A 72,089-nucleotide genomic window follows, 5' to 3' on the forward strand; every position below is an offset into this window, starting at 1 on the left:
ATATGGGTACAGGGGGCCGCCATAGGCGGAGTTGTTGGATCTAGTCTAGTTCTAATCCGCGAGTTGCGGTTTCTAGGCATGTCGCCTCTACAATTATGTTTCTGATTGTGTGTCCGTCTAAGGGGTGCCCCTGCCTGGCTTTATATATCAGCCAAGCTAGGGTTTACAAGAGTCCTAGTAGGGTTCATTTTGGAGTCTTCTTTCCTTGTAATCCAAGTTGAGGCGCGTGCAGGTCCAGCTTGTCGAGTCCTTGTGCTGGTCCATCTTCACAGTTTGCACCGGGTATGGCAATGTCGAGTACCCGAAGGGTTATGCCCTCGTCAACACCCTTTTTAGTTAATTCATTCAAAGGTGCAGCAATAGTACTAAAATTGGACACAAATCTTCTGTAGAACCCAGCAAGACCATGAAAACTTCTTACTTGACTCACATTCATGGGAGTAGGCCAATTTTGAATAGCTTCAATTTCAGACACATCTACTTCTAATCCATGCTTAGAGACAACATAACCCAGAAATATGACCTTATCTTTGCAAAATGTGCACTTCTCAAGATTACCATAGAGTTTATTATCACGCAAAACTTGCAAAACATGTCGAATATGTATAGTATGATCAGATTCATTGCGGCTGTAGATTAATATGTCATCAAAGTACACAACCACAAACTTGCCAATAAAATCACGCAAAATATGGTTCATCGGTCTCATGAAGGTGCTAGGTGCATTAGTTAAACCAAAAGGCATTACTAACCACTCATATAAACCAAATTTTTTTTTAAAGGTTGTTTTCCATTCATCCCCCTCTTTCATCCTAATTTGATGATACCCACTACACAAATCAATTTTAGAGAAAATAGCAGCCCCACTCAATTCATCTAGCATATCCTCTAAACGGGGAATAGGATGACGATATCGAATAGTAATGTTGTTTATCGCTCTACAATCTACACACATGCACCATGTACCATCTTTCTTAGGAACTAGAATAACATGAACAACACAAGGACTAAGGCTAATGTGGATATAACCTTTGTCGAGTAGCGCTTGTACTTGTTTATGTATCTCCTTCGTCTCTTCGGGGTTCGTCCTATATGGCGCCCTATTGGGCAGCGAGGCACCGGGGATCAAGTCAATTTGATGCTCAATACCACCAAATGGTGGTAGTCCTGCGGGTACCTCCTCCGGAAACACATTGCTGAATTCCTGCAAAACACTAGAAACACCAAGAGAAATAGGGGTCATGTTGTTAGAAACCAAAACCTCACCCTTGTACATGAGCACAAGAGGCATGGCTGTAGGATCCTTACTAAATTCTCTCATGTCCTCTTTGGTGGCTAATAAACTAAGGAATTCACTCTCTCACTTTTCGTTATATCACTCACGGTATTACAATTCCCTCGCCTATCTATAGGTGCATCCTACAAGTTTACTTCAACTTTCTAACGAGATTCATTGACAATTTGTTGTGGTGACAAAGGCTGCAAGTTGATTTTCTTGCCCTTGAACTCCAAGTGATATGTATTGGCACGGCCATTATGTTGCACATAACGGTCATAGAGCCAAGGCCGACCCAATAATAGGTGACACACCGTCATAGGAACCACATCAAAATCAATGGAATCCTTATACGGTCCAATCTCAAACTCAACATGCACCATGTGGTTTACCTTCATCTCACCATTGTCGCTCAACCACTGAATATAGTATGGAGATATTTCAGTTTCAGCTTGGTGCACAACTCCTTGCTTGCTAAATTGCGGCAACTCCCGCCATCAATAATGACCTTGCAAGCCTTGTCAGGACCAACTAAAGCCTTTGTTTGAAACAAATTGCAGCGCTGAGTAGATGCACTGGCAACACATTAAGAGCACGCCGAGACACAACAATAGTGCGAGCTTCAGACGGGTAAGCATCTACACCATCACTGTCATAGTCATCATCTTCTGGAGCATATGGATCAACATCATCTCCAGTCTCATACTCATTGTCCTCATTGATAATCATAACTTTGCGGTTAGAACAATCTCTCTTGAAGTGACCCTTACCACCACATGTATGACAATTCATATCACGGTTGCGCGCAGTAGACATGCTAGAACCACTCGTACTCGTAGCAGGTTCGGACTTCTTTGTGTTGGACACATTAGAGACCGGCTTTCTAGACTGAGTAGAATAAGGTGCGGAGCGCGAAGATGGCGTCGGCGCCGTAGATGGAGGCGCCCTAGGCGTGTAGCGCCCAGCTCCCGTAGCACGACCTTTGATTTGTGCTTCTTCAGCTAACTGTGCTTCAGCTTCTCTTGCATGATGTAGCAACTCATTCATAGTGGTGTAACTGTGGTGACGAAAATGCCTTTGATATCTGATGACCCACAAGTATAGGGGATCGCAGCAGTCTTCGCGGGTAGTAAAACCCAATTTATTGATTCGACACAAGGGGAGACAAAGAATACTTGAAAACCTTAACAGCGGAGTTGTCAATTCAGCTGCACCTGGAAACAGACTTGCTCGCAAGAGTTTATCAGTAGTAACAGTTTTATAGCAGTAGCAGTAGTGAAATAACAGCAGCAGAGTAACAAAGACAGCAGCAGTGATTATAGTAAACAGCAGGATTAAAATACTGTAGGCACGGGGACGGATGAACGGGCGTTGCATGGATGAGAGAAACTCATGTAACAATCAAGCAGGGCATTTGCAGATAATAATAAAACGATGTCTAAGTACAAAACAATCAATAGGCATGTGTTCCAATTATAGTCGTACGTGCTCGCAATGAGAAACTTGCACAACATCTTTTGTCCTACCAGCCGGTGGCAGCCGGGCCTCAAGGGAATCTATCGGATATTAAGGTACTCCTTTTAATAGAGTACCGGAGCAAAGCATTAACACTCCGTGAACACATGTGATCCTCACATCACTACCATCCCCTCCGGTTGTCCCGATTTCTGTCACTTCGGAGCCATTGGTTCCGGACAGCGACATTTGTATACAACTTGCAGGTAAGACCATAAACAATGAATATCATGATGAAATAATAACATGTTCAGATCTGAGATCATGGCACTCGGGCCCTAGTGACAAGCATTAAGCGTAACAAGTTGCAACAATATCATCAAAGTACCAATTACGGACACTAGGCACTATGCCCTAACAATCTTATACTATTACATGACCAATCTCATCCAATCCCTACCATCCCCTTCAGCCTACAGCGGGGGAATTACTCACACATGGATGGGGGAAACATGGCTGGTCGATGGAGAGGCGTCGGTGGTGATGATGGCGATGATCTCCTCCAATTCCCCGTCCCGGCGGAGTGCCAGAACGGAGACTTCTGGCTCCTGAGACGGAGTTTCGCGATGTGGCGGCGTTCTGGAGGGTTTCTGGCGACTTCGACTTCCTCCCGTGCGTTTTAGGTCGAAGGCAATAAGTAGTCCGAAGGAGGGCGTCGGGGGCCAGCCGAGGCCACCACACACTAGGGCCACGCGGGCCCCTCCTAGGCCGCGCCGGCCTAGTGTGTGGGGCCCTCGTGCCCCCACCTGGCTTGCCCTTCTGGCTCCGCCAATATTCTGGGAAAATAGGACCTTCTGCATAAATTCCGAGGATTTTCCTGAAAGTTTGATTTCTGCACAAAAACGAGACACCAGAACAGTTCTACTGAAAACAGCGTTAGTCCGTGTTAGTTGCATCCAAAATACACAAATTAGAGGCAAAACAATAGCAAAAGTGTTCGGGAAAGTAGATACGTTTTGGACGTATCAATATCATACTTCAAACCATGTAGAAAACGCTGCATTGTCATCTGTAGTGATTCAGGGACACGGCCACGTTGCATAAGGATCTCCATCTCCATGAAATAAGTATCAACAGTCTTCACACCTTGTCTCAATAGGGTCAACTTATCATATATAGATCGCAAATAATTAGTGGGCACGAAACGAGCTTGCATAATGGCCTTCATCTCTTGCCATGTACGAACTGGCAGCTCGTGATCTTCTTGACGAGTACGTGTACTCCATCCCACCAACGCAATGCATAGCCATCAAATTATGAGGAAGCAAGCTTGACCTTCCTATCTTCAGTATAAGTATGTAAGCGCCATAACTTCTCAATCTTCAGCTCCCAAGTGAGGTATTCTTCAACATCAGCACCTCCTTCAAATTTGGGTATCGAGAACTTTGGCTTACCCAATCCGTCTTCTTCCTCAAACCCACGACCATGGCGTCCGAGTTCAACAAAGCCACGACCACAGTTACCACACCCAGCACCACGACCAACACTAGGTGCTTCATCTTGAAGCTCAGCATCTTCATCCTCATGGTGTTGTTGTTGTTAGGTCAAATTCTCAACAGCGAGTGTCAAAGCTTGAATATTGCGCTGAATATCCGTCATTTGATCTTGCTTAGCATTGACGATCTCATTAGTAGTATCCAGCTTTTTGGAAACCCCGTCAATGGTCTCCTTTAGTTCTTCGTCCTGAACGCGGAATTCACGTCGCATCTCATTACGAAGAGCTTCATACTCCCTCCATGTCATCACATCAGCGGCATCCTTGTTTTTCTGGTTAACAATTTTCTCATCACTAGAAGACATGGTTAGTAGATTAGTGCACTAAAACAAATATATATGGTGGTACTCTCACAACTCACTCAAAACTGATAAGAAAAGGAAATCTTACCGCTCCAAAGTGAATTAGTATTGCTTACCACTTGTAGTGACGATTAGTGCACGGATGTAGCGAAGCGAATATCAAGGGTATAAGAACAATCACACGACAAAGCCGGATATATGTGGGATGTAGGTGGGCTACCTATTTGCACCAATAACAAGCTTTAACGCTGACTGTAGACAACCAATGATACTCACACAAGGCGATAAATGTGGCAATGCAACTATATGGATGAAAGGTTGCAATGCACTTGAGAGACGCTAGCAAAACTCAACGGAACATGCACAAGATTGCTCAACTACAGGTGCAGTAAAGAAAACTTAGGCCTTCACTTGATTCTACTAGCACTTCACTTTTCTTTTTGGATTTTCTTTTTGTATAACACGCAGCTATGTAGCTCTTTTTGCTTCTTTTCTCTTTTCACTTTTTTTTGATTTTTTTATGACTCAACTCCTTGATAACACGGCCAACAGAAATTGCAAAGCACCAAAACCCTAATGAGCAGCCTGTCGAGCGGTAAAACTAGTCTCTTCTGGGGAAGTTCCTAGTCACTTATATCGAAAGGTTGTGTCTATGGTTGGGAACAAGCACACTGTATGCTATGTGGACTCGGAGAAACAAAACTGAAAACTAGATGATAGCGGAAACACAAACCCTAAAAATACAAGATGGAAGAAAAAGATACGCAAAAATAACTACGAAAAGCAACTAAAACTCGAAATTAGTGCAATCTAAGGCTATGACAAACCCTAACCCTAACTTTTTATGGCCTTTTCTGGATAGGAAACACTCACAACTCAACTATGGGGTGGATTGTGGATGGCTTACTGAGGAAACACTAAAATCTGATACCATGATAAGGGATGTGGCCCGATCTTCTCAGTAAGCAACGATGGGGATGATGATGACGGGATGAACACAGCGGAGATACACGATGATGAAGTGGATGATAACTTTTATGGTGCAAGGAGATCTCTCGATTGGTCCCTGTCGCCAATGCAACAGCTCTCAACCCTGCAAGATATTCGCAACTCCACACACTTGCGCACGTAGCCGCCGACCACGAAGCGGTAAGTTGCAACCGTCTAATTCCCAATGGAACAGCAGATCACACAAGACTTTCAGGGGTTTACACCAAATCAATGAAATATGGTGTAGAGATTCAATAGAGTTGCAAAGCAATCAACTATGAACTAGGGTTTATCTTAAACGTGGTCTAAACCTAATCTGGGGGCATCCTGGACACTTATATAGGGGTTCAGGACGACCTCATGTCGAAAAGATACATAGAAAACCGACCCAGATCGGATCTAGTCGAGACAGACTCGGAGTCCGCCGGTCATACGGCTGGTCGACCGGGCCTGGGACCGGGCCATCCGGTTTCAACCGGGTCTGGCGCCGGGTGGGAACCGGGCTAAGGGTCCAGGCTTATTGGATATTGCTCGGCTGGCACAAGTGTGGCGTCCGATCTGCGTCGGGCTGATCCGGTGTGGCGCCCGGTCGGACCGGGCCTGTGACCGGGCGCGCCGGCGTGGTGGCCGGTCTGACCGGACCTGACACCGGCCTATACTTCTTCCTCCTTCGCGCATGCCTCCCTCTCCTCCCTCGCGCGTCCATGGGATATCTTCATGTCCAGCTCTATGTCTAGCTCCATGTCCAGCTTTTTGTCCAGCTGCTCCTCTCCTCCTCGTGCGATACTTGCTCCCTCCTCATACCTGATCATACATAAGTAATAGGGCTTAGGCAGTATAAAGTTCTCATCGATCAAAGTATCACTTAGGAACAAGTTCACCTGTTGTTTGAGTAGCTTCACACGAGCTCGTGTTATTGGTCCAATCCTGACTTCATTGGACTTGAACTTCACAGCAGCATCATCTTCATCTTGCTATGATGGAGGTAGTAGTGTAGTAGGAATATCCTCATTATTAATTATACTACATAAAATTCATAGTGAATAAAAAAATTGGTGAACAAAAAGTAGAATGCTAGGGATATGTGAGTTTTGTTTGGAGTAATCATGCATGCATGGGTTGCAAGAACAATCCCGAGGATTGGACAAGCAGCCAGGAGCCAGCTAGGGCCACTAGCTACTGATGCATGCTAGCTACTCGGAGCAAGGCAACAACCGGCGTGGTTAACCTGCAGCTATCAACTCAACTGAGGGTCCATCCATGCGTGTTATCCTAAATCATTGCACCTTTCAGGTTTGGCAAAAGCGATCGATCGCCCGCGCAAATTAATTACTAAAGCTAGCTCTATGTACCATTGGAGAGCTTAATTCATTACTAGCTTTAGGAGTACCTGCCTTCATTTGTTTAGCATTTCCATCAACCTAAAGCTGCTCATAGTGGAGAGTAACTTAGACTAGTAACATATGTCATGTTACTAATCTAAGTTACTACCTTCATAGTGGGTAGTAACTTAGATATGGTATCATGCAATGTGTCATTAATTATGTTGTAGACTCATATTGCCTTGAGATGTGTGATGTTATGGTAACATAGCTAGTTACCATCTCACTCTTTTTCTTCATTTATTAGTATGTCATGTCACCAAAATGCTTTGAGATGTGTGATGTTACTACCTATGTTACTCCCACTATAAGAGCAAGTACAATAAGTCCTAGTCAGCTGACTATAAGGATTAAAATAGTATATTATTGCTTAGTTGGAGGAGAGAGAGGAGGAGAGAGAAGGAGAGTGGGCTCTTATGCAAGAAGCCAGACTACAGCGCGTCTTCCTAGACACTTTGTGAGAGTGAAAGGTGGGCCATACATTGATAAAATACTAAATTTTTATAGCTCACTATTGTATATGTTAACTCTAAGTTGACTATAGATGCCATGGCACTTGGTTTATAGCCAGCAGCTGGTTACACTATTGGAATTGCTCTAAGTAGTCTAAGCAAGATGCTCCCTCTCAAAGGGCAGAGCTACCAATTGCAATTTGCAACTGAAATAAGTGGTCCTAGATAAACCACCAGGTATTGAAGAGACTTGTGACTTGTCGAGCTCACTGAGTCTCCCACTCACTCATTCCCACTCTCAAGTCTCACCGCTCTAGCTACGCTCATGATCTCATCTTCTACCCATCGACCAAAGCTACGCAGTTAGAGGCGACCGGTGATGCCGACGGTGCGGCGGCGGAACCCGGACGTGCACGTGAAGGCGCTGGAGGGGATCGTCTCCGCCAACACCTTCCTCACGGTGGCCGTCTTCATCGGCATCACCGGCACCATCACGGCCTCCTCCACCGTGCCAGCCAACTGCGTCGCCGGCGACGACATCGCCCGCAACTTCTTCCTCTTCGAGATCCTCTCCTTCGGCTTCTACCTCCTGTCCAGCTTGGTGGCGCAGGGGATGAAGCTCTTAGTCACGCTGCTGGCCGCCGGCGACGACTTCTACGGCGACGGCGAGCAGAAGCCGGTCATGACCGACGACTGCGAGGAGATGCCGGCGTGGCGCGCCGCTGGGCCCCGGGAGCGGCGCCGCGCCGTGCTGCGGTACGCGCGCCCCATGATGCTGCTCGCCGCCGTCTGCTCCATCATGGGCACCTTCTTCCTGCTGCTCTCCATGATCGACGCCATCCAGCTCAAGTTCGGGATCCTCTCGTGCAACATCCCGATCACCGTCGGCGCCACGTTCGCGCTCTGCGTGCTCGCCGTCACCGGCCTGGTCTTCTACGGGAGCACCGTCGCCTACGCTCTCACCAACTACATGCCGTGACCGTGACAGCTCACCTGCCTACACATGTTCGTAGTAGCTGGTTGTTGCATCTACTAGTTCATTCTTTCTTAATTATCCTGGGATTAATCAATTTTACAGCACGTAATGTGCATATCCTGATCAATTAATTTTATTACGGACGGTAGAAGAAGTGTAAGTACTACGGAGTAGTACATTGTTTTCTTTAACCTATGGGAGTATCATTTTTTTCTGTTTCTCTTGTAGAAGGAGTGCATTAGAAGAAATTAGTTGCCTGGAGATCCCCACAAAGCTAAACATGTTGCATGGGCTGACTAATAAACGTCACCGTGCATGCCATGCATGGTGCATCTGACTTTCACAATGATCATCGCATCCACATTTTGGAGTAGGAAGCGGTGATCGACATTTTGGAGTAGGCTTGCAGCACCAGTTTTCTTGTCAACGCCGCAGCCACTACTAGAAAAGGGACCTTCCGTTCAGACATTTTGTCCCGGCCCACTCCGGAGTCGGGATAAATGGGCAGGCCACCGAAATCACCAAGAAGGTACGGGGTCTTTTATCGTAGTTCTTTAAGGCCTTTTGTCCCAGTTGGAGCCTCTAACCGGGACAAAAGGGCCTGAGGCCTTTTGCGGCCTGCTGACAGCCCTTTTGTCCCGGCTGGAGACACGAGCTAGAACATAAAATCCAACGGTTCGTTCCTGCGCGGAACCCGATCATCGTCGTGATCACTGGCGCACAGAATTCGGGTCGCCGACGCGCACAGAATTCGGGTCGCCGACGCGCACAGAATTCGGGTCGCCGGCGCCGGCGTCCAGCCTCTTCATCTTCACCTTCCTCACCTTCATATATGCTTCACATCTCCTCACCATTGCCACACATCTCTTCTCACATCTCTCATATCTCTCCCACAAAAGCTCTCTCTCCCGTTGTTGACTGCCAAAACCCACCGGCGGGCAGCGGCCTTGTCAACACCGTAGAGCCGGGAAGAGTCTAGAGCTGCGGCTGGCTGAGACCCCTCCGAGCGACGGCCCGCAATGCTCTTCTGGTCACACGCGGCGTTGCGAAGTGCAAGGGCGTGCCACCTGACCTATACCTGGTCAGGAAGGTGATGAGGATGCCTCGCTTAGTTTCCTGCAGGGCATGCATGTAAACGTTAAATACGAGCCTCGATCGGCTCTCAGGTTATCCTGTGAATCGGCTCGAAGAGCCGATCCACCCATGATCCGTACGGGGTGCACGAATACTTGGTGGTCCTGCTTGATCAAGATGAAGCTAATGAGATCTACGACGATTTAGGGTTTTCACCGCATAATCGGATCATCCTACTCCAGGTTGGGCCTTGCGGCCACGCACGGTGCTCGTAAGCCGATCCTAAACAAGGCCAAAAAACCAACATGAAGTTGATCCTAGGAACATCCCGTTTAGGACTTGCGAACGCCACCCTACGTGCCACTGGATCCTCCCCCCCTTTGTAAGGCCTAACTATTGCAGATATTAAACTAATCCTTGTAGAACAAGGAGCAATCGTAACGGATCGGATCTACTAAATAATGATCAAGCGGGGTGCCACCCCCACACCTGAGATAGGCGTGAGGGCGGCTAGATATGCAAGGGTTGCACTACGTAAGCATGCTTAAACGAAGAACAATGCTAACCCTAACACATCTAATGATAACTACGTTGCTCGCCATCAAAAGCGCTTCAGGTACGAGCAACGCATGGAACAACGTGGGGCTTGTGCTGCCTAGATCGCAAGATGCGATCTAGGCAGCATGTCGCTTACCCGATAGAAACCCTCGAGACGAAGGAGTTGGCGATGCGCCGAGATTGGTTTGTTTTGGGGTTGAACGTGAGTTGTTGTTTATTCCATAAACCCTAGGTACATATTTATAGTCCAGGGGACTTTCTAATGAGGGCGTGCACTAAACCGTGCACGAGATAAACTCTAACTTCTAAATCGATACACAATCTATTATGCTAAGATACACGGGCTAACTAGCCCAAATTCTCCGTGCAAGGCCGCTTCATAGATCTTCCATATGTAAACTTCCAAGCCCATCTTGATCGCGGCCCACCTCCTGATCGGTCAAATCTTGGTGATAACACATGCCCCCCTGGTTTTGGAATTGGTAATTCCAAAATCACTCTGCTTTCCTTCGTCGGGTCATGTCGTGGCAGAACTGTCGCAGTATCCCTTATGATGATGCCTTGCCTTCTCAACTTCTCCGCGTGACCTGGCAGTTTTTTTTTCTTTTTAGGAACCACTTCCTCGGAAACCGCTGTGGCATTGAATTTCCACTATATCCTCCTTCGATTTAACCGCTCTGAACAGTTCTTCTTTGTATCTCCTCCGCATTAGCACTCCAAAAACCCTCCCAGCCACCATGTCTTCCTCCTCCTCTGCCCCATCGGATCTTGCCAGCCAATCCTCCACGTCCCGTGAGCCGACGCCGGAGTACAACGCGGCGGCGGTCCACGCGGCCAACACCCGCCGCGCCATTGCGGCCGGGGAGGAGTCAGACCACGACTTCTCCATCTGGTCCGAGGACGACCAGTCCTTGACGGACGGGGAGAGCGACCTCCGCTTCCTCGCCGTTGGGGAATCGGAGGAGGAGAGTAACGACGACAGCTTCTCCTGCGACTTCACCTCTCCCGGGGAGGAGGAGGAGCAGGAAGAGGAGGAGGAGGACGATGACGAGAGCCCCTCCGACAAGCCGCCGGCCAAGCGGTTCTGCCCTTGGCCGGGCAATCTTAGCGACTTCGACAGCGACGAGGACGACGCTGACGAAGAAGATGAAGACAACGAGGGCCCGGTCGGCGGCCATTGGAGCGACGACGAGCCCGCCGGGAGCAGCGCTGATAGTGCCGACGACGGCGGCGACGAGGGCAGCGATGGCCCATAGATAGGACCTCTAGAATAGGGCCAGCAGTAGTAGATGGGGCCATGGATCCCCTAGTATTTCCCTTTTGAGAGCAATTAGCTCTTTATGTAAGAAATCTCATCTTAATCAATGAAGAACTTTTCCCCAATCTTGATTTTGCCGATTCCCTTTAATTGAGCCGATTCTCTCTTCTACTGACCCTGCCGATTCGTCCCCTTTGCCAATGCGTAATGAGCCGATCGCACCGCATCGGTCCTTTGAAATTCACCCTTCTCTTCTTCAGCTGATAATTTTCTAAATTTGGTTTCAGGAAAACCTTCGAACTTTTCCAACCAAACCCAATAATCCTTTTCAGTACCCATCATTGTGAAGAAGGTTGCAATGAAGGATCAGCCGATGGTATCCTCATCGGTTCTTTAAACAGAGTATCCACTAGGCCTGCTGCCCCCCGAGCCTTACTCGAGGCGAGAATGTCAGAGAATGCGCCACAGCCCGATCCTCTTTCTTCCTCCGACAGCTCGATAATCTTCCGTTTCAGCTGAACTAGCCCCAAAGATTGGAAATCCTTGACAACAAAAAGGTTCAGGAACCCGGATCGGCTCGAAGCAGCTGGAGAAGTTTCCATTGTTTTACTCCCTCGAGGCAACAGAAGGCACCGCCGCTGGCCTGGACTTGGTGGAGACTCGATAAAAATCGCACAATTCAACTAGAGTCGATGGCTATGCATCGGCTGTCTCTCGATTCTGAAGTCGATGCCCTTGCATCGGCTGTTCCAAAATTGTTTTTTTTTTATTTGGCCGATTTCCCTTAATCGGCCCCCCAATGTCTCCTTGCACGTACGTTCTCACCTGTCTATCTGCACATGTTCATCTGATTATATGCCCCCCGAGCCGATTCTGTCAAGAAAATTGATGGTATCGGCTCTGTTGGATAACATGTTGAACCCAGGCAGAATGGTGGGTGAGGATAATTTTGGCCGATTGCCGGAATCGGCCTCCACGTTGCGTGCTCGTTGAAGGTTTTGTAAGTTCCCTTCATAAATTTTTGGGGCCGATCACAAGGATCAGCCTCATTGCTGTCGTCCACCTTGAGTGCTCCGTAGAGTCGTGGAGCGCTAAGCTCTGTCGGCAAGACGAGTACCATGTTTGTGCCAGCCGATGTCTCATCATCGGCTTTCCTCTGTTTGGGGCGCCACTCCATTTTCCGTGGACGACCCTCTTCATCCAGGGTTCGCTGAACTTTTGCAGCCGGATCAGGTCGTGCCTTCCTTAGCGTATGCGGTATAACCTTTCGGCTTCCTCCAGGCCGCGCAATCGCTGAACCCCGCGCTTTTGGGAACGGCTGAGTCCGTCGTGGGCACCACCTCGGCCGGTGGTACCTATCTTCTTCCACTTCTCCCTCGTCTTCTGAATCCTCAAGATCTGCCCAACGAGGTGACTCAGCGCGTTTGCTTTGTGGCGGGAGAGGCCCTAGGCGCTCGAACACAGACACGTTGGCTGCCTCCTTCTTTTTCTGATTGCATTCTGGGCAATTGCCGATTGTGGGCAATCGGCTCATTCCCGAATCCCAGCAGTGTCTGAAGAAGGGGCAGTCCCAATGTCTGGCGTTGTCATCTTGCTCCCTTGATGTTTCCGTGGCACGGCGCTCGTGCTCCTCCTCATCGCGATCCTGCCGACGATATCTTCTGGCTTCTCTAGCCAGACAATCTCCTCTATCATCGTAATTGAACCGTCGGCGTTGGTCGTACTGACTCACATATTTGTTGAGGAGGTGATCAGAGAGGGGTCGCTGATATCTTATATTCTTCACCTCTCCCTCTGTGACATAGCGCTTGCCATCATGACGGAGCCGATCGCGTGGAGCGGCCTCCTCTCGTATCCTTGCTATGAGAGCAGCTGCCCTCATCTCCATCTTTGCCAGAGTGGTTCCCAGGTCCTACCATGTTGATGCTGAACGAGGGACCCGGCTGGCAACCTTCAGGGTAGGTGATTTCCACCATGTTAACGGCGGGGAAGGGTTGGGTGTCGACCTTCATGGCGTAGTGGTTGAAAATTAGCCGCCCCTTCTCTATCGCCGCTTGGATGTGCTGACGCCACACCCGGCAGTCGTTGGTGGCATGGGAAAGCGAGTTGTGGAATTTGCAGTACGGCTTTCCGTTTAGCTCTTTCGCCGTGGGGAACTTGAGACCTTCCGGAACCGTCAACTGTTTCTCCTTGAGCAGGAGGTCGAAGATTTGTTCAGTCTTGGTCACGTCAAAATCAAATCCCCGGGCGGCCCCGGTGGCTTTACCCATTTGCAGGCCACGGGGGTTCCTCCCCGAGTCCACTCAGCCATCGCTATTTCTTGGTCTCCCGCAGCACTTCATCTTCCTCTCGTATCGACCATAACTATCGCACGCTTGAACTTGTCTTGGTACAGGTCGGGGTGGCGCTGTTCATATGCTGATAGTTTCTGAACCATGTGCGCCAGCGAGGGATAATCTGCTTGGGAGGCCATGTCCTTGAGCTGTGTTGCAAGGCCTCGCTACGCCAACTCGATCGCTTCCTTTTCAGCTTATACGAACCGAATAACATCGGTTCCTAAGATTCCTCGAAGCGCCGGATGTATTCTCGTCACCGTTTCCCGCGCTTCGACGTAGTTGTGCTAGATCGGCAATGCCGTACTCGGAAGCTTCGAATGGTATTGCATATGGAACTGTTCTTCCAATTGCTTCCAAGACCGGATGGAGTTTGCTGGCAAAGAGGTGTACCATCCAAAAGCCGATCCCGTGAGGGACCGTGAAAAGAGCCTCACGCGTAGCTGATCCGACACTGAAGCCGGTCCTAGTTGAGCCAAATATCGGCCGACGTGCTCGATGGAGCTGGAGCCATCTGATCCACTGAATTTGGAGAAGTCAGGGAGCCGATATTTAGGTGGCAGCGGGATCATCTCGTAATCGTCGGGGTACGGCTTGGAATAGCCGACGGCCCTTCTTTTCGGCATCATGCCGAACTGGTCTCTCAGTATGGTACTGATCTGATCCGCTGTGCTGGCCGTAGGAGTTGTACTCTGAAGATTCGCCGGGGTGGCGTACTTGGCCTGCCATGTTTGCTTTTCCAGCTCTGAGCCATCTGCAGGAGCTGGGCTCGGGAGTTTCGTCGGTGTGGCGTATTTAGTTAGCCACGTCTTCTCTGTCGCCGACGTTCCTCCTGTCTTCGCCGGAGTCCCCGATGTTGTGGCCTGGTTTGTGAGTGCCCAGTCACCACAATCCGGCACATACATGCACGCGTATCCATGAGGGATCTCCTTAGGCGCCTCCATTAAGAACTGGTAGTCACTAGGGTCGCCACCAATCCTGTAGACGAGGAATGCCGGTGTAGTCGGCACTTCAGCAGGTGCTGCCAACGCATATGGCAGCGGTGGACGGGACTGGAATGGCAACTCTCCTTGATGAGTCCCGAGAGCTGGTCCCGACGGCGAGTACCGGTGGCTCATGATCTCCTGGATCACGCGCGAGCGACACGCTCCAACACGTTGACCAAGTTCTCGCAGTGGCGGTGTAGCGAGTGAGCCACCAGGTAGTTGATCTCCTGCCGCAGACCCTGGTGCGTTCCTCCGACGGGGTAGAGAGGTCTATCCCATCGAGCGCACCTTGCGGTGAGAACCCCTTCCATCTGATGCCACCGGAACGGGTTCTCTGAAAAGAGCCGATGAGGTCGGCTTCGAGGGTAGCCTTGATCTCGTTGTATTGCTTCTTGAGGTCGTCAGGCAGATCCTCGTAGGTGACTGGCGTGCCGTCCGCCATCTCAGATGTAGATGGCGATGTGGTTGATGTAGACGATGGTCCCACCGGGCGTGCCATAATGTGTTGATCGCCAAAACCCACCGGCGGGCAGCGGCCTTGTCAACACCGTAGAGCCGGGAAGAGCCTAGAGCTGCGGCTGACCGAGACCCCTCCGAGCGACGGCCCGCAATGCTCTTCTCGGTCACACGCGGCGTTGCGAAGTGCAGGGCGTGCCACCCGACCTATACCTGGTCGGGAAGGTGATGAGGATGCCTCGCTTAGTTTCTCGCAGGGCATGCATGTAAACGTTAAATACGAGCCTCGATCGGCTCTCGAGTTATCCCGTGAATCGGCTCGAAGAGCCGATCCACCCATGATCCGTACGGGGTGCACGAATACTTGGTGGTCCTGCTTGATCAAGATGAAGCTAATGAGATCTACGACGATTTAGGGTTTTCACCGCATAATCGGATCATCCTACTCCAGGTTGGGCCTTGCGGCCACGCACGGTGCTCGTAAGCCGATCCTAAACAAGGCCAAAAAACCAACATGAAGTTGATCCTAGGAACATCCCGTTTAGGACTTGCGAACGCCACCCTACGTGCCACCGGATCCTCCCCCTTTGTAAGGCCTAACTATTGCAGATATTAAACTAATCCTTGTAGAACAAGGAGCAATCGTAACGGATCGGATCTACTAAATAATGATCAAGCGGGTGCCGCCCCCACACCTGAGATAGGCGTGAGGGCGGCTAGATATGCAAGGGTTGCACTACGTAAGCATGCTTAAACGAAGAACAATGCTAACCCTAACACATCTAATGATAACTACGTTGCTCGCCATCAAAAGCGCTTCGAGTACGAGCAACGCATGGAACAACGTGGGGCTTGTGCTGCCTAGATCGCAAGATGCGATCTAGGCAGCATGTCGCTACCCGATAGAAACCCTCGAGACGAAGGAGTTGGCGATGCGCCGAGATTGGTTTGTTTTGGGGTTGAACGTGAGTTGTTGTTTATTCCATAAACCCTAGGTACATATTTATAGTCCAGGGGACTTTCTAATGAGGGCGTGCACTAAACCGTGCACGAGATAAACTCTAACTTCTAAATCGATACACAATCTATTATGCTAAGATACACGGGCTAACTAGCCCAAATTCTCCGTGCAAGGCCGCTTCATAGATCTTCCATATGTAAACTTCCAAGCCCATCTTGATCGCGGCCCACCTCCTGATCGGTCAAATCTTGGTGATAACACCCGTTGACATTCCGGCCTCAATGGAGCACCTCGCGCGCGCCAAGGCTTCTCGATCTCGGATATACCATCTCATGGCCGAAGGGATGGCTTTCAAGGTCACGGCCGCTCTCCGTGCATCAAGAGTGGAGAAGTGGATCCGCGGCGTCAAGAGGGACTTTCTCGACGCCGCACCGACCAAGTGTGTCCGCTTGGACTACGATTTCACCGACCCTCGCGAGGGTGATCAGCGCGCCGCCATCCTTCAACTCTCGGTGGCGTCCAAGACTTTGGTATTCTAGATTTGTTACGCCGATGAAGTGCCACAAGTGCTCAAGGAGTTCTTGCAGGACGGGAACATCATATTTTGCGCCGCGGCTATCGGCAATGATGTGCAATTGTTGAGTCCCTACGACATTCATGTTACTTCTGCGTACGACCTCCAGAAGATACTCCCGAACCCCACCAACAAGCCACTCCGAGTCTATATGATCTGGCAAACTCTACTATTTGGAAAAATCTTGAGAAGAAGAAGCGGAAGAAGTACAAGAAGATGGACATCGTCGTGCAAGAAAAAGAAGATGAGCTGATTTTTGGACGGGTCAATTTTCCATTGAGCTACGAGCAAGTGCACTATGCCGCTCTAGACGCTCGCCTGGGCTTCAAGATTGCTAGGAGGCATTGGATGCTGGTTGGCTACAATAGCCATGTTGATCGTCTCAATATTTAGAAATGATGAGTAGATGGTGGTCTTCTATATTTCTATGTGATACGTCTCCAACGTACCTATAATTTCTGATGTTCCATGCTTGTTTTATGACAATACTTACATGTTTTGCTTGCACTTTATAATGTTTTTATGCATTTTCCGGAACTAACCTATTAACAAGATGCCGAAGTGCCAGTTCCCTGTTTTCTGTTGTTTTTGGTTCCAGAAAGGCTGTTCGGGCAATATTCTCGGAATTCGACGAAACGAAGACCCAACATCTTATTTTTCCAGGAACCTTCCAGAAAGTCAGAGTGGGACCAGAGGGGAGCCCTGGGGGCCCCACACGTGGTGGCGGCGCGGCCCAAGGGGGCGCGCCCCCCTAGTGTGAGGAGGCCCCGTGGCCCCTCCGACTCCGACTCTTCGCCTATTTAAGCCCTGGTGACCCAAATCTTCGATACCAATTGACGAAACTCCAGAAAGACTCCAGGGGCGCCGCCGCCATCGCGAAACTCCAATTCGGGGGACAGAAGTCTCTGTTCCGGCACCCTGTCGGGACGGGAAAGTGCCCCCGGAAGCCATCTCCATCGACGCCACCGCCTCCATCATGCTCCGTGAGTAGTTCCCCCATGGACTACGGGTTCTAGCTGTAGCTAGTTGATACTCTCTCTCCCATGTACTTCAATACAATGATCTCATGAGCTGCCTTACATGATTGAGATTCATCCGATGTAATCGGTGTTGTGTTTGTTGGGATCCGATGGATTGTTACATTATGATTAGTCTATCTATAAAGTTTGTGAAGTTATTGTTGCTGCAATCTTGTTGTGTTTAATGCTTGTCACTAGGGCCCGAGTGGCATGATCTTAGATTTAAGCTCTATACTTATTGCTTAGATTGTATCTACAAGTTGTATGCACATGTCTATGTCCGGAACCAAAGGCCCCAAAGTGACAGAAATTGGGACAACTGGAGGGGAAGGCTTAGATATGAGGATTACATGTTTTCACGGAGTGTTAATGCTTTGCTCCGGTGCTCTATTAAAAGGAGTACCTTAATTTCCAGTAGATTCCCTAGAGGCTCGGCTGCCACCGGCTGGTAGGATAAAAGATGTTGTACAAGTTTCTCATTGCGAGCACGTATGACTATATATGGAAAACATGCCTACATGATTAATAATCTTGATGTTCTGTCTTAATGCTATTTTAATCCTATCAATTGCCCAACTGTAATTTGTTCACCCAACACTTGTTATTGGAGGGTTACCACTAGTGTAGATAGCTGGGAACCCCGGTCCATCTCTCATCATCATATACTTGTTCCAACATGACATTGGAAGTAGTATCAACTATTTTCTGGTGCCATTGCTCTCATATTACTGCTACCGCTCGCCGTGTTATCAGTTACTACTCGCTCTCATATTACCGCTGCTTTCACATCACCCCCGTTACTAGTGCTTTTCCAGGTGCAGCTGAATTGACAACTCAGTTGTCAAGGCTTATAATTATTCTTTACCTCCCCTTGTGTCAAATCAATAAATTTGGGTTTTACTTCCCTCGAAGACTGTTGCGATCCCCTATACTTGTGGGTTATCAAGACTATTTTCTGGCGCCGTTGCCGGGGAGGCATAGCTCTACTCATAAGTGAATGGATCGTAGCGAACAAGAGGGGGGGTGAATGGTTGCTACGTCAAGTTTTAGTCTTTTTCAATTTTAGTGCAACGGAAGATAAAGGTGATTGCTTTAGTGGTGTTGGTGATCCTACAATGATCCTAGAACAAGTGCAACAAGCAAAGGAACAATCACAAGTTAGTAAGAGTAAGGAGCGGGACAACCGGAGGGCGCGGAGACGAGGCGAGGTTTGTTTCCCGCAGTTCCTCCCACAAAAGGGAGTACGTCTGCGTTGAGGAGGTGCTAGTCTCACACAAGAGACTAGACGGCCACACGAAGGAAGGCCTCACCTTCTTCCTCGAGAGAGCTCCACAAAGGTGCTCCCCCTTCTCCACTAAGGCACCGGTCGAGGCGGTGATTCCTTCACAAGGTTGGGGCGAGCTCGACACCACAAGGAGGCTCCCAACAATCCATGGAGCTAGTACAACACCAAGCTAGCCTCTATGGATGCACTTTCTCCAAAGTCCCACTATAGGAACCCTAACACCAAGATCCACTAAGGAGTAGCAAGTATTGGTGAAATCTCTCTTGGTAGAACTATAGATCGAGGTCTCCTCCACCACTCCTCAAAATTTGAGCAAGATTGGTTGGATGGTTGGGGAGATCCTCAAGGATTAAGCTCAGCAACAATGGAGGAGAGAGAGAGAGAAGAGATAAAACGAATTGGGGAAGAAGGAGCCCTTAAATAGGCTCCTCCAAATCCAACCGTTATGTCCAGTTTTTGCCTAAGCGGTACTACCGCTTTTGGAAAGCGGTACTACCGCTCTGAGCTCGAATTCCCCAGATCTGGTCCACGTGGACGCAGAGCGGTACTACCGCTAGAGGTACCGCTAGAGGTACCGCAATGGGGTCCAAACCTTACTGGACCCAAAGCGGTACCGGAGCCGTACCAGAGCGGTACTGCCGTAACTAGTTACGGTACCTGGGCGGTACCATGGGCGGTACTACCGCTCGTGAGCGGTACTACCGCTCCAGGTACCGCAGAGGTACCGTAACTCGTACTGAGGGACAAATCTATCGCAGAACTCAGAGCGGTACCGTGAGGCGGTACCTATAGAGGTAGCGGTACTACCGCTACAGGTACCGGTAGTACCGGCCTGGTTAAAACTGGTTTTCTTCCCTTTTTCTCTCCAGCCATGTCACCTCACGGAACACACACAAAACCAGAAAACCTACAGCTACCCATAACTACGCTTTAGTCCTCCGATCTTGACGTGTCCAGCGAGGTCACCGTGCACTTGCAAATCTAGCAATGATACTCAAGGAACACGGTGAGATAACTCAAGTGTTGTCATCAAACACACAAAACACGGGGTTTAGACTTTGCTCTTCCAATCTCCCCCTTTTTGGTGTTTGATGACAACACAAGACTTTTCAAAAGCATATGATATTATGATGAGATTCTTAGATTTGCAAAAGCTCGACGGAGCTCCCCCTAAACGTGTGCATACTTTGAATATGTATTTGAATACAAATACACACGTCTTAGAGGCATAACTCCCCCTAGATGTTTCAAACCAAGCACATATGTAACAAGGATACAAGATCATGTTCAAATAACATATGCGCAATATGGAGGTAACATAAGATCATGTAGGAAGATTTGGGTGAAGTTATCATACCATAGCCTTGAGAATACCCAAACTCACCATAAGATACCTCCATAGAGTTGTCGATGTAGCCATAAGACAATATACGCAACTAGGATCACAAGGCTACAAACAACAAAGGTCCCCCACCCACATAGGAACTTCTCCCCCTTTGGCATCGGAACACCAAAAAAGGAGAGTAGAGAAACTAGGTGGATGAAGAACCAAGGACATACAACCAAGCTTGCAAAAACCGAGAGGGAAAACAAGCGAGATTGAGATGCTCCAAAAACATAAAGAAAAAGAAGAAAAGAAGAATGACAAAAAGAAGGTCACAACGAAACACAAAGAATCGAAAGACTCCTCAAGGGGGATGTTGGTGGCCGAAGCCACCGTGTAAGAGCGTAATAGTGTGAGGTCGCGTAGATGTATCTAGGACTCACAGACTACAACTCAACATGAAGCTCATAAGTCACTCAATTGACAAATAGCATATGTTTGGGATTTCTTTATGCATTATGGGGGGAGGGATAGCTCAATATATTTAAACCGCACTCCCCCTATGTTCATGCGTGCCTTTCATCTAGATATATAATTTGAGAGTGGTATGTGTGCACGACGGTCAAGCAAAGTTCGACGGATCAATGATATTTAGCTCATGCCTCAACTCAATGAAACGCTTCTCGTCCAAGGGCTTTGTGAAGATGTCCGCCAATTGCTCCTTGGTGCCAATGAAGGATAGAACAATATCTCCACGTGCAATGTGATCTCGAATGAAGTGGTTCCTTATCTCAATATGCTTCGTCTTCCCATGAAGAACCGGGTTGTAGGCGATCTTGATGGCGCTCTCATTGTTGCACAATAGAGGGACCTTGCTATACTCGAGTCCGTAGTCTCGCAAGGTTTGCCTCATCCATAAGATTTGCGCACAACTACTTGCCGCGGCAACATATTCGGCTTCCGCGGTGGAGACGGAGACACAATTTTGCTTCTTCGAGGACCAACACACCAAAGATCTTCCAAGAAAGTGACACGCCCCGGATGTAGACTTCCTATCAACCTTGTCTCCCGCCCAATCGGAGTCGGTGAAGCCCACCAAATCAAAGTCCGTGTCCCTTGGGTACCATAGTCCGAAGTGTGGGGTATCAACTAAATATCGAAAGATCCTCTTGACCGCCACAACGTGGCTTTCCTTCGGACTTGCTTGAAACCGTGCACACATACCAACGCTTAACATTATATCCGGGCGAGAGGCACAAAGGTAAAGAAGCGAACCTATCATCGAACGGTAGAGCTTGGGATCCACCGCTTTGACGGCCTCGTCAAGGGAGAGTTGACACTTGAGATGCATTGGAGTTCCAATTCCCTTGGCGCCCTTCATGTCGAAGCGGTTGAGCATGTCTTGGAGATATTTCGCTTGATTGATGAAGATGCCATGTTCCATTTGCTTGATCTCAAACCCGAGGAAGTACTTGAGTTCGCCCATCATTGACATCTCAAACCATGTTCATCTTGCTTGTTCTTGAAGATCCATTTTGTGCCGATAACATTGCGGCAATGATCGGGTCGCTTCATGAGAGTCCACATGTCATTCCTCTTGAAGTTGTTGAGTTCCTCTTGCATCTCATTCAACCAATCCGGATCTTTAAGAGCTTCATCAACTTTGAGTGGTTCCGCGCCATATAGAAAAAAGCGTGGTGCTCACAAAAGCTTGCTAGTTGTCTTCGGGTAGTTACTTTGCCCTTTAGATCACCGATGATGTTACTCAAAGAATGGGACTTGAGGCGCAAGTGTCTTGCAATAGGATCTTCACGGCGAGTGACGGCAAGAGGAGTAGATTCATGTTGGTCCTCTTGGCTTTCTTCACGGTTTAGGTCCTCGCCTTGACCTTCATTGTTGTTGAAGTGGGCATAATCATCATGAGATCCGGATGACTCGGGGGTACTAGGAATGGTATTGTCCATATAGATTATCCCCGAACCATTCGGAGAAGAACTTGAAGCTTGGCCTTGGTCACTTGATGTCGGTTGTTGTTGTAGATGAGCTTGTGGTGAGTGTTGTTCTTGAGCTTGTGGTAGATGTTCTTTTTGACCTTGTGGTAGATGTTGTTCTTGAGCTTGTTGAAGAGAGCTCGTACTTGATTGTTGTTGTAGATGTTGAGGTTGAACTTGAGGTTGTGGTAGAGGTTGGCTTGCATATGTAAGATCAATGGAAGAAGCTTGGCCTTGTGGTGTAGATGGCTCCACTTGGGTGGAACTTGGTCCTTCCCCGGTACTCATAGAAGGTAGCTCTTGGGGTCGGCGAATGCCAACACCCATCCTTCCTATGGCCTCCGGGGGAATTGCATCTCCTTTCTCACAAGAAGCACTTCGCTCCTCCAAAGATCTATCATCTTCATCGAATGTCACGTCACAAGATTCTACAACCCGCCCATTTGACTTGTTGAAGACTCTATAAGCGTGAGAATCCGTAGCATAGCCAACAAAAATTCCTTCTTGATCTCTTGAATCAAACTTGGATAAACGGGTGTCTTTAACAAGCACATAGCACTTGCATCCGAAGACCTTGAAGTATGACACATTGGGCTTGTTTCCGGTGAGAATCTCATAAGGTGTCTTCTCTAGGCCTTTGCGGAAGTAGAGACGATTAGTAGCATGGCATGCGGTAGAGATAGCTTCCGCCCAAAAATTGTAGTTGGACTTGTATTCCATCATCATGGTTCGAGCGGCTTCGATCAAGGTTCGATTCTTCCTTTCGGCGACCCCATTTTGTTCGGGAGTATATGGCGTGGAGTATTGGTGTTGGATTCCTTCTTCGCCGAGGAAGTCATCCAAAGTATAGTTCTTGAACTCCGTTCCATTGTCGCTCCTTATTGCGAGGATCTTGTTGTCGTACTTGCGTTGAACTTGATTGGCAAACTCCATCATGGTCTGTTGAGTCTCACTCTTGTACTTGAAGAAGAATACCCAACAATAGCGTGAATAGTCATCGACAATGACGAGGCAATACTTCTTTCCTCCAAGACTTTCATGAGACGGTGGACCGAAGAGATCAACATGTAAGAGCTCCAAGCATCTTGTGGTAGAGATGATAGTCTTGGCCTTGTGAGGAGCTCCATGCATTTTTCCTTGTACGCAAGCCTACAAACACGGTCCTTGCAAAAAGAGACATCTTCTTTTAGTCCGAGAATGTGGCCACCCTTGTGGAGACTTTGCAAAGTCCTCATGTTGACATGGGCTAGTCGGCGATGCCATAACCAACCCTTGTCACCTTTGGCGAATAGGCAAAGAGCGGAGGATGTTGTCTTTCCGGAGAAGTCAACAACATACAATCCGTTCTCTACATATCCAACAAAAGCTACATGGAGTGTCTTGCTCCACAAGAGGACCACCATATGTTCATCAAAGAAAGTACATAGACCCATGAGAGCAATTTGATGAACGGAGAGTAAGTTGTAACCAAGGGTCTCGACAAGGAGGACATTCACAAGTGAGATGTCGGGTGTTACCACCACCTTGCCAAGACCCAATACCTTAGAGCACGTGTTGTCGCCATATGATACGGTAGAGTGAGAAGGCTCGAGGTCGACAACAATATTCTTGCTTCCGGTCATATGACTTCTGGCTCCACTATCAACCACCCATTTAGCGCCACCGGAAGCATAGTCCTACAAGGAATCAAGTCTTGGATTTAGGTACCCATTTTCAATGGGTCCTAGCATGTTATTAACAAGGGGTTTGGGAATCCAAATAGTCCAATCAACATTGTCCTTTTGAGGACCAATAAAGCGAGCACGAACATGTCCATAGTAATCAATAAAAAGAACATGAGAAGGGTTGTTAGAGCCGGCGGAACCCGTCGAGGTGGAGTTGGGTACTCCATTCCTTCTTGAGCTAGCATTGCTCTCTTCAAGGTTGATCCCCATGTTCTCCTTATTCTTCTTCTTCTTGGTCCTCTTATTCCTCTTCCTCTTTGGCTTGGTAGCCACTCCTCCTTCATTGCAAGAGCCCTCTTTGGCTCCAATGACTCCTTCCAAGTACTTGGCTTGAACTTGGAGTCTATCAACTTTGGCCTTCAAACGGTTGACTTCATCTTCATGCTTCGGGAGAGGATGGCTGATGTCTACGTTCCCCCTCCTTTCCTGTAGACAGTGTTGGGCCTCCAAGAGCAGAGGTTTGTAGAACAGCAGCAAGTTTTCCCTTAAGTGCATCACCCAAGGTTTATCGAACTCAGGGAGGAAGAGGTCAAAGATATCCCTCTCATGCAACCCTGCAACCACAAAGCAAGAAGTCTCTTGTGTCCCCAACACACCAAATAGGTGCACTAGTTCGGCGAAGAGATAGTGAAATACAGGTGGTATGAATAAGTATGAGCAGTAGCAACGGTGCCGTAAAATAGCTTGCTGGCGTGTAGTTGATGGTGGTAGTATTGCAGCGAGTAGTAACGCAAGTAAAACAAGTAAACAAGCAGCGATAGCGATATTTAGGAACAAGGCCTAGGGATTTCACTTTCACTAGTGGACACTCTCAACATTGATCACATAACAGAATAGATAAATGCATACTCTACACTCTTGTTGGATGATGAAAACATTGCGTAGGATTACACGAACCCTCAATGCCGGAGTTAACAAGCTCCACAATAATGCTCATATTTTAGTAACCTTTAGTGTAAGATAGATCAAAAGACTAAACCAAGTACTAACATAGCATGCACACTCGTCACCTTCATGCATATGTAGGAGGAATAGATCACATCAATATTATCATAGCAATAGTTAACTTCGCAATCTACAAGAGATCATGATCATAGCATAAACCAAGTACTAACACGGTGCACACACTGTCACCTTTACACACGTGCAGGAGGAATAGAACTACTTTAATAACTTTGCTAGAGTAGCACATAGATAGTAGTGATACAAAACTCATATGAATCTCAATCATGTAAAGAAGCTCATGAGATTATTGTATTGAGGTACATGGGAGAGAGATGAACCACATAGCTACAGCGAAGCCCTCAGCCTCGGGGATGGATTACTCCCTCCTCATCATGGAGGCAGCGATGGCGGTGAAGATGGCGGTGAAGACGGCGGTGGAGATGGCTCCGGGGGCAATTCCCCGTCCCGGCAGGGTGCCGGAACAGAGACTTCTGTCCCCCGAATTGGAGTTTCGCGATGTGGCGGCGTCCCTGGAGTCTTTCTGGAGTTTCGTCAAGCGGTACTGCGTTTTTAGGTCGAAAGGGGTTTTATAGGCGAAGAGGCGGCGCAGGGGGGCACCTGGGGGCGCCACACCCTAGGCCGGCCCGGCCAGGGTCTGGCCCGCGCCGCCATGTGGTGTGGTGGCCCCCTGGCCCCTCTCCGACTCTTCTTCGGTGTTCGGAGCCTTCCGGGAAAAATAGGAGGTTTGGCGTTGATTTCGTCCAATTCCGAGAATATTGCCCGAACAGCCTTTCCGGAACCAAAAACAGCAGAAAACGAAAGCTGGCCTTTCGGCATCTTGTTAATAGGTTAGTTCCGGAAAATGCACGAATATGACATAAAGTGTGCATAAAACATGTAGATAACATCAATAATGTGGCATGGAACATAAGAAATTATCGATACGTTGGAGACGTATCAGCATCCCCAAGCTTAGTTCTGCTCGTCCCGAGCAGGTAAAACGATAACAAAGATAATTTCTGCAGTGACATGCCATCATAACCTTGATCATACTATTTGTAAAGCATATGTAGTGAATGCAGCGATCAAAACAATGTATATGACCTGAGTAAACAAGTGAATCATATAGCAAAGACTTTTCATGAATAGCACTTTCAAGACAAGCATCAATAAGTCTTGCATAAGAGTTAACTCATAAAGCAATAATTCAAAGTAAAGGTATTGAAGCAACACAAAGGAAGATTAAGTTTCAGCGGTTGCTTTCAACTTATAACATGTATATCTCATGGATAATTGTCAATGCAAAGCAATATAACAAATGCAATATGCAAATATGTAAGAATCAATGCAAAGTTCACACAAGTGTTTGCTTCTTGAGGTGGAGGGAAATAGGTGAACTGACTCAACAACAAAAGTAAAAGAATGGTCCTTCAAAGAGGAAAGCATCGATTGCTATATTTGTGCTAGAGCTTTTATTTTGAAAACATGAAACAATTTTGTCAACGGTAGTAATAAAACATATGTATCATGTAAATTATATCTTACAAGTTGCAAGCCTCATGCATAGTATACTAATAGTGCCCGCACCTTGTCCTAATTAGCTTGGACTACCGGATCATCACAATGCACATGTTTTAACCAAGTGTCACAAAGGGGTACCTCTATGCCGCTCTGTACAAAGGTCTAAGGAGAAAGCTCGCATTGGATTTCTCGCTATTGATTATTCTCAACTTAGACATCCATACCGGGACAACATAGACAACAGATAATGGACTCCTCTTTTATGCATAAGCATGTAACAACAATTAATAATTTTCTCATTTGAGATTGAGGATATATGTCCAAAACTGAAACTTCCACCATGGATCATGGCTTTAGTTAGCGGCCCAATGCTCTTCTCTAACAATATGCATGCTTAACCATAAGGTGGTAGATCGCTCTTACTTCAGACAAGATGAACATGCATAGCAACTCACATGAAATTCAACAAAGAATAGTTGATGGCGTCCCCGTAAACATGGTTATCGCACAACAAGCAACTTAATAAGAGATAAAGTGCATAAGTACATATTCAATACCACAATAGTTTTTAAGCTATTTGTCCCATGAGCTATATATTGTAAGGTGAATGATGGAATTTTAAAGGTAGCACTCAAGCAATTTACTTTGGAATGGCGGAAAATACCATGTAGTAGGTAGGTATGGTGGACACAAATGGCATAGTGGTTGGCTCAAGGATTTTGGATGCATGAGAAGTATTCCCTCTCGATACAAGGTTTAGGCTAGCAAGGTTTATTTGAAACAAACACAAGTATGAACTAGTACAGCAAAACTCACATAAAAGACATATTACAAGCATTATAAGACTATACATCGTCTCCCTTGTTGTTCAAACACCTTACTAGAAATTATCTAGACCTTAGAGAGACCAATTATGCAAACCAAATTTTAGCATGCTCTATGTATTTCTTCACTAATAGGTGCAAAGTATATGATGAAAGAGCTTAAACATGAGCACAACAATTGCCAAGTATCACATTACCCAAGACATTTATAGCAATTACTACATGTATCATTTTCCAATTCCAACCATATAACAATTTAACGAAGAGGAAACTTCGCCATGAATATTATGAGCTAAGAACACATGTGTTCATACGAACCAGCGGAGCGTGTCTCTCTCCCACACAAGCATGATGTAATCCAATTTATTCAAACACAAACAAAAACAAAAACAACAGACGCTCCAAGTAAAGTACATAAGATGTGATTGAATAAAAATATAGTTTCAAGAGAAGGAACCTGATAATTTGTCGATGAAGAAGGGGATGCCTTGGGCATCCCCAAGCTTAGATGCTTGAGTCTTCTTGAAATATGCAGGGATGAACCACCGGGGCATCCCCAAGCTTAGACTCTTCACTCTTCTTGATCATAGTATATCATCCTCCTCTCTTGACCCTTGAAAACTTCCTCCACACCAGACTCGAAACAACTCATTAGAGGGTTAGTGCACAATAAAAATTAACATATTCAGAGGTGACACAATCATTCTTAACACTTCTGGACATTGCATAATGCTACTGGACATTAGTGGATCAAAGAAATTCATCTAACATAGCAAAAGAGGCAATGCGAAATAAAAGGCAGAATCTGTCAAAACAGAACAGTCCGTAAAGACGAATTTTAAAATGGCACCAGACTTGATCAGATGAAAATGCCCAAATTGAATGAAAGTTGCGTACATATCTGAGGATCACTCACGTAAATTGGCATAATTTTCTGAGTTACCTACAGAGAATTTTGCCCAGATTCGTGACAGCAAAGAAATCTGTTTCTGCGCAGTAATCCAAATCTAGTATGAACTTTTCTATCAACGAATTTACTTGGCACAACAAAACTCAAAACTAAGATAACGAGAGGTTGCTACAGTAGTAAACAACTTCCAAGACACAAATATAAAACAAAGTACTGTAGCAAAATAACACATGGGTTATCTCCCAAGAAGTTCTTTCTTTATAGCCATTAAGATGGGCTCAGCAGTTTTGGTGATGCACTCGCAAGAAATAGTATTTAAAGCAAAAGAGAGCTTCAAGAGGCCAATTCAAAACACATTTAAGCCTAACATGCTTCCTATGCAGAGGAATCTTGTACACAAATGAATTCATGAAGAACAAAGTGACAAGCATAAGAGGATAAAACACGAGTAACTTCAAGATTCTCAACATAAAGAGGGAAACTTAATATTATTAAGATGCATATAACCATATTTCCCTCTCTCATAATAACTTTTAGTAGCATCATTGATGAAATCCACAATATACCCATCACTTAAAACATTCTTATCATGGTTCATATGCATAGAAGTATCATTAATTTTGGCATAAGGAGAGTTCTTTTCATAAATAGTAATTGGAGCAGGATTATTATCAAAAATTTGAACATGGTAAACAAGTTGCATATTAAGGGAATTGTTTTTAGTAACCCAATCATGACTATGACAAGTTTCATAAGGATAGTTAGAACCTATATCATAGCATTCTTTGTAATGATCATCAGAGATCGGAGGCACAGTGTCATCATAAGAAATAGAATAGTTATCTTTCACAATCGGTTTATCTGTGTCCACACCATTATTGTTATTAGAAGGAGATGTATCAAGAACATAATGACCAGTAGCTAAAGGATTTGCAAACACCTCTTCCCCAAGCTTAGAGCTTTCTATATCATTATGGGAGGAAGCATGGATAGCACTGACACTATGGCAATCATTATCATCATCATTTTCAGAATTAATTTCCCAGAGATTTGCAATATCAAAAGTAGTGTGCTCATTCAAATCATGATTGCTAATGTATGTAGAGGGCATAGGAAGATCATCGTATTCAGATTCATTATCACAATAATCATCAGGAGCAACATACTTACGGTTACCTATCGTTATCTCATATACGCGGGGATATGCTGTTACCTCTTTCTTTTTATTCCCCTTATTCTTCTTCTTCTTCTTCGTTCCCTTCTTCTTCTTCTCCTTCTCCTTTTCCTCGTTCCCTTCTTCAGGAGGGAGAGGCTTTAAGGGTGGCTTGTCCGCATAACCTGATTTACTTTCAGAAACAATAGAAGAAACTTGGGAGGATCCCTCCTTTTCATTAATTAGTTGAAAACACACAGCGGTCCTATCATATTTTGGCAAGGTGTCATCTTCTAAAATATTTTGTATGTAAGTATTTGTATGGCTATTATCAATGCAATAAGAAAAACACCCATGCAGGACATCATCAATATCAAGATCACTCATATGTAACAAAGAGATTTTTCTCGACAGCTCTTCACACCCCAAAAATAAAGTAAGTTCATCATGCTGATTAGGAGTAATTTCATCATCACAACACAAATTTGCAGCACTTATTGGGTTCAAATTATCATTGGAGGAGCATTGAAAATTAAAATGACCCACTTCATGGCAAACTTCACAAATAAAAGGATAGAGGGCACAAACTTTTTTACCAAGATCATCTAGAGCCCTAAACCACTTTCTAGTTTTTTCATTAATATGATGGATGCAATATTCATCTTTGACTTGATTAATTCCACAAGGCCTATGCATTCCACAAAAATTAACATGCTTATAGGAAATAGCATTCTTAGGAGTTTGAGCATGCTTATTGCAATAATTAACAACAATTTCATTCTTCATGCGAGCCTCTTTAAAAGGTTCATGATACTTATCAAAATTCTTTTTAGGCAATTCAAAATGAGAAGCAAAAACTTTATAAAGATTTGCAGCAACTTGAGAGTCAAGACCATAAGTAGCACTCGTATTTCGAAATTTATCCGTATCCATAAAAGCTTCAATGCATTCATAATCATAATTTATACCTGACTCTTTACCTTCATTGTTCTCCCATCCTTCAGCGTTCTCCTTAATCCGATCAAGAAGATCCCACCTAGCTTCAACCTCCTTGCTTGTGAAAGATCCCTCCGAACACGCGTCCAGATAGTCCTTGTGTTGTCTCGAAAGCCTCGCATAAAAATTATTAACAATAACATTACGGGGAGCTCATGAATGGGACATTTGAGCATTAGTGACTTCAATCTCCCCCACGCTTGAGAAATACTCTCTCCATCACGAGGATAAAAGTTATAAATATAATTCCTATCAATATGCACTTCATGAGGAGGATAAAATTTAGAATAAAAGAGAGATGCAATTTCCTCCCAACCAAGAGAATGCCTATTCTCCAACAATTTATACCAATGCGCCGCTTTACCAGACAGCGAAACAGAGAATAGCTTCTTCCTCACTTCATCCATAGAGATACCTGCACACTTGAATAACCCGCATAATTCGTGCAAAAACAGTAAATGATCTCTAGGATGGACAGTTCCATCCCCTTTATAGTGATTGTCCATAACACGTTCAATAATTTTCATAGGTATTTTATACGGAATACTTTCAGCAGGTGGATTCAAAATATCAGGAGCATCATTATTAGAGTTATAGCATATGGGAGATAAAGCATTATCAGAACAAATTTTCTCCCCTAAAGATGGGAAGCTAAAAAGATCACAAAAACTAGCTTCCCCAAGCTTAGACTTCTCCATAGCATTAGCAGTAATTGCATTCATACTAATAATATCGCTACTAGCATGCAAATAAGGTTCCATAGGTTTTTTAATTTTCGCATCAAACAATTCTAAATCAGGAAAAAGATTAAAAAGCTCACCAATTTTTTTGTTGTTTTCCATTATGCCTAGCTAGTGTAAACAAGAAACAAAAAGTTGCAATTGCAGGATCTAAAGGAAATAGCTTCGAGCACAAACACAATGGCGCCAGAAAAGTACTTTACCTGGAACCGAAGTATGAGTGCCTTTTTACCTTTCCTCCCCGGCAACGGCGCCAGAAAATAGCTTGATGTCTACGTTCCCCCTCCTTTCTCGTAGACGGTGTTGGGCCTCCAAGAGCGAGAGGTTTGTAGAACAGCGGCAAGTTTCCCTTAAGTGGATCACCCAAGGTTTATCGAACTCAGGGAAGAAGAGGTCAAAGATATCCCTCTCATGCAACCCTGCAACCACAAAGCAAGAAGTCTCTTGTGTCCCCAACACACCAAATAGGTGCACTAGTTCGGCGAAGAGATAGTGAAATACGAGGTGGTATGAATAAGTATGAGCAGTAGCAACGGTGCCGAAAAATAGCTTGCTGGCGTGTAGTTGATGGTGGTAGTATTGCAGCGATAGTAACGCGGTAAAACGAGTAAACAAGTAGCGATAGCGATATTTAGGAACAAGGCCTAGGGATTTCACTTTCACTAGTGGACACTCTCAACATTGATCACATAACAGAATAGATAAATGCATACTCTACACTCTTGTTGGATGATGAACACATTGCGTAGGATTACACGAACCCTCAATGCCGGAGTTAACAAGCTCCACAATAATGCTCATATTTTAGTAACCTTTAGTGTAAGATAGATCAAAAGACTAAACCAAGTACTAACATAGCATGCACACTTGTCACCTTCATGCATATGTAGGAGGAATAGATCACATCAATATTATCATAGCAATAGTTAACTTCGCAATCTACAAGAGATCATGATCATAGCATAAACCAAGTACTAACACGGTGCACACACTTGTCACCTTTACACACGTGCGGGAGGAATAGAACTACTTTAATAACTTTGCTAGAGTAGCACATAGATAGTAGTGATACAAAACTCATATGAATCTCAATCATGTAAAGAAGCTCATGAGATTATTGTATTGAGGTACATGGGAGAGAGATGAACCACATAGCTACAGCGAAGCCCTCAGCCTCGGGGATGGATTACTCCCTCCTCATCATGGAGGCAGCGATGGCGGTGAAGATGGCGGTGAAGACGGCGGTGGAGATGGCTCCGGGGGCAATTCCCCGTCCGGCAGGGTGCCGGAACGAGAGCTTCGTCCCCCGGATTGGAGTTTCGCGATGTGGCGGCGTCCCCGGAGTCTTTACGGAGTTTCGTCAGCGGTGCTTGCGTTTTTAGGTCGAAAGGGGTTTATAGGCGAAGAGGCGGCGCGGGGGGCACACGGGGCGCCACACCCTAGGCCGGCGCGGCCGGGGTCGGCCCGCGCCGCCATGTGGTGTGGTGGCCCCCGGCCCCTCTCCGACTCTTCTTTGGTGTTCTGGAGCCTTCCGGGAAAAATAGGAGGTTTGGCGTTGATTTCGTCCAATTCCGAGAATATTGCCCGAACAGCCTTTACGGAACCAAAAACGGCGAGAAAACAGCAACTGGCCTTTCGGCATCTTGTTAATAGGTTAGTTCCAGAAAATGCACGAATATGACATAAAGTGTGCATAAAACATGTAGATAACATCAATAATGTGGCATGGAACATAAGAAATTATTGATACGTTGGAGACGTATCAATGGCAAATATCAAACACTTGTACTTCCTTTGCCTTGTTCACCCGGAAGTGTTCCATCAAAGCTTCTTCTTGGAGAGCGTTCATCTTCATGAGCATGCGGTTGTCTCTCTCCATCTTGGTAACGTCTCTCTCATGAGTGCAACACACACGGTCCTTGCTCAAAGGAAAGTACTCCTTCAAAGCTTCCTCTTGCATGGTATTGACCTCCATGAGCTTGGCTTCCCTCCTCTTCAAGGTGGTTATTTCCTCCTCATGATCACAACAAGTGGCCTTCTCCTTGCTCATACGGAGACATTCCTTCAATGACTCTTCTTGCATGCTACTCAAACTTGATAGCTTGGCCTTGGTGGTCTCAAGAGCGGCAATTTCTTCTTCATGGTTGCAACATGAGGTCTTCTCTTTACACAAGCGGTAATATTCATCCAAGGCTTCTTCTTGAAGAGCATTGACTTCCAAGAGAAGAGCATTGTGCTTTCTCAAAGAAGCAACTTGATCAACAAGCTCGTCATGGCAAGAGTTGGGGTCTTCATCATCTTTCACTTTGTTAGCTTCCTCGAGAGAGAGCACCTTCTTTTTGAGCTCACCCATCAAACCAAGAGTGTGATCTCGGTCTTTGGTGAGTTGGGAGACAATAGCCTTGTTGGTGTCTTCGAGGACAATCACACTAGCTTCAAGAGACATGCGCAAATTTAGTTCATCATCAAGCTCCTCTTTGAGTGAGGCAATCTCATTTGCCGCTTCCCTTTCCAACCTTTCCTTCTCCTCTATGAGGTCTTGTGCCGCACCAAGTTGGCTCAAGAGAGCCCCAACATGAGTCTTGGTATCCCCTTGCATGTTAGTGAGAAAAGTATCCAAACCCATAATCTCACGTTTCACGGTGAGACTAGTGGCATCATCAATATATAGAGCATTATTCAAGGATGATGGTTTGGAGGGGGATTTTACCTCCGAGGATGCCTTTGCCATAAGACAACGAGCATTGTTGGTGGCAAGGTTCTCATTTGGAGAGTCGAAGAGGGAGATAGAGGGAGTGGTAATGGCGATGGCGGCCACTCCCTCTCCTTCCTTGTTGGAGCTCTTGTCCCCACGTTCCTCATCCTCATCGGAGGAGTACTCTTCTCGAATAATGAAGGCTCTAGGCTTCTTGGTGAAGGAGACCTTGTCGTCATCGGACTTGGGGGAGAACTTGGAGAATCCTTTTGAGAGTGACTTGAACTTTTCCTTGCGGATAAGTCTTCCACCATGATCTTCTCTTCTCTCAAACATACAATCCGCGACAAAATGACTCTTGTCGCCGCAATTGTAGCAAGTTCTTGCCTTTTGCCCCTCCCTTGGGCTCTTGGAGAAACTTCTTGGAGAGTCACGTGATCTTCTTGGTCTTGTGTTTTGGGACTTGTTTCCATCCCAAAATTTCTCGGCGGCTAGAGCCATGTGCTCATGATAATTGATCTTGAGGTCATCCGGTCCCCACTCAATAGGATCCTCATCACTATCACTAGCCTCATGTATCTTCATATTCAATGCAAGGTTGGGCTTGCGTGAGTTGTGGGCGCGAGCAACAAGATCCTCCGCATTCTTCTTGGAGATGTCCAAAGCGATGACTTCGCTAAGAACTTGATCGGAGGTCATAGCACGGAAGGAGGCATTTTGGAGGATGGCCGTCAACTTCACTTCCTCATAAGGGAGGAGAGCGTTGTAGAACTTGCGCTTGATCCAATGGTCATCCACGAACGTCGCTCCAAGATCTTGCATTTGTACGGCGAGAGCGATGAGGCGCCGGTACATTTCATCGGGGGTCTCTCCTTCGATCATGACGAAATTTTCGGCCATATTGTTCACTTCATCGAAGCGAGAGCTTTGGATGCTCGTATTTCCGAGGAAGAGCTTTTCGAGTTTATCCCATGCTTCCTTGGCGGTATTGAGCGAGCGGATATGAGCGCGGTCCTTTGGCGTGATGGCCATGTGAATCATGTTGATGGCGGTGGCGTTGAGTTGGTCATCCACCACATCTCTTCTTGTAAAGTTCTTTGGATCTCGTGGTGAGTAGCCTTCCTCAATGATGCGCCAAAGCTCGGTAGACGCGCTGCGCACATGAGATTTCATCAAGAATTGCCAATTTTCAAAGTTATTTGACTCAAGTAACGGTGGTGAACCATGCGTCAAGATATGTGGCATGGGTATTGGAACGTTTATGGTGTAATCACTTGGTGGTGGCACCTCATGATAACCCCCTAGACGTTCCGCAACCGGTGTCTCATCCTTCCCCTTTGTTGAAGTGCCGGTCTCCCCAAGCCCTTCCTTTTGTGAATCTTTTGTCGCTTGCGCGACAAAATCAACAAGAGGAAAGGAGGTAGCTTTTGGTGGGGGGTTCTCGGCACTTGCTTGAGGATCAACACTAGGGTTTGGTTTTTGAGCAACCAACTCCATCATCATCGCCTTCATTTGGTTAACGATGGATGAATCCAATTTCTTGAGGTCATCCAACGTAGCCGTTGTGGTATCGACGGGAGATGATGGAGCGGGTGGCACAAGGGAAGGTGACCCATTCGCCACACCCGCATCTTGTTCGGCCATTTCTTAGGCGGTAAAGCCCGAGAAAGAAAACCTTGCTCGATACCAATTGAATGGATCGTAGCGAACAAGAGGGGGGTGAATGGTTGCTACGTCAAGTTTTAGTCTTTTTCAATTTTAGTGCAACGGAAGATAAAGGTGATTGCTTTAGCGGTGTTGGTGATCCTACAATGATCCTAGAACAAGTGCAACAAGCAAAGGAACAATCACAAGATAGTAAGAGTAAGGAGCGGGACAACCGGAGGGCGCGGAGACGAGGCGAGGTTTGTTTCCCGCAGTTCCTCCCACAAAAGGGAGTACGTCTGCGTTGAGGAGGTGCTAGTCTCACACAAGAGACTAGACGGCCACACCACGAAGGAAGGCCTCACCTTCTTCCTCGAGAGAGCTCCAAAAACGTGCTCCCCCTTCTCCACTAAGGCACCGGTCGAGGCGGTGATTCCTTCACAAGGTTGGGGCGAGCTCGACACCACAAGGAGGCTCCCAACAATCCATGGAGCTAGTACAACACCAAGCTAGCGTCTATGGATGCACTTTCTCCAAAGTCCCACTATAGGAACCCTAACACCAAGATCCACTAAGGAGTAGCAAGTATTGGTGAAATCTCTCTTGGTAGAACTATAGATCGAGGTCTCCTCCACCACTCCTCAAAATTTGAGCAAGATTGGTTGGATGGTTGGGGAGATCCTCAAGGATTAAGCTCGAGCAACAATGGAGGAGAGAGAGAGAAGAGATAAAACGAATTGGGGAAGAAGGAGCCCTTAAATAGGCTCCTCCAAATCCAACCGTTATGTCCAGTTTTTGCCTAAGCGGTACTACCGCTTTTGGAAAGCGGTACTACCGCTCTGAGCTCGAATTCCCCAGATCTGGTCCACGTGGATGCAGAGCGGTACTACCGCTAGAGGTACCGCTTGAGGTACCGCAATGGGGTCCAAACCTTACTGGATCCAAAGCGGTACCGGAGCGGTACCAGAGCGGTACTGCCGTAACTAGTTACGGTACCTGGGCGGTACCATGGGCGGTACTACCGCTCGTGAGCGGTACTACCGCTCCAGGTACCGCAGAGGTACCGTAACTCGTACTAAGGGACAAATCTATCGCAGAACTCAGAGCGGTACCGTGAGGCGGTACCTATAGAGGTAGCGGTACTACCGCTACAGGTACCGGTAGTACCGGCCTGGCTAAAACTGGTTTTCTTCCATTTTTCTCTCCAGCCATGTCACCTCACGGAACACACACAAAACCAGAAAACCTACAGCTACCCATAACTACGCTTCAGTCCTCCGATCTTGACGTGTCCAGCGAGGTCACCGTGCACTTGCAAATCTAGCAATGATACTCAAGGCACACGGTGAGATAACTCAAGTGTTGTCATCAAACACACAAAACATGGGGTTTAGACTTTGCTCTTTCAATATGTTCACACGGGAGTACACTCTACCTCTATCTCTGTTTTTATCTTATTTTATTTTGTTTTGCTTAGTTTAGTTTTGTCTAGCTTATTTCTGCTTAGTTTATTTTTGTCTAGTATTATTTTGCTTAGTTTACTTTTGTCTAGTTTGTTTTTGTTTTGTTTTACTTTTCTCATATACCCAAAAATCCATAAAAATTTGAAAAACCTAAAAATTAAAAACTGTTGCTATGGGAGAACCTACAACCTATTTGGAGCTTATTGAATTATATTATAATTATAGAGAATCAAGAATGGGAAAAGTTATGAGTGCTGTGATAGAAAAACTGAATACAATTGCTAAAATCTTGCTTAAACGCCATGATATAAAGCATGTTGCTCTAAACGGGATACTAAACATCTTAAATTTCAATGTGGCTTTAGTGAGGAAGTTTTAATTAAGAACTATAATTGGAATAGCTATATTCATCTTGGGTTCGAAGAGGTAGAACAATTTGTCATATTTATGGGAGCCTCTGAGATAGAATCCTTCATGGCTAAAAATTATGAAACTTGTGTTGTTTGTAAGGACCTTAAAGATTATGTCTCTTCTATCCTTAATTTTTGTATAGAAAGCTACAGTGATAATCCTTGTATCATTGATTATAAAGAGAGACTCATTAATGCACAAGAATGCACTCACAATTTGCAGGAACCAGTGGAAGAAGAAATTGATGAACCTGAAAGCTCATTGGATGAAAAAGAGGAGGAAATTGATGAACTCGAAAGCTCATTGGATGAAAAAGAAGAGGAGAGTGATGAACAAAAGGAGGAAGAATGGATTAGCTACCCATGCCAACCTTCTAATGAGAGTAACTCTTTATCTCTTACACTATTTGATTGTCCTCCATGCTTACCAAAGGAGGATGAATGTTATGTTCTCGTGGATTCTCTTGAAATATTCCCTATGAGTAAAACTTGGGAGAATAATTATGCTACTGTTATCTATGATAATCCATGCTATTTTGATAAATCTTATGATAATGCTTTGTTTGTGCTCGATGTCGAAATGCATGGTACTAAAGAGTTTTGCTTGGCAAATGTTTATGATAAATCTCTAGATGATGGTCCTATGTTACTTGATACTATTAATTGTACTACTAATGAAAATGGGATTGGAGAGTTCTTGACTTTATCTATGAGTCCCATATCTTTTGAGATTGATCAATCATCTTGTTATATTATTGATAAAAGTGAGTTTGAAAGTTTTGATCCTATTATTTCTGAGCTTCATAAAAATTATGTGTTTATGGATCATGAAAAGCATGCTTCATGTGATAGTTATGTTGTTGAGTTTGTTCATGAAGCTACTGAAAATTATTATGAGAGAGGAAAATATGGTTGTAGAAATTTGCATGGTACTAAAACACCTCTCTATATGCTGAAAATTTTGATGTTACTCTTGTTTTATCTTCTTATGCTTGTCACTTTGTTCTTCATGAATTTATTTGTGTACAAGATTCCTATGCATAGGAAGTGGGTTAGACTTAAATGTGTTTTGAATTTGCTTCTTGATGCTCCTTTTGCTTCAACTCTTATTTCTTGCGAGTGCATCATTAAAACTGCTGAGCCCATCTTAATGGCTATAAAGAAATCACTTCTTGGGAGATAACCCATGTTATTATTTTGCTACTGTTTTGTTGTGTCTTGGAAGTTGTTACTACTGTAGTAACTTCTCCTTATCTTTATTTTATTGCAATGTTGTGCCAAGTGAAGTCTCTAATAGAAGGTTGATGCTAGATTTGGATTTCCGCGCAGAAACAGATTTCTTGCTGTCACGAATCTGGGTATGATTCTATGTAGGTAACTCAGAAAAATCTGCCAATTTACGTGAGTGATCCTCAGATATGTGCGCAACTTTCATTAGTTTTGAGTTTTCTGATTTGAGCAACGGAAGTACCTCTTAAAATTCGTGTTTACTGGCTGTTCTGTTTTGACAGATTTTGTCTCTGTTTTTTTGCATTGTCTCTTGTGGACTTTAAGCAAGGCTTTCTAGACTTGGAGAGCTGTAGCTAATGTTTTATTGAGTTCTTGCAATGTGTCACTACAGGACTAAAGTGGATTAAAAAATTTTGAGTACTAACCCCTCTAATGAAGTTTATGAGAAGTTTGGTGTGAAGGAAGTTTTCAAGGGTCAAGAGAGGAGGATGATATATGATCAAGAAGAGTGAAAAGTCTAAGCTTGGGGATGCCCCCGTGGTTCATCCCTGCATATTTCAAGAAGACTCAAGCGTCTAAGCTTGGGGATGCCCAAGGCATCCCCTTCTTCATCAACTTATCGGGTTTCTTCTATTGAAACTATATTTTTATTCGGTCACATCTTATGTGCTTTACTTGGAGCGTCTGTGTGTTTTTATTTTTGTTTATGTTTGAATAAATTCGGATCCTAGCAATCCTTGTGTGGGAGAGATACACGCTCCGCTTTTTCGTATGAACACTTGTGTTCTTCGTTTTATTTTTAATGTTCAATGACAAAAGTTGGAAGCTATTGCATTTATTGCTATTTGGTTGGAAACAGAAAATGCCTCATATTGTCTTGGATAATTTGATACTTGGCAATTGTTTTGAGCTCTCGAGTAGATCATGTTTCTCTTGCATCATGTAGTTTAAACCTATTAGTGGAGAAATACCGTAGAGCTTGTTGAAACGGGTTTGCATGATTGGTCTCTCTAAGGTCTAGATATTTTCTGGTAAAAGTGTTTGAGCAACAAGGAAGACAATGTAGAGTTTTATAATGCTTGCAATATGTTCTTATGTAAGTTTTGTTGTACCGGTTTATACTTGTGTTTGCTTCAAACAACCTGCTAGCCAAAGCCTTGTACTGAGAGGGAATGCTTCTCGTGCATCCAAAACCTTGAGCCAAAACCTATGCCATTTGTGTCCACCATATCTACCTACTATGTGGTATTTCCTGCCATTCCAAGTAAATACTTCATGTGCTACCTTTAAACTTTCAAAATGCTTCTCAATTTGTGTTGATGTTTTATAGCTCACGAGGAAGTATGTGGTGTTTATTTTTCAATCTTGTCATTTACTCCTGACAGACTTTCATAATGGACTAGTGGCACATCCGCTTATCCAATAATTTTGCAAAAAGAGCTGGCAATGGGGTTCGCAGCCCCAATTAATTAACTTGTACTAATAATTCTCTTCACGTGTTTTGCCCTGATCTATCAGTAAGCAACTTAATTTTGCATATAGACACTCCTTCATGGTATGTGAATGTTGGAAGGCACCCGAGGATTCGGTTAGCCATGGCTTGTGTAAGCAAAAGGTTGGGAGGAGTGTCATCCATAATGAAACTAAAATGTATGTGTAAACAAAAGAGAAGAGGGATGATTTACCTTGCTGGTAGAGATAACATCCTTCATGGGAGCCGCTCTTGAAAGTCTGGTTGATGAGGTAGTTAGAGTGCCCACTATCATTCGTTGACAACAACAAACACCTCTCAAAACATTACTTTTATACTTTCTATATGATTTCAAAACTTAAAAAGCTCTAGCACATGATTTAATCCCTGCTTCCCTCTGCGAAGGGCCTTTCTTTTACTTTATGTTGAGTCAGTTTACCTACTTCCTTTCATCTTAGAAGCAAACACTTGTGTCAAGCTTGTGCATTGATTCTTACATACTTGCTTATTTGCATTCATCATATTACTTTGTGTTGACAATTATCCATGAGATATGCATGTTGAAAGTTGAAAGCAACTGCTAAAACTTAAATCTTCCTCTCTGTTGCTTCAATGCCTTTACTTTGAATTTATTGCTTTACGAGTTAACTCTTATGCGAGACTTTTGATGCTTGTCTTGAAAGTACTATTCACGAAAAGTTTTGCTATATGTTATCTATTTGTTAGCAACTATAGATCATTGCCTTGAGTCACTGCATTCATCTCATATGCTTTATACTAGGATGATCAAGATTATGTAAGTAGCATGTCACTATAGAAATTACTCTTTTTATCGTTTACCTACTCGAGGGCGAGCAGGAACTAAGCTTGGGGATGTTGATACGTCTCCAACGTACCTATAATTTCTGATGTTCCATGCTTGTTTTATGACAATACTTACATGTTTTGCTTGCACTTTATAATGTTTTTATGCATTTTCCGGAACTAACCTATTAACAAGATGCCGAAGTGCTAGTTCCTGTTTTCTGTTGTTTTTGGTTCCAGAAAGGCTGTTCGGGCAATATTCTCGGAATTCGACGAAACGAAGACCCAACATTTTATTTTTCCCGGAACCTTCCAGAAAGTCAGAGTGGGACCAGAGGGGAGCCCTGGGGGTCCCACATGTGGTGGCGGCGCGGCCCAAGGGGGGGGCGCGCCCCCCTAGTGTGAGGAGGCCCCATGGCCCCTCCAACTCCGACTCTTCGCCTATTTAAGCCCTGGTGACCTAAATCTTCGATACCAATTGACGAAACTCCAGAAAGACTCCAGGGGCGCCGCCACCATCGCGAAACTCCAATTCGGGGGACAGAAGTCTCTGTTCCGGCACCCTGCCGGGACGGGGAAGTGCCCCCGGAAGCCATCTCCATCGACGCCACCGCCTCCATCATGCTCCGTGAGTAGTTCCCCCATGGACTACGGGTTCTAGCTGTAGCTAGTTGGTACTCTCTCTCCCATGTACTTCAATACAATGATCTCATGAGCTGCCTTACATGATTGAGATTCATCCGATGTAATCGGTGTTGTGTTTGTTGGGATCCAATGGATTGTTACATTATGATTAGTCTATCTATAAAGTTTGTGAAGTTATTGTTGCTGCAATCTTGTTGTGTTTAATGCTTGTCACTAGGGCCCGAGTGGCATGATCTTAGATTTAAACTCTATACTTATTGCTTAGATTGTATCTACAAGTTGTATACACATGTCTATGTCCGGAACCAAAGGCCCCAAAGTGATAGAAATTGGGACAACTGTAGGGAAAGGCTTAGATATGAGGATCACATGTTTTCATGGAGTGTTAATGCTTTGCTCCGGTGCTCTATTAAAAGGAGTACCTTAATTTCCAGTAGATTCCCTAGAGGCCCGGCTGCCACCTACTGGTAGGACAAAAGATGTTGTACAAGTTTCTCATTGCGAGCACGTATGACTATATATGGAAAACATGCCTACATGATTAATAATCTTGATGTTCGTGTTAATGCTATTTCAATCCTATCAATTGCCCAACTGTAATTTGTTCACCCAACACTTGTTATTGGAGAGTTACCACTAGTGTAGATAGTCGGGAACCCCGGTCCATCTCTCATCATCATATACTTGTTCCTACATGACATTGGAAGTAGTATCAACTATTTTCACGGTGCCATTGCTCTCATATTACTGCTACTGCTTGCTCGTGTTATTATTCATTACTCGCTCTCCATATTACTGCTGCTTTCACATCACCCTTGTTACTAGTGCTTTTCCGAGTGCGAGCTGAATTGACAACTCAGTTGTTAAGGCTTATAAGTATTCTTTACCTCCCCTTGTGTCAAATCAATAAATTTGGGTTTTACTTCCCTCGAAGACTGTTGTGATCCCCTATACTTGTGGGTTATCAGTATGAACTATGAATCGTTTCAATATATCGAATATTTTTTTATTATTTAAATTTCTCATATTTTTCGGTTTGCAGTTTACAGATTCCTCACATATTAATTATGTAGCATCCAAATTCCCCACATTATTTGGCCATAATGTTGGGGGAAGCATTTTCCAGGGTATATGATCGAGTTTTCTTATGTGGGATGCATAAGTATCTAGGATTGTGTCTCTGCCTTGAAGAAGAGCAAACTATCATCTGAAAATTCATCCAAAAGGTTTTCACAGAATTTAAATTGTATCTCACCGAGATGACACATGCTATTATCCAATCCACCCATACGAATAATGCATATATGAATAATTCGGTGATTGAGTTTGCGATGTTCAAAGAAATGCATTTGTAGACTACAATTTCTAAAACATAAAAAGGTAGAAAATAACAAGACAAGGTACTAGAATTCTTTATGTGCATTATGTCCATTTTATATTCTTTACATATTAGTCGAGAGTTCTAGAGCACACAAGTAAAATGAATATCTTACCAGAAGTTCGTACGCTATAATTATATGAATATCTTACCAGATGTTCGTGCGGTTTAAACATTTAAAGATATTAATTATTTGGCCATACTATATGAATAATGCATATATTATATGATAATAATAATAAATGAATAAAAACAAAAATTATTTCATATTAAATTCTTCATATTTTCTAATAGTTATGCATATATTATTTGTCCAGTTGCGATTTAAACATTTAAAGATATTAATTATTTGGCCCTATTATATGAATAATGCATATATTATATGATAATAATAATAATAAATGAATAGAAATAAAATTAATTCATATTTAAATCCCTCACATTTTTCTAATAGTTATGCATATATTATTTGCCCAGTTGCGGTTTAAATATTTAAAGATATTAATTATTTGGCCATATTATATGAATAATGCATATATTATATGATAATAATAATAATAAATGAATAAAAACAAAATTATTTCATATTGAAATTCCTCACATTTTTCTAATAGTTATGCATATAATTTGTCCAGTTTCGGTTTAAACATTTAAAGATATTAATTATTTGGCCATATTATATGAATACTGCATATATTATATGATAATAATAATAATAAATGAATAAAAACAAAATTATTTCATATTCAAATTCCTCATATTTTTCTAATAGTTATGCATATATTATTTGTCCAGTTACGGTTTAAACATTTAAAGATATTAATTATTTAGCCATATTATATGAATAATGCATATATTATTTGATAATAATAATAATAAATGAAAAAATTATTTTGTATTCAAATTCCTCACATTTTTCTAATAGTTATGCATATATTATTTGTCTAGTTGCGGTTTAAACATTTAATGATATTAATTATTTGGCCACATTATATGAATAATGCATATATTATTTGAAAATAATAATAAATAAAAACAAAATTATTTCATATTCAAATCCTCACATTTTGTAATTGTTATGCATATATTATTTGTCGAGTTGTGGTTTATAGATTTAAAGATATTAATTATTTGACCATATTATATGAATATTCGAATTCTCACATTGGAATTCTATATTATTATCTTATGGTAGTATTTACAACAAGGTACAATCACATTCGTGGGAGCACATCAGGAAAGAACCGAGCAATTAAGCGTGCTGAGGATGGGTGATCGACCAGTAAGTGACCAAGTGTAGAATTTAAGTATAGATTAATTGTAGTTAGTATTAACAATGGTCAAAGTGAGAGAGTAACTAGTCAAACAAAAAGAAAATGAAAAATGAAAAAAGCAAATGAAAAAAGATAAATGATAAAGAAAAAAGAAAAATAAAACCTTTTGTCCCGGTTGGGATTACGAGCCGGGATAAAAGGTTCTCCAGCCTAAATCCTTGCATCGCAGCCATGTAGTGAACTATATGTCCCGGTTGGTAAGCGGGCCGGAACAAAAGGTTGGACCTTTTGTTCCGTCTCTGTTATCCCGGTTGCCAGCCGAGATAAAAGGGTCTTACCGATCGGGATAATAGGCTTGTTCTGTAGTAGTGAGCGCTGACTGTCATGCTAGGCTTCACTGTCCAAAGTTCAGCTTCGATCTGCTAGGATGCATTTGATTGCCTACATCACATTTTCGTCTCGATCTGGCACTGCTGAGGTGAGCAGGGCCAAGCAAAAACAGGGATTCAGTTACGTTGTGGGTATCGTTTGGTTGTTTGCATACGATTTTTTTGCACGAGGAGAGCCGTTTGGTTGCCTACACTCCATTTGTTAACCAGATAAATTAACAACCATTAACATAGACATGTAAACAGTCATTAACGGCCACATGAACAACTGCAACGTGTTGCTTTCATCTGCATCTCCACTAGAACCGTGGCCGCGCCGCAGTTCTCATCTGGATGCACACCACCGACAGGGCAGCGGCGCGTCGAGCACGCCCATGTTCGTCAGGAAGGGGTGGCCTTCATCCTCGGCCACGAGCAACAGGACGACACCTACAGGAGAGCCGCAAGATGGACGGCAAGAATACTTTTTGTACTGCGAGTGAACAAAAAAAAATTAACAAGGAGTGAACAATTTTTTGTCAGTTGATTCCCACTTGCACACTTGCAACATGTAGAGGCGCATAAATTACAAATCAAATCTAAATATCTAATGGCTATGAAGCTGACCGAGCACTAACTAAATCTCAGTCTGATGAGAATTAGCAAAACCGATTTTATAGGGGAAGTCAGTTGTCAATTAAATAGGGTTACTACAGCTCTCTAACGGGAGTAGTTTATCCAGATAGTGCAGATGGAACAACCTGCAGCTGAAGTCCGCTTTCTTTCAGCGTGAACAAGTTAAGACAAAGCTAAAGACATTCGCAAAAAAAAGACCATTTCTTTGGTGAATGAGTGGCCATCCTGCAATCACATGTTGATTTCACTCCTACAGACTTGTACTTAGCTGAAACTAGTCGATAGGTACTTCCGTCGAAGCAGTACTACCGGGGCGAGCAAGACCAGGTGGCTGCAGTACAAGCTGTACTTGCTCAGTTGCTCTCCCGCTCTGTCCGCCTGTTGAGCATCGACACAATGACGACACAGTGAGTAGTAGTACGTGCGTACTTCTCCCGGCGACCAGCAAGTAGCAGTACAACACCTCAGATCCTCTCCCTCGGCCGCACGAAAAGCTATAAGACCAAATCCTGAAGAAAAGGGATCGACGGCAAACAGAGTTCGGTCAGCATCTTTACAAGAAGAATAGGGTAGCGCATATGCGAGGAAGTTCCTGCAGGGTCGAATTGGGAACACATGAGATGGATATGTCGATGAGTCAGTGGAGCTCCTGATGGCTCCCACTCATGTGTTCTCAGGTCGCCCCTGCCGGAGCGCCCTCAGCGGACACCGATTGTGCCGGAGTACCCGCCGTCGGCAACATCGCGTGAACCAGGCGCTCCGTACGGCCAAGACACCGCGGCGCCATGAGGTATACGCCGGCGGTGTTTCGTTGCCTCTTCTCCTCTCGCGCACGCTCTCTGCTTTCTGCCTCGTCCTCGACAAGCAGGGGAAATGTACATGCAGTCAAACCTCGGACGTGTTGCTTCTAGGATCGTGCACCTAGAAAAGAGAATTCAAAGCCCAAATTCATTGTGTATCAAATGTGGCTATGGATCGCATCGCACCTTTTCCAACTGGGATCATTCCCCTTTCAAAAATGGAATGTTTTTTGTAGGAAAATCCGCAAGGACGATAGCCCAGTGGTTGGGGTCGCAGTGGCGCACCCCAACGACCAGAGTTCAAATCCTGTCAGGAGCGAATTTCTGGAATTCTCACGCCTAGGCCTTGGCCATCAGCTGATCTGTCAGGAAAGACATACAAGACCTTCACTGCATTCATAGAATCCCCGTTTGAATGGATGCAAAGTAATCCATTTAACTGTTTGATCACTGTATGGATTAAACTAGAACAAGACTTCTAGAGATATCATGTGATCAGGCTAGCTCGCATGACGTGCACCCTGCCAATAATAATTATCACTATGCCCATTTTTTCCATTGACAAATAGCTAGTTTATACTAGTTTAGTTCTCGGGCCATCCATCTCATCTCATATAACGATGGATGTGGTAACATTAGGTAATAACTTCACATGTATGCGGAAATTTATGGCCTTGAGTCATGGTGGAATTGATTATCAAAAGACATTGAACAGATGTACCTATTGAAGTTACCTAAGCTTCTGTGTGGTGAAGGTTATATAACTGATAGAGTCTCTAGTGCCGTCTTCTTTATCTCCAAATGTTGAACTCCATAGTGATGCTTGCAACTAACTGACTTCTGTATATTGTTCTTCATTGCTGCTAGGGGTAACTCAAAATACAGGGGTCGTGATGCCCGACACCAACATTGTTACCCAGAATGATTTACTGATCGTGGGCCCAGGTGTGCTTGGGAGACTGGTAGCTGAGAAGTGGCTAAAGGTATGAATACCTGTGGTTAATACACTACTGAGAACTTCTTTCCAACATCAACTTGTTAAACATAATCTTGCTTGTCAAAACGAGCGACATTAGACATCTCTTATGCTTATGTTTTTTGTCTTTGGATATTATTTTTGTAAGGCTAAATTTCAATGCGAAGATGGAAAATTGAAACCACATTATCAATTTGTCTAATTAGGTGCTCAACTTCATCTTCTACAGGAACATCCTGGCTGCAAAGTTTTTGGCCAGACTGCAAGCACAGATCATCACAGCGAGCTAACCGATATGGGCATCATTCCCTCCTTGAAGGGATCCACGATTTCTCAGAAGGCTCCTTATGTTATTTTCTGTGCTCCTCCATCTCGTTCTGATGATTATCCTGGCGATTTGAGGTAAGTGACGGTGATTTTAGTGATAATTCCATGGAAATATATTGGGTACCGATCTGGAACAATTAAGATTGGAAGCATTGGTATTCTCCAGTTTGTGGTTACTTCCCTATGTCTGGGCTGTTTGGGTTGGGGTCTCCTATCGAAACCGAATTTGTGTGGAAACTGAATATATTAAAGCAATGAAGTTTAATTGCTGATACAAAGGTTAGGGCTTATGAACAATAGTGAACATTGGTTAAGAATTTAACATGAAGACATTCACATAATGGAATTGATTTTGATGGACGTATGTATGGCAGGCAATGGTGGCATCAATAGTGAATTAGTGATGGTTGGTCATACATTATGCAGATGATCACACTAGTTTAAGTGTAACTGCAATCTGCAGTAATGGATGTGTGACACGTGTCAGAGTTACTAGTGGCAATATCACTTTCAACGTGTTGTTCGGAGTAGTAGAGGGAAATGGTATAACATGGTTGAGCCAGGACTTTCTCGTCTTGTGGTATTTATAAACAGATTAGATGATTTTATCACAATTTTAACACAAATACATGCATATCACCACGGAACTTCATATTGTATTTTTTTTTAATTTATGCATTTTACATGTACACTGTGCTTGGAACAACTAACTCCACTAGGCTCTTAAGGTTGTTGATTTATGCGAAAAACTGTTCCATGGATAATTTGGATAGTTTTTTTTGTATGCATAAACTGCAAAGGATATCTTATTACTAGTATTATATGCAGATGGGGGCCACCAACCTTTTCTGATGTCACTACAGTCCTGTTTATCACCAATTTGGTTTGTAGGATTTTACCATTGTTCATGAATTACACCATTTTTTGCATCTCAATGAACTGATAGGAAGTAACTAGACTAGTTTCCCTATATTATTGTGTAATGTGCATCTATCTTATGCTAAACAAATTACATTTCATGGACATGCATTGTATCCTCATTTCAGAAAATGCATGCAGAGTGGCTGCCTCAAATTGGAGTGGTGAAGGTTCTTTCCTGTTTACATCGAGCACAGCTCTCTATGACTGCAGCGACAACAGATTGTGCAACGAGGTACTACTGCTAGACTGCATATTCTGCATAGATCATAAGTGTCTACCAGTTTTGGCTCAATTAGGTGATAAAAGTTCCAGTAAATGAAACATATTCCAAATCATAGAAACTAGCAGAGTACCCATGCGTTGCTATGGATCTTAGAAAAACAAACAATGGATGAATGTTTTTCTCTCGTTGTTCCCTTTATCTTGACTCCATCCCTAGCATAGTAATACAGTTGCAACTTCATATTTATTGTAGTTTATACTAGAAACATTTCTTATTTTCGTTCACAGTAGTAACATTTCTTGCCTACAACACACAACTACCTCTAAATATTTTGTGAATTTTCATTGTTTTGACCATGTTTTTCCTCTTCCTTTCTGTAGGATTGTCCATCTATTCCTGTTGGCAGAGGTCCTCGTACTGATGTCCTTCTTAGAGCTGAAAATGTTGTGCTGGAGGCAGGAGGCTGTGTTCTGAGGCTAGCAGGACTTTATATATCCTCAACTTATAAATTACTTGTTCAAAAGTGCAAGCATGAACACATAGCTTTTGTGCAATATAGGATGAAAAGAACTGGTAGATAATTTCCTTAACTTGGACTCACAAAATAAATAGGGGTGCTCATTTTTTCTGGTTGAGGAAGGGAACATTGGACTCGCGACCAGATCATGTTATCAATCAGATCCATTATGAGGTTAAATGAGCTTAGTAAAATTTATCTTTTTGTACTAATTTAATATTATATTGTGGGGATGTTGTCTCCTGCTGTTCAATCAACATTTTGTGAGCTGTAATCTTGTGTTATATAATTATATATTTCAGGATGCCGCGTCCCTTGCAATTGCCATAATGAAAAAGAGACCTCGGGGTCGCATCTTTTTGGGCTGTGACAATAAGCCTCTTTCCAGGTTAGGGTTGTTCACATCAATTATATATCCATCTAGCTCGGTTTTGTTGGGGGTATCATGGGTCTACTGATAGCCGAACGCTCAACTCATTCTGTCAGTTAAAATGGATAAATTTGTACTTTGCAGGCAAGAAATAATGGACGCCGTTAACAAAAGTGGAAAGTTTGACACAGAATTTCAAGGTTTTACTGGTAAGTTCTGTACCTGTTCCATTGTGACTTTTTTTTGGTGTACATACATTGACCGTTTCTAGGATAATCTTCAATTTTGGCCTTTACTTCAGGTACCGATGGTCCATTAGGGAAGAGGATGGAGAACTCGAAAACTCGGGCTGATATTGGATTGGAGCCCAAATACCCAACCTTCACAGAGTTCCTTGGTGTCAGTAATTAATAGCCACATACGTTGAACAATTCTTCTTACTCTTCAGTTTTTTTTTTTTTTGTGGGGGTTCTTATCCTGAGTCCGAGTGAATAGCAATGTCAAGGGGACAGTAGGGATGTGTCGTACCAGCGGTTACTCCGTTTTTTGTTGTTGCCCAGCAGTTTTAGAAACTATGCAAACGCTGCACAATGTAAAGGGTGTATATTTATTTTGCTCGGTGGTCATCGTTTGCTTGACTTTCTGACCATGGAGTTTTGAACTTACCTGAATTTTCTGCAGAAATGTAGTCGCCTTTGCTTGTATTGTTTCCTTTGGGTTCAGTGTTCATTTTACCCGTACGTTGAACAATTCTTCTTACCCAGACTGAATGACAATGTCAAGGGGATTGTAGGGATGTGTCATACCATCGGTTTTGTTGCCCCGACAGGTTTAGAAACTATGCAGACACCGCACAACTTCCACAGTTCGACTTTCTAGCCATTGAGTTCTGAACTTAACCTGATTTTTCACCGGAAATATAGTAACCTTTGTCTGTCTCATTTCCTTCGATTGAGTGTTCTTGTTCACCTCTGCACTGTGTATATTTATCCTTCTCGGTGGTCATCCTCTGTTGGATTTTCTAGCCACTGAGCTCTGAACAAAACCTATTTTTTAACCGGAAATATGTCACATTCGTCTGTCATATTTCCTTTTGGTTTAGTGTTCATTTTATCCATCCACATTTGTTCTAAAGTTACTGATTTTGATTTGTTGGTAAAGGGCATACAGCATTGCTGGAACATATTAATTTGGTGTGACTTTGTTTTGATCTACCGCCTTCAACCAAAGTTTAAACCAACGGCGTGCCTGTTGGTCACATAACCAACTATGGATTATAGGTTTGATCATCTATGAAATTTAATCCAGGTACCATCTGAAGTTCGAGCTGAAACCATACTTGAAGTGTGGCAAACAATATAAGTATAAAGAAAAGTGTGATAATTGTAAAATCCCCCTTGAATTTCGAACTGAAATCAAACTTAAAGTTGACTTCCATCGCTTTGAGACACCCCAACAACCAATCGATGAACCCTCAAATAAAAAAATTATGTACAATTGATATTATTTTTGTGTTTGAACCCTTGGTAAGTGCAACAGGAATGTGGTGAACCTTTTTTTTTTTGACGATTCCCTGACATGTGGGCCCTAGTATGAAAACAACGTACTGACCACCATAAAACCATGCTTTAAATCGAAACTCCGAAGCATTGCGATCGCGACTGCTCCGCCGGCGGCCACTTGGAGGCGCAACAAAAGGGGACGAGACAGGAAGGCCCTGGCGTTCCACGTTTCGGTGTTCTACTGGAAATATTTCTTTGTTTGACTTTCTAGCCATTCAGTTCTGAACTTAACCTTATTTTTCACCAGAAATATAATGTCAAAGCCTTATCTGTCTCGATCTCTTACGATTCAGTATTCATTCTATCGACTTTTGTTCTGAAAGTTCTACCGACTTTTTTTTTGACAATCAATACCACATATATTTATAGCAACAAATAGTACATGGTAGGGATGCATGAGCTGACTCCAACGATTACAAAATAAAGTCTAAAAAATAGTAACAAATCTTCGAGGTCTTCAATTTCTTTCTTCTTCCAGAACACAATCTTGTAGTCTTCTGAAGCTAGCCAAAAATAGATAACAGACCACCATAGACCTGTAGATACCGACGAAAGTTTTCCCATAATTTTTTGAGCCGCAATGCCAAAGCTGCGTGCACGCACGCAACCATTAAAGCAGTCATACAACATGGGAAAGTTCTACCGACTTTTGTTTGTTGGAACAGTATAACTAGAACATATAAGCTGTAATCCCATCATCCTCTGACGTAGAACAAGAGATCAACTCCGACTCCAAGTTCTCGCCTGAAACCATATTGGAAGTGCAGTTACGATGATTTCAGACATCCCAACAACCAATCCAACTACTCCGTATCAAAGAATCTTCAAATAAATTAATGATGCAAGTTTGCTAAGCTACTGAATTGAATTGTGACCAGTTGTGCTATTGACGTGAGATACAAATCACACTATGGCATGTCTTTCGCCTAGTTTTCTGTGGCTGCTATTTACTTACATGGAGAAGTTTATATCATGAAGATATAATTTAATCGTTTTGTCAATTGGATTGGAGGTGCCACATTTTATCTGTACAATCAACCTGGGAAAAAACCTTGAGAGCTGCAAGGTTACCGGTTTGTAAAATCTGCTCGTTCATTGAAATTCCTAGCATCTAAGTCCTTATTTTCTAATTGATTGTTTTATTTATTTTTTCAGGTGTCAGTAGGAGGAGGAGTACATGGAAGCTACACTTTTTAACCTCAAGGCCTTGATGCTGCCATTTAGTTGCTCATTGATATCGGCATCCGTAAGTATACACTCAAATGGATTGTTGCCTAATGGAGACACTATTTGGTTCTGCATTGTCCCTCAGCATTAGGTGTATTTTGTCCAACTCTGTTTCATTTGGATGCACCACTTTATTTAGCACTTGCAGCTTAATTAGACCGAGAGAAAGATTTTACTGATATTTAGGTTAAAATACTGCAAGCTGCTTACTGTGTAAGTATATGTACTTATTTCATGATTCATGTTACATAATACTGAATGATGGATACTTTTTTGATAAAAAAATCCACACATTTGAGACTTTAAGTGGCTTAGCCTTCTTATGTCAGCATACATAGTGCTTGCTGGGCACCTTTGCTGGCCCTGATCCTATTTAATATTGCAAAACATTCTTAATTTTTTAGGTACTGTTGCTAACAGAGGTGAATATGCAATCACCACACCAGCGTCAGCGAGCTACAACTCATGTAAGTCATGCACTTTTTGCTCTATGCTTCTTCAGTTGGATTTGGATGTGTCAGTGGTTACCTGATGAACTTGGCTGATTTCAGAGGGGATTCCCAAGGTCCTTGTCATCCCTGATGTGGGTTGCTGGTTATCTTGACTATCTCCTTCCACACTAGAGTACTATTTTCCATTCATACAAGAGTTGTGGTGCACTCATTTCTGAACAATCCATTACTTTTTTTTGCTTGCTAAGTAGTGTTGTTGCTTCTATATCACTCTGTCCATCCGCTATTGTTGCATCGTCTTTGATATTTGAATTGAAGATGCAAGTAGGCTGGACTACTTTTGTGTGGTTGTCTTTATAAGAACTATGAACTGAACTACATATGTTTGGCCAGTTTGCAGTTTGAACTCACTTTTGGATTGTACTATCCTTTGGAAAATGTATGTGAGCAATAATATGTTTTTGAATATTGGATTCAGGGTTTGAGCCTCTGAGTTGCAGAAGCCAATGCTCATCTAGATTCAGTTGTATGTGTAATGTATGATGCTGCCCCACTAGTATTGAGTCTTGACTGCTTCATTGTTATTAGTTGTAAAAATTGCCTCTATGACATGAGAATCCATATCTTTTTTTCAGCGATGATAGTAAGCTCACAGCTTTGTTAAGAACCTGTTTACATGTAGTACATTCGTAGAGCCAAATTCTCTTTGCCCCTGAAAATAAAGAAGCACTTGCAACCTTACTTATTGCAAAAAATAGTGCTATTACTCTAGGAGTATTTTCAGGAGTTACTTTTTTCACAAGGTTTAGTGAAACCATGATCTTTTTTGACTGTAAAAGATAGTGGTATGTTGTAGCTAATCAGTTACATACTGAGGTCAAACATAATGTGCAAAAAGGGCAGACTAGCAATGGCCATACGAGCACGCTTTGCTGCAATCAGCAACGCATAGCTCTGTAGTGTATGGACAGGGTATTATGATGGAGGATAAGTAACCTTATGTTTATCTTGTTTCTAGGAAAGTTAGAATAAAACGTTGCTTTACAGTTGAAAAAGTTCCAAGTTTTCTATGTGTCGTGGTGTGCTGATACAACTTAACATAATGATCTCCAATGAGGCCCCTCTGTTCCATTCTCACTATGCTGTTATATTTGGAATTTTGCACTGCTTCGTCGTCGAAGGGGCAGACGAGTATTTCAGATATGGCTAACGAGACAATCCTTTTTTCTTGACACTGGTTAAAACTACTCCTATCTGTGTGTGTTGAGTACTCCAATAATAATGATGGAGTAGATTTTTCCTGTGTGAAAGCGAGCTACTGTTAACTTGACTGATATATCCATGTATGTGCCAATTAAGTTCAATGCTTGCTCGATGTAGATGAATTAGCATCCGTACATGTCCTCTGCAATTAACTCTGCCATTGCATTTTATCAGGAGGTAAATAAAGAAGATCAATCAAGAAGACTTTTGGAAGCGTCAGCTGGCTAGAGTGAATGAGATGACAAAAAAGGCGTCTTCTGATAAACGTGAGGTACATAACACTGATAAGCATCTCGATCAGGAGGCGATGAGGATCACGTTCAGGAAGATCGCCGGGGTTGTGAGAAGCAGGTTCTGCAGGAGGCTATGAGGATCTCGACCTCGTGCTCTCGACGGCTGGCATGATGGCTGAGTGGCGGTGAGGCGGGGCTTCCCCGTGGGAGCCCTCCGATGTCGACGGACGGCGATTGGCCTCGCCTCCATGGTGCTCGTGCTGGAGCGAGTCACGCTCAGTGATGGCGCGTGCCTGACCAGGTCGAGGTGGAGAGGTCCTCCCATCCCTGCTGCTGAGCAAACCTAGCCGTGGGAACTTGGTCGGGTGCCTGCCCACGCTACACGGAGGGGAAGATGGAGGCGCGGCGATTGGGTCTGAGCGGTGGAGGGGGAGCTCATGTGTTAGAGCTGGACAGGAGATGGAGCTCGAGGTGCTGGGAAGCTGGACCATGAGGAGCTGGCGCCGGCGGCGGGATCGGCTAAATATTTATTTACTGGATATTGTTCTTGTCCTTTAAAATTCAGATTGATCATCCAGTTAAATTCAGATGAATCATTGTTCTGGAATCTTTTTATTATCAAATAGTAATGTACCACTGATTGCGGCCTGTTGCCTTTGCATGCTGTTGTCTGCTGCGTGTGCTGCTTGCAGGGATTAACCGAATGACACGGAAGAGCAGGGGTTAATATCGGAAATATGAGGAGAGGGGTTGGGGGGATTGGGGGTAATGATTCGGGTTAATCCACTAGGGAATTTAATTTCCTCCAACCGAACGAGGCCTTAAGAAGGAGTACCTATGGAGATGATCTCGTTATGTTAATTGAGACACATGTTTTTTTTCCACATTGGACGAGAAATGTCACCAGCTTCTAATTTTGTTCAAACCATTCTCTCTTTGGGTGCCATTATCCTAGTGGTTTGAAGCAAAATACATGATGCATGGCTGTTTCAGCACATTTGTATATCCTATTCTGAAAAACCGTCCCTAATTGCATCGTGTTGTTCTTTTTTTTGTGTGCACAAAGGCTCGGCTTGGTATAATTTGGTCAAAACCAACAATTCTTTATAGTTGATGGAAACAAGAATATTTTGATGGTTCGAAGCTGTTGTCAAGTTAAATTCACCTGCAAAGCAAACCCAACACCGAGGGAGAAAAGAAAGCAAAACACCATGCAGTAATTAGGAAAAAAATTGAGCCGTATCTGTAGGAAACATAAAAGCTTTTTCTTTTTAAGATCTGGAAACAGAAAAGTAGAGACGTGAAAAAACGCACGGAACAAGTAAGTAAAGGGAGTAATTTCTGAAAGCGGTAATTAGGATGACCAAAATAAACCAACAATTTGATGGAAAAAAGAATTCTTCGATTGTTTGAAGATATTCACCCCCTAAGAAAAGCAAACCTATTGCATGCCGAGGGAGAAAACAAAGCAATATATTAATTAGTACGCAAATTCAGCTGCATCTCCTGGAAACAGATAGAAAAGTTAAGACGTGAAGGAAAAAAACCGTAGACAGGGAAAGGCAGTAATTAGGAAGACCAAATCAATCGGCAACGAATGGCTGATTTTACGGATGAGATGTTTTTTCCTATTATTTCGTTTGGCAAGCCACGTCACCGATCCGGCCTTGTGCCTTCATGCATGCACGTGAGCCGTCCATCCCATCTCTTATTTTGCGTTTTGGATGGTCGGCTACGAAAACGAAAAGTAGGACGCGCGGGAGACGCAGAGTCGGCGCCACATTTTGAACTAAAACTGAGGCTCGGCCTTGGCTGTGCTGCGCCTATATATTACTTAGACCAGTAATAAACCAGTAATTTGATGGAAACAAGAATTCTTTGATTGTTTGAAGATATATTCACTCTGTAAGAAAAGCAAACCCATTGCATGCCGATGGAGAAAACAAAACAATACATTAATTAGGACACAAATCGAGCTGCATCTTTAGGAAACAGAAAAATTAAGATGTAAAGAAGGAAAAAAACTCAGAGAATGGATAGGGAAAGGCAGCAATTTGTGAAAGGAAAAAGCTGTATTTCCTCCGGAGGTTCTCGTCTCTGGCAGCCTCCGACGTGAGCGCATGACGCGTGTCCCGGTCCCACCACCTCTCCTCCCATCTAATCTAATTTTCCTTCGTCCTCATCCTCCCAAACTTTCTTGCCGCCGACAACAGAGCACACAGCAGAGTCCGTCCCCGCGCCGACCATCCTCTACGGAGCACGCCGCCGCCTCCTTTCGCCGCGACGGTCGGCCTCAAAGGAGCGCTCCGCCACCTCCTTCCCCGCGACGACCGCAGGCCACCATCCCGCGGGGCGCCGGATCATCCGCCGCGACGGCAGCCGCCTCCATCCCGCGTGCCGTCGGTCCCGTCTCCACGGCGGACCTCTCCCTCGGCCGCTTACCTCCGATCCCGAGCTCCCTTCCGTCGCACTGCTGCAATTCAGAGGAGCGCCCTGGCGCTGCCGGCCGCGCGCTGCTGAAAGGGGATCTCGGGCTACTATAAGTCACTGGAGATGCAAATGGGCGCCGCCGGAGCTGCAAAGGATCATGGTCGACGCTGCAACGGCCTCCCGTCTGAGCTGTGAAGGCCCATCGCATATGCTGCATGGCCTGCCGGCGGAGATACATGCAGCAACCGGCGGTGCTGCCGGCGGAGCGGCGGAGCTGCAAGGAGCGGAGGGGGTGCTTCAATGGTGCGCCACCGGAGCTGCAAAGGTGCGCCGCTGGAGCTGCAAAGGTGCGCCGCCGGAGCTGCAAAGGTGCGCCGCCGGAGCTGCAAAGGTGCGCCGCCGGAGCTGCAAAGGTGCGCTGCCGAAGCTTCAAAGGTGCACCGTCGGAGCTACAAAGGTGCGCCGCCGAAGCTTCAAAGGTGCGCCGCCGGAGCTGCAAAGGTGCGCCGCCGAAGCTAAAAGCGATGAATGCCGCCGTTGTTAGACCGCCTCCGTGCTGCGAGCCCGCCGACGAGCATCATCGTAGTGCTGTTGCAAGCTCACGGCGGTGCTGTTTTTCGTCACCGACGACTACTCCCCGGTGCTCCTCTCCGACGGCGTGCTATTCCGGCGACAATGGCCGGCGGCGCGGTATTCTCCGACGACGCGGTCTTCCGGCAACAATGGTCGGTGCCCGGTGATGTGCTGGAGTTCTAGGCCTGGGGCTGTCGGTGTTCATGTCCGCGTGTTTGTTTATGGTGGAGGACCAGTTGGAGGTGGGTGACGAAAATTTATTTTTCTTTGTACACGTGTCAAGCGGGGAACTCGGAGGCTCGGGGGCTTGAAATCCTCCGGAGGATTATCAGCACGCCCCTTTGTGAAACTATATTTAGGAGGACCGAATGAATCGGCAATGAATGGCTGATTTTACGGTTTTAATTTTCCTTCTTTTTTTTTCCGTTTGGCAAGCCAGGTCATGGATCCGTCGCCGTGCCTTCTCGCCGTCCATCCTGTTTGTTTTGCGTTTTGGATGGCCGGTCGGGGAAACGAAAAGTAGAGCGGGAGATGAAAAATCGGCACCACATTTTAAATGAAAATTGAGGCTTGGATTTGGCATGCGTCGTTCCATTGTGTTGTTTTTTTGTTCGTGCATGCATAAGCTCAGCTGGGTATTATTTGGTGAAAACAAACAATTGACTCTACAGTTGATGGAAACAAAAAAAAATTTGATGGTTGGAAGGTGCAGCCGAATTTAATTCACCTCGTAAGAAAAGCAAACCCATTGCATGTGGAGGGAGAAAACAAAGCAATACATTAACTAGGACACAAAATCTAGCCGCGTCTTTAGGAAACAGATGAAAAGTTAAGACCTTAAGAAAAAAAAACGCAGAGAACAGATAGGAAAAGGCAGTAATTTGTGGAAGCAGCTACGCTATATTAGGATGACCAAATCAATAGGTAATGAATGGCCGATTTTACGGACGAGCTGTTTTCTTTCGTTTGGCAAGCCACGTCACGGATCCGAATCCGTCGCTCGCAGTGCCTTCATGTATGGACGTGAGCCGTCCATCCCATCTCTTGTTTCGCGTCGTTTTGGATGGCCGGCTGGGGAAACGAAAAGTAGGCGGGAGATGAAAAAGCGGCGCCACATTTTGAACGAAAATTGAGGCTTGGCCTTGGCCTATATATAGTAGGAGGGGTGTAGTCCTAACGCGTGCGTCGTGTGTGACGACTTAGACTTTGACTCTTGCTCGGAGAGGAGAGGAGAGCTGCTCCGTCCGTGAAAGTATTCAACTCGGCCTCTGGGCGACCTGACTTGATGGTGCATCTGGTTTCATGTCGTCTTGGTGTTTCAGATTGGTTTTTGTGCAGCGGTATGTGTAGATGCAGCCGGGTTTTTTTTTGGGTACGTAGAGGTATTAATGGATCAGTTTTTGTTGAGCCGATGGATCCATGGTGAAACCGATCGAGTTTGTTTCCGGCCGGCGCGCGCGCGATGCAGTGCCAAAAAAGAAAGGCATGGTTTTCACTTTGACAGCTCAAAAGAAAGACCTGGTTTCACTTGCGCGTGCGTGTGTACACCTTTTTTTTTTTTAGAGAATGTGCGTGTGTACACCTGATGGAGTAGGCGCGCGCGCGCGCGAGCAACGATCGAATTCATCCGATCGATCGATCGATATTGTTGGATCAGTCCAAAACGCCAAGAAAACGGAAGCAGCTGCAGGAGAAGAAGAAACGAGAGGTGTGGATCGCCAGCTTAATTCGTGTCAGCGAACGAGTTTGTGGCGAGGAGTGCTGGAGCCAGGCTGGCGTCTTTCGCCGTGCTCGGTTCGTGTCCCGCATCTTTCTTGGATCAGCCCGGTTTATGGCCGGCTCACCCGTTCGTGCCGCATCTGCATACTACTCCACCTGACGCAACGCTGGCCCACCAAGCCTTGACTCCCAACTGTCCATAAGCACTCGCCTCTCGCGATCGCGATGCCTCCGCCGGCGGCAACTCGGCGGCGTACGCCAAGGGGCCGATCCAGGAAAGCCCCGGCGTTCCACCTCTCGGTGTTCCACTGCATGCCGGAGCCGGTGGAGGCGTGGGAGCGGGACTGGGCAGAGCTGCCGGCGGACTCGATCTCCTGCGTCCTCCACAAGCTGAGCCTCCCGGAGCTCCTGCTGGGCGGCGTGGCGGAGGTGTGCCGCTCATGGCGACGCGCCGCGCGGGAGGAGCCCGAGCTGTGGCGGCGCATCGACGTGCGCCATCTTCCCGACGTCCCGCCCTTCACCTCGCGGGCCACGCTCGAAAATGTCATGCGGTCTGCCCTACGACTCAGCGCCGGGCAGTGCCACACCTTCCTCGCCATGGACCTCGACGACAACCTCTTCATGCTCATCGCTCAGCGGTAAGATCGACGTTTCGTCCTAACCCCATATATTTTTATGCAATTGTCTTGTTGTTCTCGTAATCTCCGTAGTATGTTCTTATTAGGTCACGGCTGCAATTGTTCTCCTATGCCGAATTATAGCACATATAATCGTGCATCAGAAATTTGCTTGGGTAGTTAGTGACAGAAAGAAGAGTACTTCCTGATTAACTGAACCTCCAATTATTCGTCTCTGCTCAACACAGAGAGAGAGAGAGTGAACTGGCTCCTTCGAAAAAATTAGATTTCCGGCAGTTTTGTTTTAAACTTTGAATTATTGGTATATTAATATTGATTACATTGCAGGGCGCCTTTCCTGAAGAGCCTTGAACTCACCAGTCGCTATCTTATCTCCAAACGAGGATTCGCAAACGCAATAAAGAAGCTCCCGCTGCTCGAGGAGCTCACGCATGTTAACTATTACTGCGATGAAGAAGAGCTCAGGCTTATCGCAAAAGCGTGTCCACGCCTCAAGCATTTCGGACTTATCCACGAAATTAGCTGCTACTCTCATCATGAGAAGCACCACACAGATGACCGGAACGCTTTCGCAATCGCAAGGATGCACGGGCTACGCTCCTTGCAGCTCGTCGATGATAACCTCGGCAACGACGGCCTGGCAGCCATCATCGACAGCTGCCCCCACCTTGAGCATCTAAACGTTCGGGATTGCTGCAACATCATCATGGATTCTAGCCTGACAGCCAAGTGTGCCCGGATCATCATGGACTACTACGAGGAGTACTTCCCATCATCTGATGAACCTTGTGGTTGTTGCTTTTCTCCAATGTCTTGGTTCGGCCGTGATGATGGCTATGACCCTGACGATTACCATGATCTTTCTCTCTATTCCTACCTTGGTGACGAGATTGATGGCGCTGATTTTGAGGAGCATGAAAGGATCATGGATGTAAAGAGGATGCGTAGGTACTTGAGCTAATGTACAATAGTGTAGATTTGGCCTTCTCAGATGTATGCCCATGTTTTGGTGTAGATTTGGATGCTCTAATGTGATTGTCCGAATTCTGCATTCCGTTCTCAAATCATGCACATGTTTTGTTGCTTCATTGCGGCCGCAACTTTTCTCCAACCGACCGCCGATTTTCTTCATGATATATTAGCCTGTAGTGCGTGTGCAAGCTCCGACCATTACAAGATGTATGATTTTTCGGAATGAAATAGTCTCGACCTTGTCTTCCTTCATTTCACAAGAACAACTGGAGCAGACAAGACAGTGTCCGGACAAAGTATAATGATCTTTTGTTTTTCGCGAGATAAGTATAATGATCTTTGTAAATCACGTACCTGAATCGATATGTGAAGTGCACTTGGGATATATGCTTCTTGATAATTGCATCATGGAACTGATATACGGTGGTTGCAGTTTGTCAGGTGAAACCTGCTTTGGCGATCAACACGGTGGCAAACTTGAAACAACATATGTACTGTACACCTTTTCATGCTTCATTACCCTTCCGCTGCGAAATATATCACCAACACGCACATGTTGGCCAACATCCATGTGAGACGTATTTTGAAACCATTAATCAGTGTCAGGGCAACAGCGAAGAAAGATTGCAGACCGACATAGAATATTACGATACAGAACATTGTTTACTTCAAAACTTAGTTTTTTTTCTTTTTCTTTGAAGTAAAACTTAGTTTTTTTCTAGTTGTAAGGTTGTCATAAGATTAGGCCACACAAAAAGCGACCAATTGCCGAGATCGGGTAGCTCGTAAAGGCTGGGAAGAGAACGTTCACTCCTTTTCAATGGAATTGCTGTGTACGAAGAACAAAGGCCCATTAGTCCAGCCTCGTGCTAGAGAAATCAAAGAAGCAGCGCTGGCCCACGAAAATGGGGAACCACCGACCTACGGCTGTCCATAACATCAAGATTCAAGCCTTGAGCCCCTGACTCGTCAGTGTCGAGAAACAACCATCGCCTCATCGCGATCGTGATGCCTCCGCCGGCGGCGACTCGTCGCCGTGGGCGAGCAAGGAAAGCCCCGGCGTTCCACGTCTCGGTTTTCCACTGCATGGCGGAGCCGGTGGAGGCGTGGGAGCGGGACTGGGCGGAGCTGCCGGCGGACGCGATCTCCTGCGTCCTGCGCAAGCTGAGCCTTCAGGAGCGCCTTCTGGGCGGCGTGGCGGGGATGTGCCGCTCCTGGCGCCGCGCCGCGCGCGAGGAGCCCGAGCTGTGGCGGCGCATCTTTATGCTGTTCCTGTCCGCTGTCCCGCCCTTCACCCGGCAGGCTACTCTCGAAAATCTCATGAGGGCAGCCTTACGTCTCAGCGCGGGGCAGTGCCACACCTTCTTCGGCGAGCACCTCGATGATGCCCTCTTTATGTTGCTCGCCAAGCAGTAAGATCTTTTTTTCTTGATCCCCAAATATTTATTCCGCGAGTGCTACTTCACGTGAGTCATAGAGATAAATTTGCTGTATGCCAAATTAGAGGATTACTACTATGCAAACCTAAATTTCTTTAGATAGTAATAAAGGAAATGACAATACTCCATGTGCAAAAGCTTACACGATCAATCCAACCATATGCTATGAAATGTTCTCTTGCACGCTAGCTCCAATTATTCATTTCGGCTCAACAAAGATATGAGTTCACTGGCCCTTTGAAACAATAGATATCCGGCAGTTTTATTTTGAACTGTAATGCTAGGATGGTATTTTAATTATTGTTATATTAAAATTAATTATATGTTGCAGGGCGCCTATGCTGAAGAGCCTTGATCTCACCAGGTGTTATGGTATCTCCAAAGGAGGGTTTGCCAATGCAATAAAGAAGCTCCCTTTGCTGGAGGAGCTTGAGCTTAATCATTGCTTACACGATGAAGAAGTGCTCGAGCTAGTAGCAAAAGTGTGCACATGCCTGAAGCGCTTCAGGCTTGTCCAGAAAAGGCGTCACTCTTGCCCTGCTAAGGGGCGTACCGATGATCGAAAAGCATTCGCAATCGCAAGGATGTACGGGCTACGTTCCTTGGAGCTCGCCGGCGATAATCTCAGCAATGATGGCCTCACATCCATCATTGACGGCTGCCGCCACCTACAGTATCTTAACATAAGTGATTGCTGCAATATCAATATGAATGGTAACCTAACAGAAAAGTGTGCAGCGATCACCATGGATTACTGCCAGTACATTCCGCTATCTGGACCTTGTCCCTGTAGGTTTTCTTCATTTTATTCAGACTTAAGGGATTTTTCTCCGATTTACTCGGACTTCGGGGGTGACTACGACTCCAACGATTACCATGATCTTTCTCTTTATTCCTACCTAGGTGATGAGATTGATGGGGCTGATTTTGAGGAGCATGAAAGGATCCTCGACGTCAAGAGCATGCGAAGGTACTTGAGCTAATGTAGTGGTGTTGCTTTTTACCCTGTTGCTTTGGATGTTATGATGCTTTGTTGCGTCGTTCCGTCCACAACTCATCAAATGAGGACCGATTTTTCTTCATGGTATTAGCTTGTGTTGTGTGTGCAAGGTCTCACCTTCACAAGATAAAGGATCCTTTGAAATAAATTACTGTCGAGTCTCGAGTGGCCATGCTTTCCTTCATTTCGCACGAACAAGTGGATCAACGAGTTTCTGGAGTTATGATAATTAATGAGCTATGTAACATCATCTGAATTCGTATCTGAGATAAAATGAGGGCATAATGGAACTGGGATATGGAGGTTCTGGTTGCTGCCTGCAGTCTCGGCCGACACTTGCGTCGACCTGCATGGTGGCAAACTTCAAACACCCAAGAGCCTCGACGACCACCTCTTCATGCTCATCGCTCAGAGGTGAGTTGTTTTGTTCTTATAACCTCCCTATATTTCTATGCAATTGTCTAGTTGTTCTCCTATAATCTCCCGACGTTCTTATTAGGACACGGCTGCAATTGTTTGGTTGTTCTCGTATGCCAAACTAGCTAGAGCATATAATATTTTAATTGACTCTTGGGATAAAATCTGTACATAAGGAAAGAGAAAAAAACTTAGCTAAACAAATACTACTATAACTCAACATGCTCTGATATGCATGTTCCAGTCAAGTCATTAGAGTATAGATTATGCTGACAACATGCTCCTATATGCATGTTCATATTCCTGAGTCCTTTTGTTCTGGAAAATGCGGAGACACCACCCACATCTCTTTACTACCAATCCTTGTGAATCTTCCAACGAACGAGGATGAGCAATTTGGTCGCTGTGCAAAGCCTTCTTCGCCAGGCGGCTTGTCCAACTCCGATTGTGCGGTGCCGGTCTTTGCCAGGTGACATAGCGAAACAGGATCTCGTCGGGAGACCAGCAGCTGGCTATGTAACTGTAATGTCGTGACAGTCACACCAACCACTTGACTTCACTCGATCAGTGAGTCGTCCTCGCGAAGTAATCTTTGTAGCATTTCTGCACCTCCATGTCGACCGCTCTGCGCCTGGACACGACGCGGTACAACATCACAGAGACGACGGCGACGCACACGGCCGCCACGGAACCCAGCACCGCGAGCAGTATCGCCAGCCGCGATGACGGCGACAACCGCGCGCTCTGTTCGTCGTCATGTTGACGCGGTGGTCCAGCGTTGCCGTCGTCGTCTGGTAGAGCGTCGACCGTCAGCTCCCAGCCGCTGACGCCGACGACGACGTCCCGGACAGTGGCGGCGAAGAACCCCACCAGCGCGTCCTGGGCGGGCAGGCGGCCGGCGAGGTCTAGTGGCGCGTCGAGGAGGGCGGGTGTGCTGTTGAGGCTCGGGTCGCCGACGTAGACCGACATGCGGTGCACGGAGGCGTTGTATTCGATCCGCACGGCGAGCTGGCTGGCGCCGGCCGCAGACGAACTGTTCGGCGTGATGGTGACGTTCAAGCCGACGCCCGGCGGCGGCCGTGGACCGTACGAGCTCACCGTGCCGACCTCCACGGCGGCGAGGCTGTTTGCACCGGCGCTCGATACGGGGGAAACGGCAGACAAGCAGGCCGAGCCATTCCTGTCCCGCGGCGGCTTCCTGTTCTTGCTGTTGAACGGCGGGAAGCTGTCAAGTAGGACGACGAACGTGACCGCGTCCGAGCCGCTGCCGCCGACGTCTACCGTGAAGCTGGTGTTGAAGGACGCCTCGTCGCGGGTGCCGTCGGCGGCGGCGTGCCAGAGTGCGACAGCCTGGGAGAGGAGCACGAAGCCCTCGGACTCGTTGAACTCCGGGAAGAGCTGGGCGTCGAAGAGGAAGGTGGCCGGCGCCAGCATGGACGAGTTGGTGACCACCACGACGCCGTCGGTGGTCGACTTGCCGTCGAACACCGGGAAGCTGTAGTGGCCGGAGCCTGTCGCGGTGCCGAGGCAGGAGATGGCCGTCGCCGAGGCGAGGAGCAGAAGCAGGGGAAGCCGACAAGAGCGCGATGCCATCCACATCGATGTCTTACGTGCACATAATGGCTGTGGATCTTTATAGCTCGCGGATTCCGTGATGCGCTGGTGGAGGTAGCTACAAAAAATGTCAAACCCTCCACGAAATGCTCAAGTCAAAGGCGAGTGCGTTAGGCCGTAATCAAAATGGAAAATACCTAGATGTCAACGACCCAAATCCATATACTACCTTGGCTGGTGGTCTATCTATACCTAATAATAAAAAAGCTAAGGTTTCTAGCTTATTGCATGGCACATGTCTATTTTTTCAAAGTCTAAATAAACATCTTATGCCGTGATGAGGTTGATTTCAATGTGACTTTTGCTTCACTCTCCCCCTCTTCAAACTTTGACTTCCCTTATGGCAAGCGACACTAGGATATGGCTGGCGATAAGTCGTCAACCCAAAGATAAATTGCGGGTAGAAGTGTGTATGGATAGTACGGGTGAAAACACATGATCTCTCCTCCATCTAGGGCATGCACTATCGAACTATGTGCGTTGTTACCTTTTTCAAGGTGTTGGCTCAAGATTGACTTTGCGAAGATTACAAGTTCCAGCATTTATTCGATTTGACAACATCTGCGTACATGTGATAAATTTGTTTTAGGGCTTTACTTACGAGTAGTGTAATTTTTATTATTTTTTCTCTGTAATTTGGTTCGGGGTAAGATTGTGGAGATATCATCAGATGGCATGTTTGATTATTGAGTAGGTGGGGTTGTGTGCATTAGTCCATACAAAGCCCAACGGTCATCATACTTTTTGAAAATAGATAAACAGAAATTGATGTGCCAAAACATAAAACGACAAACAAGAATCTTGGTATATTCGTTTATGTATGACTAGTAATTTCTCATATGGTAGCATGTACTGCAAGGCTTTCTTAGCAAAAGAAAAAAAAGTGTGATGCAGCTAAGTGATGTTTCCAGTGAGTAGGTGGGGATTCCACATCAGGCACCAACTTGCAACTATCCACCAATCGCTCCCTCTTACGTACTGATTGTAGCTCCACTCTAATATCATCTTTGTCGCTGTCAACGCTAGTAAATTATCTGTAGCTCGGGTAAGACTGCCTCTGACGACCAACTACAGCTGCGAGATGAGTGACTATGGACGTTTTGCTCCAGGCTTTCGACTCACGCCACATGTTATATTCTTCTTCGGTTCCACTAACACCACATGTTTATTCTCTGTCCTTCTCCCCTCCACCTTTAGACCGTAGCAATGTCCTCAACGTTATTAAGCTTTCCTTTGCTTTCTATGTTAGCGAAATTTTTTGCCGTACTTATTTTCTTCGTGCCTAGGTTTGGACATCTACACACATGCATCCTCGCATGAAAAGACATCATAATTATTATTATCCACTTTCAAGAATAAAATATCTGCATTGGACTTTTAGCTACTCGTGAGTGGAGTCCAATTTGGGACAGATGCAATGATAATTAATCCCTCGCTTATCGTTGTGCCTGAGTCGTTTAACTAGCCAAAGAATAATGTTGGTTTACTTTCGGTCACTCTGGTCAATTTCTGTCATTGTCGCTACATTGCTGGATAGTTTGTTCCTCCGTATGTGCATCAGTTAACCACTAATCTTACCAATTAGTCAAAGGATAATAACATCTAGTTCAAGTAATAACTCCCTATCCCTCAGTCGGCATGGCTGATTAGGGCGCAGCATAGCACATGGGCAGCCCTTCCGGGCCTATGCACTTACTTGAGATACGATGTTCCAAGGAGCGATGGAGGTTCCTGTTAAAAACCATGGCTTGGACAACAGTGCATACATGTCTCCATTTTGCGGTAGCCAACAGGCATGTTGCTGCCAGCTAGGATTCAATTTCCTTCTAACCATCCACGGACTGTTGACAAACTACGTGCGTCAGTCAACCGAACAGTATATCTACATGCCCTGTTTGACTACGCGCCAAATAATTACCGCTTATTCAGTTAATTTGCTCTAGCTGCTAGCTAGCCATAGCCATGGACGTCTACGTACACGCACTACACTTGCTTGCAGGAGAAAACAACCCAGATCCTTATCATTATACACCAAAGAGTCAACATCTTACATTGGACTTTTAGCTAGTGGGAGTGTGGAGTCCAATTTATATGGCAGCTGAAAGTATAATCCTTAGGTTTATCATGCTTGCCTCGTTAATACCTTCTTCCGAATAGCTTAAGCCAGCTTCCTTTCATCCGCATCTGATTAACTTCTTAGTACGTTGTCCGCGGGTTACTTATTTATATACATCTATTTTTTGGCAGTTGTTTTGGCAGTTGTCTTGCGCAATATGAACTATTTATCGTACCGATTAGCTGAAATCAAAGCAATATATATGGCTTATAGTCCAAAAAACAAGACATTTGAACTTAGGTGTCCTCTCATGTCATTTGATCTCTCATGAGGGTACAAAGTATATAACAAACATAATGTATTTAGAGCACCGTTAAAAAACTAGGCCGATTCAACGATTACTAGGCCGATTAATCGCTACTAGGGGCCTGACCGTGTCGATTACCATTAATCGCTTGTGTTAATCCTTTAGCCCGATTAATCGGTTTGAAAGTCCGATTACTAGGTATGTTCCCGATTAACTACTACACTTGGTCAAAAAAGTTACAAATTTTTCAATGCATATCGCTAATACAGGAGCTACCCCTCCCCAATAAAGTAGGTTTTGCAAAGCTCCCGCTTGATTGCAACCTCTAGTAGCTTGATTTCCATTGTCACCAAATAGTTCCTTGCCCTCCTAGACCAGTTACTCATAGTTGCCCAGACCTCAGATACAGGAGCTCGACAACTTTGAGGAGCTCGTCTAGGAGCTCGAGGAAGCCTTCAATAGGTTAGGTGGTTGAGGTGCAAGAGGTGTCATACCCTAGGTAGGTGGTGGGAGAAGATAAGCTTCAGAGGTGAGAGGATAAGAAGTGGAAGGAAGGAACGCGGCTTTGGCTAGTGAATCCTGATTCGCTCGTGACTTTGAAGATTAGGTCACGGAGGAGAAACGTACATGTTTTTCTAGGAGTTTAGGCTCTAGAGATGTAGGGACAAACATATAGAGGTTCATATACTATTATTTTCTTATATAAACTGTTTTAAGTGCTAATTTGTGTAGGTTGCACCGATTAATAGCCGACCGATTAAATCAGTTAATCGTTCGAATTCCGATTAATCGCTACTCCCAACCCGACCACTAGTGGAAAATGGGGCATCCATCTAAGCCATTGGTACCGGTTCCCTTACGAACCGGTGCCAATGGGGCAATCTGCACCGGTTCGGGGGCTCAGGCGGGCGAGGAGCAATGGCACCGGTTTGTGAGGGGCTTTCGTACCGGTTCGTGTTAGGAACCGGTACGAAAGGTCTTCGGCCATTTGTCAGATGCGTGGTGGGGCCCGGGCAGGATCTTTGGTACCGGTTTTTAACACGAACCGGTACCAAAGGGTGCCCCCTATATCATCTCTCGAGCCCGTCCCCTGGCCGGCTCATCTCTTCATCTCATTTTTCTCTTCTTCCTCTCACACACAAATTTTTTGCACCTCTCACACTCCAACAAATCTCTATTTTTTCTCCACCATTTTAACAAGATTAAGGGCATTCATCTATCCAAGGGTTAGAAATATCATCCTTTCTTCCGGCGTTCCTAATTTAGCACATCTCTTTGGTAGTTTTAACTCGTACTATTTTTCTAGTGCTAGCAAGGTGTTCGATGAAATTCCTAAGTTAGGGGTTTTACTTTTTTATAATCAATTTGAGCTGAAATTATGGTATATTTTGTAGGTTTTAATTAGTATCATCCCCGTCCTTACCGCCGTCGATCGCCAGCGTCGTCCCCTAGCCGGCACCGTACAACCTCGGTGAGCCTCTTCTTTTTTATAAAAAAAACTTAGTTTTATCTGATGAACTTGAATACTAATTTAGTTTGTCACTCATATATCCACGATGTTGTGTAATTAATGATATTTGATATACATATAAAATGCAGATGAATCGACAATGGATGTACGGTGACCGGTGCCATCCCGACTTCATTAATGGCATGCATTATTTTCTCAACGTGGCTGAGGCAAACAGACAGTCGAATGGTTTCATCTATTGTCCATGTAGTTCCTGTAAGAATATGACGGATTACTCTACCTCAAAGACCATTCACGTCCACCTGCTGCAGAACGGTTTCATGCCCAGCTATAATTGTTGGACCAAGCACGGAGAAAGAGGGATTATATTGGAAGACAACGAAGAAGAAGAGGATAGTGACAACTATCCTATGTTCACTCGAAGACGGTGATAGTAGAATGGGGGAAGACGAAGTCGAAGAAGAGCCCATTTTTTATGAGCCCATTTTTGATGACCCCGATGACGATTTGGGTCGGGCCATTCTTGATGCGAAGATAAGCTCGCGGAAGTGAAAAGGAGAGGTTGAAGTTGGAGAAAATGTTAGAGGATCACAAGACACCGTTGTACCCAAATTGCGAAGATGGCCGAAAAAAGCTGGATACCACGCTGGAATTGCTGCAATGGAAGGCGAGAGAATGGTACTTCCGACAAGGGATTTGAAAAGTTGCTGAAAATAATAAAGAAGATGCTTCCAGGGAGAACGTATTGCCCTCTAGTACGTACGAAGCAAAGAAGGTTGTCTGCCCTCTAGGATTAGAGGTGCAGAAGATACATGCATGCATCAATGACTGCATTCTCTACCGCGGAGAGTACGAGAATTTGAATGCATGCCCGGTATGTAGTGCATTAAGGTATAAGATCAGGCGAGATGACCCTGGCGATGTTGAGGGCGAGTCCACCCCCAGGAAGAGGGTTCCTGCGAAGGTGATGTGGTATGCTCTGATGTCTACGAGTGCTTCTATTCTTGTAGACAGTGTTGGGCCTCCAAGAGCAGAGGTTTGTAGAACAGCAGCAAGTTTTCCCTTAAGTGGATCACCCAAGGTTTATCGAACTCAGGGAGGAAGAGGTCAAAGATATCCCTCTCAAGCAACCCCGCAACCACAAAGCAAGAAGTCTCTTGTGTCCCCAACACACCAAATACACTTGTCGGATGTATAGGTGCACTAGTTCGGCGAAGAGATAGTGAAATACAAGTAATATGGATGTATATGAGTGGTAATAGCAATCTGAATAAAATATGGCAGCGAGTAAACATGCAACAAAACAAGTAAACAAACGGAGATTCGATGCTTGGAAGCAAGGCCTAGGGATCCTGCTTTCACTAGTGGACACTCTCAACAATGATCACATAATAGGACTACTCTACACCCTTTTGTTGGATGATGAACACCACTAATTGTGTAGGATTACACGAACCCTCAATGCCGGAGTTAACAAGCTCCACAATATTCGATATTCATATTTAAATAACCTTAGAGTGCAAGATAGATCAACACAATTACACCGAGAACTAACATAGCATGCACACTGTCACCATCACACTATGAAGGAGGCATAGATCACATCAATACTATCATAGCAATAGTTAACTTCATAATCTACAAGAGATTACAATCATAGCCTACGCCAAGTACTACACGATGCACACACTGTCACCATTACACCGTACAAGAGGAATAGAGTACTTTAATAACATCACTAGAGTAGCACATAGATGATATTCAACTAGATCACATAAAGAGAGAGATGAACCACATAGCTACAGCGGAGCCCTCAGCCCCGGAGGTGAATTACTCCCTCCTCATCATGGAGACAGCGATGGCGGTGGAGACGGCGGTGGAGATGACTCCGGGGGCAATTCCCCGTCCCGGCGGCGTGCCGGAACAGAGACTTCTATCCCCCGAATCTTGATTTCGCGATGGCGGCGGCTCTGGAAGGTTTCGCGTACCGTGGCCTATTCGTCTCGGGGTTTTAGGTCAGGGAGCTTATATAGGCGAAAGGGCGGAGTTGGAAGGGTCTCGGGGAGCCCACACACCAGGGGCCCCCCCCCTCTGGCCGCGCCGCCACCATGTGTGGTGGCCCTGGGCCTCTCCTCTGGTGGCCCTCGGGTGTTCTGGAAGCTTCGTGGATTTATAAGGTACTGGGCGTTGATTTCGTCCGATTCCGAGAATATTTCCTTACTAGGATTTCTGAAACCAAAAACAGCAGAAAACAGGAACTGGCACTTCGGCATCTCGTCAATAGGTTAGTTCCGGAAAACGCATCAAAACGATATAAAGTGTGAACAAAACATGTAGGTATTGTCATAGAACAAGCATGGAACATTAGAAATTATAGATACGTTGGAGACGTATCAGCATCCCCAAGCTTAGTTTCTACTCGTCCTCGAGTAGGTAAACGATAACACAAATAATTTCTGAAGTAACATGCTACCATCATAATCTTGATCAACATTATTGTAAAGCATATGACATGAATGGAGTGATTCAAAGCAATGGTCTATAGTTTGCCAACAAATAGATAACATATAGCAAAACTTTTCATGAATAGTACTTTCAAGACAAGCATCAATAAGTCTTGCATAAGAGTTAACTCATAAAGCAATAAATTCAAAGTAAAGGCATTGAAGCAACACAATGGAAGATTAAGTTTCAGCGGTTGCTTTCAACTTGTAACATGTATATCTCATGGACAGTTGTCAATGCAAAGCAATATAACCAGTGCAATATGCGAGTATGTAAGAATCAATGCACAGTTAACACAAGTGTTTGCTTCTTGAGATGGGAGGAAATAGGTAGACTGACTCAATGATACGTCTCCAACGTATCGATAATTTCTTATGTTCCATGCTACTTTATTGATGATACCTACATGTTTTATGCACATTATATGTCGTATTTACGCATTTTCTGGAACTAAGCTATTAACAAGATGCCGAAGAGCCAGTTGCTGTTTTCTGCTGTTTTTGGTTTCAGAAATCCTAGTAAGGAAATATTCTCGGAATTGGACGAAATCAACGCCCAGGGTCCTATTTTTGCACGAAGCTTCCAGAAGCGCGAAGAGGAGACGAAGTGGGGCCACGAGGTGGGGACACACCAAGGCGGCGCGGCCCAAGCCCTGGCCGCGCCGCCCTAGTGTGTGGGCCCCCCGTGACGCCTCTTGACCTGCCCTTCCGCCTACAAATAGCCTCCGTCGCGAAACCCCCAGTACCGAGAGCCACGATACGGAAAACCTTCCAGAGACGCCGCCGCCGCGAATCCCATCTCGGGGATTCAGGAGATCGCCTCCGGCACCTCGCCGGAGAGGGGATTCATCTCCGGAGGACTCTACACCGCCATGGTCGCTCTCGGAGTGATGAGTGAGTAGTTCACCCCTGGACTATGGGTCCATAGCAGTAGCTAGATGGTCGTCTTCTCCTAATTGTGCTTCATTGTTGGATCTTGTGAGCTGCCTAACATGATCAAGATCATCTATCTGTAATACTATATGTTGTGTTTGTCGGGA

General features: G+C 45.0%; 2 protein-coding genes across 2 annotated transcripts; both read left to right on the plus strand.

The window, feature by feature from the left end:
- Positions 1-7,791: 7,791 nt before the first annotated feature.
- Positions 7,792-8,533, plus strand: LOC124670362. The gene has a single exon (XM_047206873.1). The coding sequence runs from the start codon at positions 7,792-7,794 to the stop codon at positions 8,389-8,391; it is 600 nt and encodes a 199-aa protein (XP_047062829.1). The 3' UTR covers positions 8,392-8,533.
- Positions 8,534-16,295: 7,762 nt separating this feature from the next.
- LOC124673052 lies at positions 16,296-54,109 on the plus strand. The gene is made up of 11 exons (XM_047209186.1): positions 16,296-16,544; positions 46,693-46,821; positions 47,044-47,216; positions 48,201-48,294; positions 48,666-48,776; positions 48,887-48,976; positions 49,105-49,190; positions 49,317-49,381; positions 49,474-49,614; positions 52,528-52,532; positions 54,100-54,109. Exons 1-9 carry the CDS (start codon positions 16,296-16,298, stop codon positions 49,581-49,583), a joined length of 1,107 nt encoding a protein of 368 aa, XP_047065142.1. The 3' UTR covers positions 49,584-49,614; positions 52,528-52,532; positions 54,100-54,109.
- Positions 54,110-72,089: the final 17,980 nt, after the last annotated feature.

The sequence above is a fragment of the Lolium rigidum genome, chromosome 7 (genome assembly GCF_022539505.1).
Source record: "Lolium rigidum isolate FL_2022 chromosome 7, APGP_CSIRO_Lrig_0.1, whole genome shotgun sequence".
Classification (NCBI taxonomy): Eukaryota; Viridiplantae; Streptophyta; class Magnoliopsida; order Poales; family Poaceae; genus Lolium; species Lolium rigidum.

Coding starts and splice junctions, on each gene's coding strand:
- LOC124670362 (XM_047206873.1), top strand. CDS start 7,792: ATGCCGACGGTGCGGCGGCGGAACCCGGACGTGCACGTGAAGGCGCTG.
- LOC124673052 (XM_047209186.1), top strand. CDS start 16,296: ATGGAGCACCTCGCGCGCGCCAAGGCTTCTCGATCTCGGATATACCAT. Junction 48,295..48,665: donor ACAACAGATTGTGCAACGAG/GTACTACTGCTA, acceptor TCCTTTCTGTAG/GATTGTCCATCTATTCCTGT. Junction 49,382..49,473: donor AGAATTTCAAGGTTTTACTG/GTAAGTTCTGTA, acceptor CCTTTACTTCAG/GTACCGATGGTCCATTAGGG.